This window comes from Phoenix dactylifera, chromosome 11 (assembly GCF_009389715.1).
Source record: "Phoenix dactylifera cultivar Barhee BC4 chromosome 11, palm_55x_up_171113_PBpolish2nd_filt_p, whole genome shotgun sequence".
NCBI classification, from domain to species: domain Eukaryota; kingdom Viridiplantae; phylum Streptophyta; class Magnoliopsida; order Arecales; family Arecaceae; genus Phoenix; species Phoenix dactylifera.
The window spans coordinates 21,316,590-21,388,678 of NC_052402.1; the positions used below are offsets into that span (position 1 = coordinate 21,316,590).

At 40.2% G+C, this 72,089-nt stretch overlaps 3 protein-coding genes and 1 long non-coding RNA gene across 12 annotated transcripts; 1 reads left to right on the top strand and 3 right to left on the bottom strand.

Moving 5' to 3' along the window:
* Positions 1–14,284: 14,284 nt before the first annotated feature.
* Positions 14,285–15,991, bottom strand: LOC113462015. The gene is made up of 3 exons (XM_039131882.1): positions 15,828–15,991; positions 14,811–15,127; positions 14,285–14,691 (listed from the first exon to the last, which is right to left on the bottom strand). The coding sequence occupies exons 1-3, from the start codon at positions 15,940–15,942 to the stop codon at positions 14,437–14,439; spliced, it is 687 nt and encodes a 228-aa protein (XP_038987810.1). The 5' UTR covers positions 15,943–15,991; the 3' UTR covers positions 14,285–14,436.
* Positions 15,992–27,396: 11,405 nt separating this feature from the next.
* LOC120112440 (E3 ubiquitin ligase PQT3-like) lies at positions 27,397–55,828 on the top strand. Of its 9 annotated transcripts, none has more exons than XR_005514071.1 (10): positions 27,397–27,599; positions 28,390–28,442; positions 29,134–31,157; positions 31,849–38,611; positions 38,837–38,918; positions 39,102–39,525; positions 39,930–39,995; positions 40,101–40,257; positions 40,428–40,550; positions 41,525–42,455. XR_005514071.1 is itself a non-coding variant. In XM_039131884.1 (7 exons), the coding sequence occupies exons 3-6, from the start codon at positions 39,492–39,494 to the stop codon at positions 40,486–40,488; spliced, it is 318 nt and encodes a 105-aa protein (XP_038987812.1). In that variant the 5' UTR covers positions 38,412–38,611; positions 38,837–38,918; positions 39,102–39,491; the 3' UTR covers positions 40,489–40,550; positions 55,810–55,828. The 9 variants fall into 9 exon arrangements, 1 of the variants encoding a protein (XP_038987812.1); XR_005514075.1 differs by lacking the exon at positions 27,397–27,599 and having other exon boundaries at positions 28,167–28,442; positions 39,102–39,268; positions 39,460–39,525; XR_005514072.1 differs by lacking the exon at positions 27,397–27,599 and having other exon boundaries at positions 28,167–28,442; positions 29,134–30,312; positions 31,105–31,157.
* Positions 45,801–54,107, bottom strand: LOC120112441. Its single transcript, XR_005514079.1, has 3 exons — positions 54,001–54,107; positions 46,305–46,621; positions 45,801–46,188 (listed from the first exon to the last, which is right to left on the bottom strand). It is a non-coding gene; the product is annotated as an uncharacterized LOC120112441 (long non-coding RNA).
* Positions 46,886–50,210, bottom strand: LOC120112439 (DEAD-box ATP-dependent RNA helicase 3A, chloroplastic-like). The gene is made up of 2 exons (XM_039131883.1): positions 49,646–50,210; positions 46,886–47,017 (listed from the first exon to the last, which is right to left on the bottom strand). Exons 1-2 carry the CDS (start codon positions 50,121–50,123, stop codon positions 47,004–47,006), a joined length of 492 nt encoding a protein of 163 aa, XP_038987811.1. The 5' UTR covers positions 50,124–50,210; the 3' UTR covers positions 46,886–47,003.
* Positions 55,829–72,089: the final 16,261 nt, after the last annotated feature.

The window sequence follows — 72,089 nt, forward strand, 5'->3', positions numbered from 1 at the left end:
TCCAATCTTTCTTTTCGGCCATCACTGTTCCAAAATCCTCGAGTCATCTCTTCCGATCATCTCCGCCTTCTCTCTCCCTTTCTCCTTCGGTTTTTCCTCCCTTTTCACATCACTCCGTCCTTGGGTAGGTCAAGATGCCTAGGAAAGTCGTTGTCCCTAGCCGGAAGAGACCCCTTGCAGCGAGCGGCGCCGAGAGACGGTCCAAGGCGCAGAATGAACCCGTGAGGTCACCACCTTCGGTTCTCTCTCTGCCTCGGTCGATTTCCTCACGTTCGTGCACCGGGAGGGTCGTCTCTACCGGGAAGAAGGTCGATTTTGACTTTCTCTCCCGTGAAGGGTTCACTCTAGGACATCGTCTTAGGATTCAAGGCTTAGAGTATTTTTGTTTCCTTGACCTTCCTACTTATCCCAGGTTAGTCCGAAAATTCTATGGCACCGTCACACGGGGTGGCGGTGGTATTCAAGGGAGGGTAACCAACATCCCTCTCTGCATTTCAAAGGATCTCATTGCACGAATCCTCCACCTCTCTCGAGAGGGGATAGCTCCCACTCACCCCACCGATAGGTCTGAGGCCCTTACGGCTATCCTAGGGAGAGTACCCCAATCGTCCATTGAGAAGGTTTTTGCAAATCAGCTCTCCGCTGAAATGCACCTTCTACTTAGTATCATCTCTCACATCCTCTTTTCCAAAACCGGTAGATTTGATTTCATTTCCGAAAAAGACTTAGCCTTAATGTTCAATATCTTACATGAAGTCCCTCTCAACTTCCCAAAACTCATTTACAGTTATATTAGTGAACCCCTAGATAAACCTAAATTGAATCTCCCCTACGGTATGCTCTTCACATTGATCTTTAGGGAGTTAGAGATTCCTGTCCCTGAGGGAAAACCCTCTCGTTCACTCCATTACACGGACTATATGAACGAGGGGACTTTCCACCGAATAGGATTCCATAAGGTTGAGGGTACATGGGTTAGGAGATCCTCTACCTCCATACCATCTGACCCCACTGCTCCTCACTCTCCCATCTCTGACCATGACCAGGACATCTCCGCAGATCCTCTCACCTTTTCATCTACTGCTGGCCCTTCATCCACTGCCGACCTTTCGTCCTCTGCTGGACCTTCATCCATAGTTTCACCACCTCAGCAGCCTCTTGAGGTCAGAATTAGTCCTGAGCAGCTTAGAGCTTTGAGGGATGACATTGTGAGGAAACTCAGAGGTACCACCAGTAAACCCTCCATTGAGTTGACCCCCTTCACAGTAGCAGTGTCTGTCATGGTAGCTGAAGTGAAAGAGGAGCTGTCCAGTCTGAGGAGTCTAATTCAGGGTCAGTATATGAGATTCTCCGAAATTCAGGAAGCTACCAAACAAATGCAAGACTCGGTGAGGTCCGAGCTACTAAGCCTGAATCAAGAAGCAGAAAGGGTTGCAAACGCAGTGATAGATAAGCTTGATACAATCAACGAAAGCGTAACCCAACTGACCCAGACTCAGGCTAGGACTACTTCAGATATAATTGCACAACTGGAGAATGTCTCTAAAGGAGTTAGTTTGCTTTTGCAGTGTCAGCGAAGAAATCTGGGAGCTTCATCTTCTTCTTCTAGACGTCCTTAGACTTGTATTTTGTTTTTATTATCATTTAAAGCCCTTTTGGACTTTCAATCATTGTACTCAAATTTTGTATTACTTACAATGAATTGAAGTCTTTTTCTAAAAACTTGTGTACATTGTGCTTTCTGTGTTATGAGTATTGTGTTATGAGCATTGTCCACATTGATTCTTTGATACTTCACCTTTTTGCTATGATGACAAAAAGAGGGAGAAAATATGATACATTGTATGTAAAGAAAATCACTAAACAAGAAAAGGAATCACTAAACAATCAGATTTTTTCTTCTATAATTAAGAACTTAAGTTCAAGTTAACAGCATTAAAAGAAATTTAAGAAAACTTGAACAAAGTTCAAACAAAATTGAATGCACATGCTGAGGAGGAGCATCTGAAATTCTAAGAAAGCAAATTAATTAAAAGAATATAAGCCAAACAATTGATTGTATGATTTGAAGGCTTATATAATTCCAAATGAAAAGGGGGGAGCTTTAATTTCAAAGTATACTGACTCATGCTTTTCAATTTTGGATACACTAAATCACTAGATATTTGAACTCATTTCAAAACTTTACCTATGAATCATTCTTTGAATAGGTAATTCACTTTACAAATACTCAATGTTTTGTCATCATTAAAAAGGGGGAGATTGTGGAGTAATTGAGTATTTCCTAATTGATTTTAATGAGCACAAAGCATTTTCAGTATATCTTATGTTGTTCTAATGAATTCAATCTAGTGTTTCAGGCAAATATGTGTGAATTTCTGTTTAAATGCCTCGAGCTTTGGTTCAAAATATTTTGGCTAAGTATTTGAATCAATTTGAACCAAAGTCTGCATCACAAGTCGACTCCGAAATTTTGCGAGTCGACTCCGGGACATTTAAAGTTTCTAGCACAAGCTCGAGTCGACTCCGGGACTATCTGAGTCAACTCCGGGACTATCCGAGTCGACTCCGACTGAGAACAGACAGAAAGACAGAACAATGATTTTCAGACCCTGTCAGCGAGTCGACTCCTGAAGGTTTCGAGTCGACTCCGATGCTTGCCGAGTCGATTCTAGATGGTCCCGAGTCGACTCCAGATGGTAACAGACAGAAAGACAGAACGATAGATTTTAGACTCCAAGGCAAAAATATTTAAAAGATAGAGAATCGATTTTTTGATCTCTGAGAACGAGTCGTCTTCCGAAAATATCGAATCGCCTCTCAAGTCAGTCGAGTCGACTCCAAGTAAACCCGAGTCAACTCGAGGAAGAAAAATAGTAAGTTAAGTTTTTGAAACCCTAAGAACGAGCCGATCACTAAGTGCCCGAGTCGTCTCCAGCTGTTGGCGAGTCGACTCTAGTTTGGTCCGAGTCGACCCCAGGACGAGGCATATACTTTAATTCAAATCTGGAACAGCGGGCGAGTTGTCTCCAGTAAAGCGCGAGTCGACTCTAGTAACAGCCGAGTCGACTCCAGATCGCACGAGTCGACTCCGATCCCAATGGATACATTGTCAGAATGTGCAGACGGGACAAAATGGCTCCAAATCACTCTCTAACGACTAGTTTTCGAAAGGAACCACTTAAATAGCCAGAGTGAACAGTAGTAAAGTAGAAGAAAGTAATTCCATTTGAGCATTCAAGTCTTTCAACCACCAAGTGCTTCCATAGAGTGAATCCAAGTAAAAGAAGGAAGAAGTGCATTCAACTCAATCCAAAAGTGCTTCCTTCGCATTCAAGGCTCTACTACTGTCCTCCATACTTCGAAATATTTAAGAGGAGACTTAGAAATCGAGAAGCCCCCACTTCTTCATCTCAGATCTGTTTGAGGGCTTCTAACTCAACTTTACTTATATTGTTTCATATCTGCTTTTTAGAAGCTTTCTTTGTAAACCTTAAACTCTTGCTCTTGCTTTTTACTTATATCTCAAATCAGAGGATTGAATCAAGAGTTGTAAGGTTTGTTGGTGAGCCAAAGATAAAACCAACGGTGTAAGATTGTGGTTGGTGAACCGGAGAAAACCAACTGGGTTTGATTGTGAACCCAAAAAAACAATCGAGTGGTTCTAGTCAGTGAGCTTGTCAAAATCGATCGAGTTTATTGTAACTCGTAAAAACAACAAGTTGGGTTGTGAGCTTGTAAAACAACCGGCTATAATCCTAGGGATTATAGTGAACTCCCAAGTGCGGCTTGGGGAGTGGACGTAGGAGCAAGAGTTGGCTCCGAACCACTATAAATCTTTCTATGTTTGTATTGCACTTTGTCTCTTACACTCTCTTCACTTATTGCATCTAGTGATCTAACTAATATACTTGCAATAGATTTAGTTAATCACTCAACTTATTTTTAATTGATCAATAATTGCTTAAAATCCAATTCACCTCTCCCCTCTTGGGTTGTCTCCTTGGGCAACACATATAGTTGTATATTGATCGCTTACGAGAAAGTCACATTTGCATAAGAAAGTAAATGTGAGATACTGTGCTGAAGCCGGCAGCCCCAGCCGACTTCAGCCCAACGTCCTTTTTTGGAAGGGGCAGAGTAGGAGATCGCAAACTCGATCCCCCTCCGCCTTCTCCAGGCACAACGGGAACGGAGGTGCCGCGGACAATCCACGGTAGCCCCACGGCCGTTTTGTGGCTGCTCCGCGTCCGCACGAGCGGCTGCTGATCACACCCACAGCGAGAATCACAACGGTCCACCGTCCGAATTGGGGGCCTATTAAAAACCTCCAATTCCTCCTCTGCTGTGATTGCTCCACCACCGACCCTCTCCTTCCTCTTCTTCCTCCTCCGGTGACCGCGTGCGCCACCCCAACCGAGCTTCTTCTCCTTGGGTCATCTTCTTTCTTTGGATTTTTGGTTTCCTCCGCTTCCCCTATTCTGAGATCCATCCTCTCTCTTTGCCGGAAGCATCGTTGCTGCCGCTTGACCGCCGGATCGAGCAGCCGCGGTCGTGATCTCCCTTCCGCCGTCTCTGCCACCATCGGTAAGCTCCCTCCAGCCTTCGACTCTGAGATTAATCATATCATATTTTTCCTATTTTGGCCCCATAAATCGAGAACTTCTCGGTTGCTTCTTCACGTCGGTCGCCGCAGCGGCCACCGACTGCCCCTGCGGTCGGCTAGCCGTCGACTGGGCGTCAGCCTCCACCACCCAAGCCGGCCACCTCGCCGGCTCCCTGCTCCTTCCTTCTTGTTCCCTTCTTCCCCTGTTCTTGGATGAATCGGGAAGAAGGGAGGCCATTTGTGGGCCGTGAGCAGGACTTTGGGCCCTGTTGGGCCATACCCATTGTGGGCCCAACTTGGACCCAGATCAGCCATATTGGGGCCCTATTTGGGCTATACCCTTTGTGGGCCCAACTTGGGCCCAGTCCAAATCCAAAACCCGAAATCCAAAATCCAATAGTATTATTTTTGATTTTTCTTAGCTCTGAAATTAACAAAGAAATTAATTAGATGAAAACAAGTGAACCTGATCCGTCTGCCTGAAGTAGGAGTTAAGCGAGAAGATGTAAATAACTTAATGCTTCAAAGTACATTTTTTAAAATTATTTGATAAAATAATTATTAGTGGATTAAATTTTGAAATAAGTTTTGTATTTAGTAAAATGGGTCTGGCAAGTTAAATTTCATTTGAAAATTATGCTCTGAAATCCGTAAACTATGACTGGGCAATATATGAAATCTGTTTTTATATATATGCATTCTCAGCATGGCTATGATTTGTTCTGGCCCCGCCAATAGGGATTATACGTTGGATCTGTCGACTTGTAATCTGTGAGGAACCGGTTTTGACACCACGCCACCGGTGATTATAATAGTGGATTTGGACACCGGCTGCCATTGGTGGGTAAATATAGTGGATTTGGCACTTTTGTGCCACACCGGCTGCCATCAGTGGATAAATATAGTGGATTTGGCACTTTTGTGCAACACCGCCTGCCATCGATGGATAAAAATAGTGAATTTGGCACCTTATGCAACTCATGCCACTGGGTTACGTGGCCATAGCCTGTTTGTGTTGGAATTCTAGTATCAGAGGTTTTATAAAAATGATAATAAGTTTCGAAAGAAAAATATGCTTATTTGTGATTTAAATTTTCAGTCATTATTTTGTGTTTTGATTTATCATCTGATATGCTCTGACCCCAATTTGGGGTATTTTGTTACTTACTGGGCTAATGTAGCTCATTATCTTATTTTCTCTATTTTTTAAATCCAGAGATTTGATTGCACGGATTTGGGAGTGCGTTAGATTTTCCGATGATTTCTTCAGTTATTGGCATTTTAGTTAGATTAGCCTGGACATTTGAATTATGTTAGAAAATATTATTTTGAAATTTTGTAAGACTACTTTTGAATGACTTTAATTATTTATGTCAATTTTAAGCATCTGTGATTAACCCTTAAATAAGCTTTGAACATCTATATTTGCTCCGATATGTTTCGATGCCTTGCACTCGTGTGCGGCCTGCCGTGCGTGCATGCGGCGTCTACCGCGCTCCAAGCTCGGGGCGTGACAGATTTGGTGGTATCAGAGCCTAAGTTTCAGATTCCTAGAGATTGTGTTTGAAATAGTCGGATGGAGCTTAAGTTTTAGGATCTTTAGGATTCATTGGAAAGTTTGAGAGATGGGTAGATATTAGGCCATCACACGAAGGTATTTATTTGCTTTTGCTGTTGATAAATTTATGTTATTTTATCTAAATTTTGAAATACTAAAATTAGAATGCAACCTAATTATGGTCGTAACCAAAGTATGAATAAGTTGTTCTAAGAGTTTTCTTGGTGGAGCAATTAGTATTTCAAATTATGATTAATTAGATTTTAACTAAATTAAGTGAAGAAATATTAGTCGTGGGATATTATTGTGCAACGTAATTATTTTAGAAGTTTAACTTGATATCAGGCACTGTGGATATTGCCTCTAGTTCAAGTTAATTATTTTGGTCGCAAGTTAAGGTTTATTTATAAAAAGTTGTTTAAAGTTTGGACTAGAAAATATTTTATAATATTCATTGAAATATTCTTCAAGGATTGAAATCTGCATGTGGATCATGTATGAAACTCTTGTGTAGATAGAAAATATATTTGGGATGAAATTCTAAAATTTTCCTTTGGCTTTATCTAGAATTTAAAATTTTTAGATCTTTTCAAATTACGATGCAGATTGGTATATTAATTGGAAATGATTTAGTAAATTATGAGAATATTGGTTGTTTAAATTATTTTGAGCTGGTCAGCAATATTAACTTTGTGATTCGAAAATAGTTTTCGATGGTTTTTCTTATTAAGGAGAATTTCAATGTCAAAGAAAAAAATAGTGTTTTTGATCTTGACTGATATGGATATCATGGTGTCATTAGTGTAGGTACTTCTATCTATTATACAAAAAAAAAAACGTTGGAAAGTATAGTATTTTTGATTTTGATCGATATGGATATCATTGTGTTATTAGTAAATTCTCTAAGTTCAGTAGATTTACAAGATCCCGAAATGTTTGCAGTATTACAAATAAAAATGTTTTACTTATTTGAGGAGTTGATCTCAATGTAAAATCATAGAGCTTATATCTTAGTAGAATTTCTTGTAAATCTTTAAACGAGATTATTAGATTCTTGTGAGTTAAATATTTATAAATCAAGGCTATGAGTTGATTATGGATTTTGTATCACCATATGAGAAATGCAAGTGGGATTTCATGAGAGGCCCAAATAAGTTTAACATAAAAGAAAAGGTTCGAGATGATTGAGTAAGCTCCTGAGTAAGTTAATCTAGAATCTTTTAATCAAAGCTTAGAATAAATATTAACTTGTATAATAGAATTATCAAGGGAAACTAGAATTGGCTTAGTTCAAATTTGAATCTAGAATATGATTACTGCTGAGTTACACCCTGTTCGATGCGACGTTCGCAGCGAAATTCGAACGGGACGTCGTTCATCATATGAACGTAACTTGGATCGTAGAATTCAAAAAAATTTCTGGATCCAAATCTAGAAGATCTTTGAACTCATTAGGAAGGAAAGATTAGGATCTGAGAAGGGTTGATTAAGATTTATAAAACTGAAACAAAATCAGAAGTTATTAGATTTGAAGATCTCATCTTCAAAAATTCTGCAGATGTAGAACACCGCAGCCTGATGATCTATTCTAGGTTCCTGTTTGAGCTGCACAATTATCCGGCCTCTACAGGTATCCACACGAGGATCTAATCATCTGAGAATGGATCTTACCAGAGTGCTAACTCCTTACAAAGACCTCTCATGACTATTATAAGTTGGAATAAGAATCTGCAACTTACCTTCTTGATGAAGAACCTTTCTTCTTCAACCTTGCTCGCGATGGAGGAAGAGGAAGGAGGAACCTTGCATGTGGATCTTTCTTGCCTTGCTACCATGAAAGAAGAGGAGGATGAAGATCCCTTGCTGCCGTGGAGAAGGAGGAAGAAAGAAGAGGAGGCGTGGAGAGGAAGAGGAGAGAATTAATTCATAATGTCTCCCTTGCTACCCTTTTATAGATTGGGTTTAGGGCCTCTCCTAATCTTATTAGGAGTATGGGACCATAACCCACCCTTGGATTAATGCCAAGTGTCCAATCCTTGTGCTCATAGATGCATGACATGTGTCCACTTAATCAATTGATTAATTTCCTAATCACATTAGGATTCCTAATCTCATTAGGAGAATTAATTGATTTGGGAGCATGCATCCTACGACGCCATGTGGACTTTAAAGTCCGCATAGTGTGAACATGACTTAAGTCATATTCATCCTACGACGACATGTGGTCTTTAAAATCCGCACAAACTTGGTTTAGTCAAATTGACCCAATCATGAATCCAAATCAATTTGGGTCGAACCCAATTTGATTTGGCTCATTAAATCAGCCCAATTGCAATCCAATTGCAATCAATTCCACTTAATTCTTCTTTCATTAACTTACTAACACTTAGTGGGTTAATTCAATCACCAATCATATCGATGATTGATTTCTATTATGATTCCAAATCACAATTATGATAGTCTGACTAATTAAATTCTCTATGTGTGTGACTCCGTAGGTTCTATTCTGACAGATAGTAAGACATATTGAGATCTCCATCTCAATATCACTGAAACTCCTTTCAGTGGACTAAAACGATTTCAGTTCTATTCTCAGGGTTCACTGATCACCAAGTGAATGCCTTCGAGTCTCACAATCCACTAGTGACACCTAGCAGTATATGGTGGTAACCCAGCAGAATGGAATGTCTGAACCTTTAGGTGCAGTTAGCATATGATACAGTTCCTCTATCATGGATCCCGACGTGACGGAGATTATGGATATCTCGTCAAACCCCTTCGTCCGTCATATATCAAATTTATATAACTTCCAGTTCGAGATATGGAAAACTCTTTTTTCAAAATACCTGGCCAGGAATTTATCGAACTCAGTCTCATAAATCACATAGGATCACTCCTAATCTATCAAGGTCGATATATCCCATCTAGATGCAACCCTATTCCAAAATGAACCTACTGCAGCCAATTCGCACTATAAGGACCCGAATGACTAGGGCCCAAGTTCACATGCTCGTCAAACTACAGCAACCTCACAGTGAATAACTGAGGCATCGCAGGTCAAAGGACCAGTCATACAACTGCAGCATAAGTAGTCACTGACGAGTGGATAGATATCCATGTGACTACTATCTTTGGTCACGCTCAGTACCTTATTCTCTAACAAGTACTTGCATAATCACTCCAGTGTCTCTACATCGTGGACTTGAGACTCGTCCATCTGACTAAGTGATCTGTGCACTAATCTCAGCGGATCGATCACCGTCTCTCGTGATGGATCCATCGATCAGGAGTATTTAGAAATTAATTCCTAATGACACATGCCTCAAATTCTCAACTCCTTGAAATTATGTGTCATCATCTATTAATTTCTTGGACGATTCATGGACACATACAAACATGAATGAAAAATAAATTGCCCAATCTTATTTATTAATAAGTATCAAATTACAAATTTATACCCCAGATTACAAATATGTGTCAGCCACGTTGGCTTCTAGGGCATACTTCTAACAATTACTTGATCATATGATGGTACAAATACGGCAACTATCTCAGGGGTTAATCATGACATATTGTACTTGGGAAGCAAGGATAAAATTTTGCTTGGATATTATATATATATATAAAATGTTGATCTGGGATCATTAAGAAATTTTGGAAAATATTGATCAGAGTTGCACATCGAAAGCATGATGGACTAAGTCAATTTAAACTGGTCAAAAATATTGACTGTGTTTTGGTAACATGTTATTATGAAAGACTATGTTGTTCAATAATGAAAGATTTTGTTAGTAAGGGAAGGTGAATATTATTGATTCTCAGGTCAATCATGATATGATTATGTTATCTCTCGGATAGACTTTGCTATTTTTGGGTATGCTAAGAAAATAATAATAATAATAATTTGAGCGTATCATGACTTGGGTCAGTCGATTGTTGACCAAATATGATCTAATTTGTTAAGTATCTGAATAAACCATGCATTATTTGCCCCCATCTTATAATTTATAAGTTTAAGTTAAAAGCTTTGTGGCATATTGAATCATGGTATCAATACTTTGCCTTCTCAGACCTGCTTTTGTGATTTGATGCAAATCATTTTTGAGATAGACCGTTGCTAACTAATGATCATCAGTACATGTTCATTTTGTGAATTACATTCCTAGCCATATAATGATTTGACTCTAAGGTTGGTCATTATTCTTTGAGCGATCAGCACACTACCATGATAAGTGTGTGAGATCTATTTCATTTCAAGTTCTATTCCAAACACAACTAATTTTAACCAATCCTGTTGTGAATCAATCCTGATCCGATCTCAAGTGAACATACATCAAGATGATAATTTCAATCTGAGATTTTAGTCAGTCACTTATCTAGTGTTAATCTTGCGAGTTTTATGAAATTTTTGATAGTTAATCCAAAGCTATCTATCACACTGATTTTGATCAAGAAGAATGAGATCGTGGATTTATATTACTTAATGGGCTGAGCATCTTTAAATTTGAAATGCCTAGATCTCTCAAATTTTGAGGACGAAATTTTTTTAAGGAGGAAAGAATGTGAGATACTGGGCTGAAGCCGGCAGCCCTAGCCGACCTCAACCCAACGTCCCTTTTTGGAAGGGGCAGAGTAGGGGATCGCAAACTCGATCCCCCTCCGCCTTCTCCGGGTACAACGGGAGCGGAGGTGCCGCGGACAATCTGCGGCAGCCCCATAGCCGTTTTGTGGCCGCTCCGCGTCCGCACGAGCGGCCGCTGATCACACCCGCCGCGAGAATCACGGCGGTCCACGGTTCGAATTGGGGGCCTATTAAAAACCTACCATTCCTCCTCCTCTGTGATTGCTCCACCACCGACCCTCTCCTTCCTCTTCTCCCTCCTTTGGTGACCGCATGCACCACCCCAACTGAGCTTCTCCACCTTGGGTCATCTTCTTTCTTTGGATTTTTGGTTTCCTCCGCTTCCCCTGTTCTGAGATCTATCCTCTCTCTTTGCCGGAAGCGTCGCTGCTGCCGCTTGACCGCCGGATCGAGCAGCCACGGCCGTGATCTCCCTTCCGCCGCCTCTGCCACCGCCAATAAGCTCCCTCCAGCCTTCGATTCCGAGATTAATCATGTTATATTTTTCCTGTTTCGGCCCCATAAACCAAGACCTTCTCGGTTGCTTCTTCATATTGGTTGCCATAGTAGCCGCCGGCCGCCACTACGATCGGCTGGCCGTCGACTGGGCGTCAGCCTCCGCCACCCAGGCCGGCCACCTCGCCAACTCCCTGCTCCTTCCTCCTTGTTCCCTTCTTCCCCTGTTCTTGGATGAATCGGGAAGAAGGGAGGCTATTTGTGGGCCGTGAGCAGGACTTTGGGCCCTGTTGGGCCATACCCATTGTGGGCCCAACTTTGGCCCAGATCAGCCATATTGGGGCCCTATTTGGGTTGTACCCTTTGTGGGCCCAACTTGGGTCCTGTCCAAATCCGAAATCCGAAATCCGAAATCCAAAATCCGACACCCAATAGTATTATTTTTGATTTTTCTTAGCTCTAAAATTAACAAAGAAATTAATTAAATGTAAACAGGTGAACCTGATCCGCCTGCCTGAAGTAGAAGTTAAGCGAGAAAAGGTAAGTAACTTAATGCTTCAAAGTGCATTTTTCTAAATTATTTGGTAAAATAATTATTAGTGGATTAAATTTTGAAATAAGTTTTGTATTTAGTAAAATGGGTCTGGCAAGTTAAATTTCATTTGAAAATTATGCTCTGAAATCCGTAAACTATGACTGGGCAATATATGAAATCTGTTTTTATATATATGCATTCTCAGCATGGCTATGATCTGATCTGTTCTGTTCTGATCCCACCAATGAGGATTATACGTTGGACCTGTCGACTTGTAATCTGTGAGGAACCGGTTTCGACACCGCGCCACAGATGATTATAATAGTGAATTTGGACACCGGCTGCCATCGGTGGATAAATATAGTGGATTTGACACTTTTGTGCAACACTGGCTGCCATCGGTGGATAAATATAGCGGATTTGACACTTTTGTGCAACACCGGCTGCCATCGATGGATAAAAATAGTGGATTTGGCACCTTGTGCAACCAATGCCACTGGGTTATATGGCCATAGCATGTTTGTGTTGGGATTCTAGTATCAGAGCTTTGTAAAAATGATAATAAGTTTCGAAAGAAAAATATGCTTATTTATGATTTAAATTTTCAGTCATTATTTTGTGTTTTGATTTATCATCTGATATGCTCTGACCCCACTTTGGGGTATTACTTACTGGGCTAGTGTAGCTCATTATCTTGTTTTCTTTGTTTTTCAGATCCAGAGATTTGATCGCACGGGATTGAGAAGTGCGTAACATTTTCCGTTGATTCCTTCAGTTATTGGCATTTTAGTTAGATTAGCCTGAACATTTGAATTATGTTAGCAAATGTTATTTTAAAATTTTATAAGACTGCTTTTGAATGATTTTAATTATTTATGTCAATTTTAAGCATATGTGATTAACCCTCAAATAAGCTTTGAATATCTGTATTTGCTCTGATATGTTCCGATGCCTTGCACGCCTGTGCGGCCCGCCGTGCAGGCGTGCGGCGTCTGCCGCGCTCCAGGCTCGGGGCGTGACAGTAATAGCAAGAAATTAAATAGTTCATGAATCATGAACTGAAACTCATTCTGATGCAATAAGCTTGCACATCAAACTTGAACAACCACTCTGTGTAGGCTTGCATCACTAGGTGCAAAGAAAATTAATCCTACTAGAAATTTCACAATTCGGAAGGCACTTTTAACAGTCTGCATCTCAAGAAATGTAAGTAATCTGCTTGTCCTTTAAGATCATGTGTTAATGGTCTCATTTGATCCATCTCTACTGGGTTAGACAGTAGCCTACAACAACGAAGAACACGATTCCCCTTGAAATATACGTTTTCATGCTAACAGAAGTACAATTGAATCAATCTGGTGCAAAATTGCCATTTTCCAAGAGCAGGATTTCATGTTCAAAGAGATGAAGTAGGGAACTGGAGTGTCCCTTTTCTTGACATTTTTAACAATGAGTTATAACTGCAAGCGCGTCAAAGTACCGTGATGTCCAGATTCAGAATGGGCAAATGGCCTCAGTACATACATCATGGATTTGCCTCCCATGCAAATCCATGGGATTAAAGATTTTTGCTACGAGATTCGGCTTGAAGGCAATTTTCATATAACAAATTCATAAGGTCATCTTTGTCAAGAGAGCAAATTTAATAAATAGAAGCATATTGTTTCTCCCATCTAATTTTATTTGAACGTATAATGCACGACAGGAAAAGATTTGAGTATTATTTTGGACTCCGTGAGGGTTCTACATTTTCTTAATAAATATTACTTCAAAATTTTCCACCAGGTATTCCTTACTGCAGGGTTTATTTCTGTTTGGGAGAGATACTAAGATTTGGGGAGCTGGCACACGCATCTATACTCCATGTAAATAAAAAATGGCTTCACGCATTGCAATTAAGATGCTTCCTAATCCACCTAGCTAAGATTATTGGCCATTTGTAATTATATTCAGAATATTAGGAAAAATTGCTCAGCAACTATTTATCTAGGAAAAAAAAATCAGCTGACATAAAAATTGGAGATTAAAAAAGATATCTTACTCTGATGAGCATTGAAAACGTTAACTAATTTTTTTTTATAAAAAACGAAGAGCCAAAAGGCCCCTTTTTTTATGTTTTCTCCCTCCTTAACTGACAAGCTCCATATCTTACTGATAATACTAATATTTCCTCATTTGCCCACTAAAATAGAATTTTAGATTATTTGGTTTAGTTTTCTTGTCTATATCAATTTTGCTCTAAGCTTGATTTTGTTTTTCTTCTTGTAATTGGCATTCCATATATTGCAAGTGAGCCTATATTCCACATAGTTTGTTTGGATTTTTCAAAAAAAATTCTCCTTAAAACTTCCTTGATAATTCCAAAGTAGCACTTCGTTCTGCTATCCTCTATTAGTAATCTAAGATATTCACAGCGTGCAAAGTCAGGCCATTTCCACCCTGCAAAATTCACCAAAGCATATAATTTAATTTTCACAAACCTACCATATATAAACAGTTAAGCCAAACTTCTAAGATAAAGACCACATAGTCTTATTATATGTGATAACATCAAGCTTCTACTTGCCACAAGATTCTCAAAAGTTGGGGTCTTATCATGCTACACAATCACTGCAAGCCACAAATCTTTGAAGTCCTCAAAACTTTATTTATCGAATCATTTATTTCTTTTTGGATCTATCCACTTCTTTTTTCTTGCTAGCCTTGTTATCATTGTCGAGTTTCAAATTTTGAAGGTCCTTGATTATCTTGCTCTCTTGATATTTTTGATTTTTCGCAGGCAAGCCTCCATGAGTGGGCTTGTCGGAGTCCAAACGATTTCCATCCAAACCAGCTCCTGCTGTGTCCTTTGATACTTGGCAAATCTTATGGGATTGGCCGGCCTTGACTTTGGTGCTCAACGAAGCAACCCTTGACTGCAAGCGAGACATGCAAATAAATAAATGTTAGATAAACATAAAACAGGATAAAATAAAGGAGGATGAGAAATATTTTATAGCTTGTGTAAACCAATGTAATTTCTCTTTTGGCTGACCTCAAGAAGTTTTACAATTTCATCTTTCGTCTTCTGATCAGGTGCAGACTTGTACTTTTTGAGTAGATCGACTACAATCTTGTCATCGATTATCCATTTAGTTCCATCTGACAGATCGACGATATGAAGCTCCTTTGTTGTAGTTGAACTTTTACCTTTGTCGTTCGATTTCATATCTAACTTAAGCATCTTATCTACAAGTTCTACTTTAGGAAGAGGCAAGTGGCTTGGCTCATGCTTGCTAGGGGTTTCTTTAGCAGATCCTTGTAGAATTTTGTCGCCGGAACTAGGAGCATCTCCTCGAAGATTGGATTTTTCTAATACATTGTAGAAATACATATCTTAATATGAATTTAATGATGTAGTAATGTGAAATGGAAAGTGCTGGAGGAATCGTGACATGTTGTGCATCATGGGTGCTTATGTTATATGTGGATGTGTTTGTGGATGGGGCTGGGCTTCGCTTTGCCTGCATATCAACATAATTTATATAGATTCAGGCTCGGTATAGCTCGACCTCCAAACCTATCTTCCAAGTCCAAGCCAAATCCTTACTCGAGCTTCGGGTTTTAAGTTGGATCTCGGTTTTCTGGCTAAAGTATATGAATGATTAAATATTGCTGACAATCTAAACATGTTCTTCATTCCATTAAGTTCATGTATCAGCAACAATTGTCAAATAAGTAAATAAATAGATCAAATAGAAACAAACAATACAAGAAAAATAAAAAATATTCAGGCCAAGCTGACTTCAATCCTGATGTCCGAGCCTGGTTTATTTATTAAACAGGTTTGTTTTCCGGGCATGGCTCAGCCCATAGAGTCTGGAACTTGTCCTAAGGATTTCGGGCTTTAGCAAGCCGAGCGGACTGACAAATAATGAACAGGTAACGTTAAAAAGGAACTTTAACAAATGCTCATACTCAAGAAGAGATCAAATGGCCTGATAAAAATACATATGACCACAATGAGGACTCTCCAATGTGGATCAAAAATTCCTGAATGAACTCCACTCACCTTTCCTCTGAGCCATGCTGACCTCCCTCAAGCTGAGCTTCTGCCTAAGAACTCTTCTAATCGGGCTTTCTCTAATGCTTGTGCATGTGGAAGGTGATTGCATGATGGCTTCCATTGCATAATGAGATTTTATCGGGCTTTCCCTTCCCCATTCCCTCTCCCTGGGGAGAAGGAAAGAGGGGAGTACCCTCTCCCAGGGAGAGGGGAAGAATCAAAATTTTATTTATTTATTTTCTTGTCCCTGATCCGACGACAAGCAGCACAAGAACGTGATAATTTGGTATTCTTTATCAGTGCAAGGGACATATGGCCAAGTGAAGCTTATCTCACTCAGCACCCACTTGGAGGACAATTGGCCAAGTGACAGCACGTTCATAATTTTGATATTCTCCCAAGGAAAGGCCGTTCATTGAAAGATAAATTTTATATTATTTTTTATTCTTTATTGGGGTTTGACCTACAAAAGGATGGTTACATGATCTGCATCTTTCAACTCTGTATAGTTTTCAAATTACCGTTGTCCCCATCCAGCTATAGAAAAAGCATGATTTAGGAATTGAACAACTGTTTATTTAGATTGGGCTAGCCCAAAGCTCCAGTAACCGAGCTTGGACCTAGTAAGTAGGCCCAGAAGCCAGGCCCGGGCATGAGTGATTTTAGTTATTCCTTAAGGGTAAGCTCGACCTGAACCCTACATGGTTCGCCTGTTGAACAAGTCCATTTCCAACATAGACAGGATTTTACAAGATATCTATCTCCTTGCTTAATTTCTTCTCCTCCATCTTTTGTTTAACCTAAGAACCTTAAATGAAGTCAAATAAGTAAACTAAGCTTAGCCAAATTATTTAAATGAGGGGAAGCTGCTTGCACCAACTGTGAGAATAGGGCCTCAATGGACTGGAGTCGGCAGGCCTAGCCGACTCCAGCCCTAGGCCCCCAAAAGGAAACAGAACAGGGGATCGCGATCGCGATCCCCTGCTCCTCCTTCCACGGCATGACCGGGAGCAGCGGCGCCGCGGCCGTTCCGCGGCTGCCCCGCGGCCGCTTGAGCGGCCGCCGATCTCGCTCAACCGCCGCGGGAATCGCGGCGGTGAGCTGTTTGGATCTTCCTTTAAATCCCTCCTCCTTTGTGATTGTTCCAGCACCGAGCCTCTCCTCCCTCTTCTCCCTTTCCTCCTCCTTCCTCACCTCCGGCCACCACCTTGAGATCCGACAAGCTCTCTCTCCCCTCCTCTGATTTCCATCACCAAAAACGCCGAGATTCAAGCCTTCTTCTCCGAGCTTCTTCCTCTGGGATTTCTCATCGGAAGGCGCCGCCGCTTGACCGTCGGACTAAACCACCTGCGGCCGGGATCCACTGCCTCCGTTGACCGCCGGTAAGCTTCTTCTCTTTACTATTTGTTCCGATGCCAATAGCCTTGATTTCCTTCCTTTCGGCCCCCAACCGAGATCATTCTCGGATTTCTTCTTCACGGCCGAGCCGCCGCGCCACTCTGCCGCCAGCCATGACCACTCTGCCGACGGCCGCGCCACCCCCTGCAAGCTACTGGCCGGGCCATCAGCCTCCTCCTTCTTCTTCCTTTCTCCTCTTGGTCTTCTCATGTCCGTGGGGATTTGGGGAAGAAGGGCCATCGTGGGCCGAACTGGGCCAAGCTTGGGCCCTGTTCACTGTGGGCTCAACTTGGGCCCAGTCCAGTCGTGTTGAGCCTAGATGGGCCGTACCCATTGTGGGCCCAACTTGGGCCCAATTCAGCCTTATTGGTCCTATTTGGGCTGTACCTTTTGTGGGCCAACTTGGGCCCAGTTCAGATTCGAACCCGAAACCCATTTCAGATCCGAAATCCGAAATCCGGAACCCGAAACCCGAACTCGTTTGGCCAATAAATGAAATTTTACAGTTAAGCCCTTGATAGTATATTATTGCACAAAAGAGCCTTCTGTAATTTATGTTTGATCCCTATAAGAAAGATTTATTACGTAAAGGTCCTCAAATATATTATTTAGTCCCTTCACTCAAGCTTTATTATAGAACAGTACCCCGTAATTAAGTATTAGTCCCTACAATGAATTTTATTGCATGAATAATCCATCTAGAGGCCAACTTTGGGGGCCCTATTGGGTCGAGTCTATGCGGGCCCATTGGCCGTGTCCGATGTGGGCCCTATCGGGCCATACCCATCATGGGCCAACTCTGGGCCCTGTTGGGCCGTGTCCAATAATATTGATTTTGGTTTTGCTTAGCTCTGAAATTAACAAAGAAATTAATTAAACAGGTGTATCTGACATGTTTGCCTGAAGTGGGATTTAGAGCAAAAAAGATGTAAGTGACTTAATACTTCAAGTGTGATTTTCAAATAAATATATTAAATTCTGAAATATGTTTTGTATTTAGTAAAATGGGTCTGGCATTTCATTTGAAAATTTTGCTCTGAAATCCGTAAACTATGACTGAAAAATTTATGAAATCTGTTTTTATATATATATATTCTCAGCATGGCTATGATCTGTTCTGTTCTGTTCTGGCCCCGCCAATGGGGATTATACGTTGGACCTGTCAACTTGTATTCTGTGAGGAACCGGTTTCGACACCGCGCCACCGGTGATTAGAATAGTGGTTTCTGGACACCGTTTCCACCGGTGACTAATAATAGTGGTTTCTGGCACTCTGTGCAACCCATGCCGCTGGGTTACGTGGCCGTAGCCTATCATGTTGAGATTATGATATCAGAGTTTTATAAAAACAAAAAAAATAATATTATTTGTGATTTGTTTCAAACATTATCCTGTATTTTGATCTGATATGCTCTGACCCCACTCTGGGGTATTTTGTTGCTTACTGAGCTAGTGTAGCTCATTATTCTGTATTCTCCATTTTTCAGATCCAGAGGCTTGATGGCACGGGATTGGGGAGTGCGTTAGAGATTTCGATGATTCTTCAGTTATTGGCATTTTAGTTAGTTTAGTTTGGACATTTGAATTATGTTGGCATATGTTATTTTGGAATTTTGTAAGACTGCTTTTGAATGATTTTAAGTATTTTGTCAATTTTAAGCATCTGCTATTAATCCTTAAATAAAGTCTTGAACATCTGTATTTGCTTTGATGTAATCCGATGCCTTGCACGTCTACGCGGCCCGCCGTGCGGGCGTGCGGCGTCTGCCGCGCCTCGGGCTCGGGGCGTGACAGATTTGGTGGTATCAGAGCTCAGGTTTCAGATTCTTAGGGATTGTGTTTGAAATAGTCAGATGGAGCTTAAGTTTTAGGATCTTTAGGATTCATCGGAAAGTTTGAGAGATGGGTAGACATTAGGCCATTAGACGAAGGCATTTATTTGCTTTTGTTATTGATAAATTTGAGTTATTTTATCATAATTTTGAAATGCTAAAATTAGAATGCAACCTAATTATGGTCGTAACCGAAGTGTGAATAAGCTATTCCGAGAGTATTCTTGGTAGAGCAATTTGTATTTCAAGTTATGATTAATTAGATTTTGACTAAATTAAGTGAAGGAATGTTAATCATGGAATATTATCGTGCAATGTAATTATTTTGGAAGTTCAACTTGATATCAGGCACTGTGGATATTGCTTCTAGTTGAAGTTAATTATTTTGGTAGCAATTTAAGATTCATCTATAAAAAGATGTTTAAAGCTTGGACTAGAAAATATTTTATGATATTCATTGAAATATTCTTCGAGGATTGATATCTGTATGTGGATCATGTATGAAACTCTTGTGTAGATAGAAAACATATTTGGGATGAAATTCTAGAATTTTCCTTTGGCTTTACCTAGAATTTGAAATTTTATATCTTTTCAAATTACAATGCAGATTGGTATTTTAATTGGAAGTGATTTAGTAAATTATGAGAATATTGGTTGCTTAAATTATTTTAAGCTGGTCAGCGATATTAACTTTGTAATTTGGAAATAGTTTCTGATGGTTTTTTTTTCTTATTAAGGAGAATTTCAATGTCAAAGAAAAGAATAGTGTTTTTGATTTTGACTAACATGGATATCATGGTGTCATTAGTGTAGGTACTTCTATCTATCATGCAATATATATATATATATATATATATATATATCGTTGGAAGGTATAGTGTTTTTGATTTTGATCAATATGGATATCATTGTGTTATTAGTAGATTCTTTTATCTGCAATATATATATTAAAAAAAAATGGGAACTTTTACTAAAGGGATGAAATAGTTAATGAGTTTGTGGTGTTTTGAATAGATTCTCTAAGTCTAGTAGTTTACAAGATTCCGAAATGTCTGCAGTATTGCAAATAAAAAAAAATATTTTACTTATTTAAGGAATTGATCTCAATGTAAAATCATAGAGCTTATATCTTAGAGGAATTTCTTATAAATCTTTGAACCAGATTATTAGATTTGTGTGAGTTAAATATTTATTAATCAAGGCTATGAGTTGATTGTGGATTTTGTATCACCATATGAGAAATGCAAGTGGGATTTCATGAGAGGCCCAAATAAGTTTAGCCTAAAAGAAAAGATTCGGGATGATTGAGTAAGCTCCTAAGTAAGTTAATCTAGAATCTTTTAATTATCAAAGTTTAGAATAAATATTAACTTGAATAATGGAATTGTCAAGGGAAACTAGAATTGGCTTAGTTCAAATTTGGATCTAGAATATAATTACTTGATTATATGATGGTACAAATACGACAACTATCTCAAGGGTTAATCATGACCTAGTGTACTTGGAAAGCAAGGATAAAATTTTGCTTGGATATTAAAAAAAAAAATGTTGATGATCTGGGATCATTAAGAAATTTTGGAGAATATTGATCCGAGTTGCGCAGCGAAAGTATGATGGACTAAGTCAATTTAAACTGGTCAAAAATATTGACCGTGTTTTGGTAACATGTTATTATGAAAGACTATGTTGTTCAATAATGAAAGATTTTGTTAATAAGGGAAGGTGTATACTATTGATTCTCAGGTCAATCATGAGATGATTATGTTATCTCTTGGATAGAATTTGCTATTTTGGGTATGCTAAGAAAATAATAGTAATAATAATTGAGCGTATCATGACTCGGGTTAGTTGATTGTCGACCAAATATGGTCTAATTTGTTAAGTATCTGAATAAACCATGCATTATTTGCTTCCATCTTATGATTTATAAGTTTAAGTTAAAAGCTTTGTGGCATATTGAATCATGGTATCAATACTTTGCCTTCTCAGACTTGCTTTTGTGATTTGATGTAAATCATTTTTGAGATAGACCGTTGCTATCTAATGATTATCAGTACATGTTTATTTTGTGAATTACATTACTAGCCATATAATGATTTGATTCTAAGGTTGGTCATTATCCTTTGAGGGATCAGCACACTACCATGATAAGTATATGAGATCTATTTTATTTCAAGTTCTATCCCAAACACAACTAATTTTAATCAATCCTGTTGTGAATTGATCCTGATCCGATCTCGAGTGAACATGCATCAAGATGATAATTTCAATATGAGATTTTAGTCAGTCACTTAACTAGTGTTAATCTTGCGAGTTTTATGAAATTTTTGATAGTTGATCCAAAGCTATCTATCACACTGATTTTGATCAAGAAGAATGAGATTTTGGATTTATATTACTCAATGGGCTGAGCATCTTTAAATTTGAAAGGCCTAGATCTCTCAAATTTCGAGGACGAAATTTTTTTAAGGGGGAGAGAATGTGAGAATAGGGCCTCAATGGACTGGAGTCGGCAGGCCTAGCCGACTCCAGCCCTAGGCCCCCAAAAGGAAACAGAACAGGGGATCGCGATCGCGATCCCCTGCTCCTCCTTCCACGGCATGACCGGGAGCAGCGGCGCCGCGGCCGTTCCGCGGCATCCCCGCGGCTGTTCCGCGGCTGCCCCGCGGCCGCTTGAGCGGCCGCCGATCTCGCTCAACCGCCGCGGGAATCGCGGCGGTGAGCTGTTTGGATCTTCCTTTAAATCCCTCCTCCTTTGTGATTGTTCCAGCACCGAGCCTCTCCTCCCTCTTCTCCCTTTCCTCCTCCTTCCTCACCTCCGGCCACCACCTTGAGATCCGACAAGCTCTCTCTCCCCTCCTCTGATTTCCATCACCAAAAACGCCGAGATTCAAGCCTTCTTCTCCGAGCTTCTTCCTCTGGGATTTCTCATCGGAAGGCGCCGCCGCTTGACCGTCGGACTAAACCACCTGCGGCCGGGATCCACTGCCTCCGTTGACCGCCGGTAAGCTTCTTCTCTTTACTATTTGTTCCGATGCCAATAGCCTTGATTTCCTTCCTTTCGGCCCCCAACCGAGATCATTCTCGGATTTCTTCTTCACGGCCGAGCCGCCGCGCCACTCTGCCGCCAGCCATGACCACTCTGCCGACGGCCGCGCCACCCCCTGCAAGCTACTGGCCGGGCCATCAGCCTCCTCCTTCTTCTTCCTTTCTCCTCTTGGTCTTCTCATGTCCGTGGGGATTTGGGGAAGAAGGCCCATCGTGGGCCGAACTGGGCCAAGCTTGGGCCCTGTTCACTGTGGGCCCAACTTGGGCCCAGTCCAGTCGTGTTGAGCCTAGATGGGCCGTACCCATTGTGGGCCCAACTTGGGCCCAATTCAGCCTTATTGGTCCTATTTGGGCTGTACCTTTTGTGGGCCAACTTGGGCCCAGTTCAGATTCGAACCCGAAACCCATTTCAGATCCGAAATCCGAAATCCGGAACCCGAAACCCGAACTCGTTTGGCCAATAAATGAAATTTTACAGTTAAGCCCTTGATAGTATATTATTGCACAAAAGAGCCTTCTGTAATTTATGTTTGATCCCTATAAGAAAGATTTATTACGTAAAGGTCCTCAAATATATTATTTAGTCCCTTCACTCAAGCTTTATTATAGAACAGTACCCCGTAATTAAGTATTAGTCCCTACAATGAATTTTATTGCATGAATAATCCATCTAGAGGCCAACTTTGGGGGCCCTATTGGGTCGAGTCTATGCGGGCCCATTGGCCGTGTCCGATGTGGGCCCCATCGGGCCATACCCATCATGGGCCAACTCTGGGCCCTGTTGGGCCGTGTCCAATAATATTGATTTTGGTTTTGCTTAGCTCTGAAATTAACAAAGAAATTAATTAAACAGGTGTATCTGACATGTTTGCCTGAAGTGGGATTTAGAGCAAAAAGAGGTAAGTGACTTAATACTTCAAGTGTGATTTTCAAATAAATATATTAAATTCTGAAATATGTTTTGTATTTAGTAAAATGGGTCTGGCATTTCATTTGAAAATTTTGCTCTGAAATCCGTAAACTATGACTGAAAAATTTATGAAATCTGTTTTTATATATATATATTCTCAGCATGGCTATGATCTGTTCTGTTCTGTTCTGGCCCCGCCAATGGGGATTATACGTTGGACCTGTCGACTTTTATTCTGTGAGGAACCGGTTTCGACACCGCGCCACCGGTGATTAGAATAGTGGTTTCTGGACACCGTTTCCACCGGTGACTAATAATAGTGGTTTCTGGCACTCTGTGCAACCCATGCCGCTGGGTTACGTGGCCGTAGCCTATCATGTTGAGATTATGATATCAGAGTTTTATAAAAACAAAAAAAATGATATTATTTGTGATTTGTTTCAAACATTATCCTGTATTTTGATCTGATATGCTCTGACCCCACTCTGGGGTATTTTGTTGCTTACTGAGCTAGTGTAGCTCATTATTCTGTATTCTCCATTTTTCAGATCCAGAGGCTTGATCGCACGGGATTGGGGAGTGCGTTAGAGATTTCGATGATTCTTCAGTTATTGGCATTTTAGTTAGTTTAGTTTGGACATTTGAATTATGTTGGCATATGTTATTTTGGAATTTTGTAAGACTGCTTTTGAATGATTTTAAGTATTTTGTCAATTTTAAGCATCTGCTATTAATCCTTAAATAAAGTCTTGAACATCTGTATTTGCTTTGATGTAATCCGATGCCTTGCACGTCTACGCGGCCCGCCGTGCGGGCGTGCGGCGTCTGCCGCTCTCGGGCTCGGGGCGTGACACCAACCTAGAATAGACCTGAACATTAGATTGATTACGAATCCGTCCAGAATCTCGCTAAACAATTTTAAGCAGCCAAATACTATTCCATTTAGCCCATATAAACACAGCCTCCATATGTTATGTTTTTAACCCAAAAGGAATTTTTTTCCTTAGAAAAAGACAGCCTCCATGCCAAGAACAACCTCACCACTTTAACCTTAATTTTCGCTAATGTTTCAGCTCTATCATATTTGTGCCCGAACCAATCCACAGGTCTAATCTGAGTTGAACTTATATCCTCCAAAACAGCATCAAAATATTCATCCATTCTGTAACCCTTTCTAGGCTTATTCTATGATATCTTGACTTCAAAGCACTCTCAAAAATCATCAATTATTACTCCTCTTTACCATTAGGTCTGCTGCTGTAGGCCACAGAATAGCAAATCTTAGTTTCTTTAATTCCTAAAATCACACAATAGACTTTGTTATAGGCTTTCTGCATCACCCAGTAATGAAGTCACGGAATAGCAAACAAAAAGAATTGTAGTATATATCTGACCTGTGCATAAACATAGGGGTCTACAACACACCAATAAAAGTCATGTCCCTTCTTGCAATATCTTTCGAGGAATGGATGATAAAAAAGACTCGAGCAGCTTGAACTTTATCATGGTGGAGAAATTATCGGAAGTGAGCGTACTAGTAAATGGTGCATTTGCATGCTAATGGTAACATCAACTAGACATGATCACACAATTCACAACTTTGAAGATATGTGCAAGGTAGTGGAATGGGAAATCTATGTTCAGTTAATCATCCAGCGATGATGGAAACAACGTTTGAAGTTTTGTCTGCAACTTCGATATTAAAATCTACACTTTTAGCCAAAACTAAAACTGAATCTGGGGTCAGTTTTGAAGTTTTGATAGAAAATAACTTATGGAACCTAATTTTGAACAAAAATGGCCACTTTGCACGCTTTGAAGATCTTAGATTGCTAATAGAGGATAGCAGAACGAAGTGTTAGTTTGGAATTATCAAGGAAGTTTTAAGGAGCAAAAAATTTTGGAAAATCCAAACAAACTATGTGGAATATAGGCTCACTTGCAATATATGGAATGCCAATTACAACAAGAAAAACAAAATCAAGCTTAGAGCAAAATTGATATATACAAGAAAACTAAAACAAATAATATAAAATTCTATTTTAGTGGGCAAATGAGGAAAAATTAGTATTATCAGTAAGATATGTAGCTTGTTAGTTAAGGAGGGAGAAAACATAAAAAAAAGGGGCCTTTTGGCTCTTCGGTTTTTCTAAAAAAAATATTATTTAACGTTTTCAATGCTCATTAGAGTAAGATATCTTTTTTAATCTCTAATTTTTATGTCAGCAGATTTTTTTTTTCCTCGATAAGTAGTAGCTGAGCAATTTTTCCTAATATTCTTAATATAATTACAAATGGCCAATAATTTTAGCTAGGTGGATTAGGAAGCATCTTAATTGCAATGCGTGTAGCCATTTTTTATTTACACGGAGTATAGATGCGTGTGCCTGTTCCCCAAATATTAGTATCTCTCCCAAAGAGAAATAAACCCTGCAGTTAAGAATACCTGATGGATCATTTTGAAGTAATATTTATTAAGAAAACATAGAACCCTCACGGAGTCCAAAATAATACTCAAATCTTTTCCTGACGTGAATTATACGTTCAAATAAAATTAGATGGGAGAAACAATATGCTTCTATTTATTAAATTCACTCTCTTGACTAAGATGACCTTATGAATTTGTTATATGAAAATTGCCTTCAAGCCGAATCTTGTAGCAAAAATCTTCAACGCCACATGCTTTATATTAAAATTCTTGAAGGCAATTGGTGGAAGTACATAAGATTTCCAATCCGTGAAAAGGAGGAGCTATTATTGGCACGTGCTCTCATATTTTCCTGGCAATAAATACATATACCTGGCTACTTTAGTATGGGAGGCAAATACATGATGTATGTACCAAGGCCATTTGCCCATTCTGAATCTGGACATCACTGAACTCTGAAGCTTTTGCAGTTTTAACTCATTATTAAAAATGTCAAGAAAAGGGACACTCCAGTTCCCCACTACGTCTCTTTGAACATGAAATCCTGCTCTTGGAAAATCGCAATTTTGTGCCAAATTGCTTCAATTGTACTTCTGTTAGCATGAAAACGTATATTTCAAGGGGAATCGTGTTTTTCATTGTTGTAGGCTACTGTCTAACCCAGTAGAGATGGATCAGATGAGACCATTAACACATGAACTTAAAGGACGAGCATATTACTTACATTTCTTGAGATGCAGATTGTTAAAAGTGCTTTCCCAACTGTGAAATTTCTAGTAGGATTAATTTTCTTTGCACCTAGTGATGCAAGTATGACCTCATAGAGTGGTTGTTGAAGTTTGATGTGCAAGCTTGTTAGATCAGAATGAGTTCCAGTTCATGATTCACGAACTATTTCTTTTCTTGTGACTTTCTTATGCAAATGTTACTTTTCTCGTAAGCGTTCAATATGCAACCATATGCATGATCTTTCAGGTCGATTACTCTAACTAGCCCACCATAAGTCCATTAAACAACTTGTATATATAAAACAACTAGGCTACATATGATTTCGTGTCTGTAGAAGATTAGAAGCTCTCCAATCCTAGCAGACAACCAGACCCTTACTGCTACCCTTGAATGAAAATTAAGGAAAAGCTGGTGGCGAAATGTGTTCGAGTGGCGAAAACCAACCTACCTTCCTTTTTGGCCAGATTGAATGGTTGGACTTCTTGCTTGCCAGTGTAGATTTCTGATTTTCTCAGATAGGTCTTTTTCTCCAACCTATCTAAATGCAGTGGAAGTACCATTTGGTGTCTTCCAGCAAATTACGCAGATGAATAACAATTCCATTTCTGTATGAAAAGAGCTGATATACAGTGGAAGTATCAATTGGCTTCTTGCTGGTTAGTCAATGTCTCCAGGCGAAGGGCTTCATAAGGTACCTTAAAGTGTAAGGTTATTTCCACTCTCCATTAAATAAATCTTAATGCAGATTCAAGGTTATGCCCAAGCTTATGTCTTATGGTAGTATCTTATAGCTTACTAGGATCTATTCCAAAATTTCTTATAGCATAACCTAAAGCGTAAGGTTATTCCCTAAGAATTTTTCCTATTACTTTTTAATGTAAGTACAAGTGGCCAATAATTTTAGTTGGGTGGATTGTGAGGCATCTTAATTACATTAGTCTCTCTAACATACAAAAATAAATTCCTATCTGTAAAGTATACCTGGTAGAAAATTTTAAAATAATATTCAATAAAAAAGATAGAGTGTAAGGCCTGGCCCATTGCTAAAATAGGTCCAACAAAAAAAGTAGGGGGGAGCCTCGATTGCCTATAAGCCGAGCTTCTACTGTGAGATCCCGAAACTGGGCCCGGCCCATTGACCGGCCCAGCCCAAATTTTTGGCCTCACGTGCGTCGCACGTGAGGGCGTGTGAGAAGGGGGGGAGCCATCCCGAAGAAGCCGGCTCCCCATTCTTTTTTTAGGGCTTCTCCTCTCTTTGAAGAGAGGGGAAGAGGAGCCGCTGCCGGCCGAGAGAGAGGAAAAGAGGGAGGGTCTTCTTCGCGTTGCCGGAGAGAAAGAGAGGAAGAGGGAGCCGAGAAGCCACAGCGCGGACGATCCTTTTCCTCCTCCGTTTGCCGCCGGAAAGAAGCCGCCGGATCTTCGCCGGGGCTGAGGTAAGATTTCTAGCTTCACCTCTTGGTTATACCATTTGAAAAGAAGAAGAAGAAGAGAGAAGGAAAAGGAGGGGGAGGCACCCGTGGCAATCGGCTTGCCTTCGGCCACAGGCGCCGCCGGCCCTCAGTGACGGCCACTTTGAGGACCGGAGAGCACCACTTTCCCTTGTTCCTCTTCTCTGTTCAGTGAAAACAGAGAAGGAATAGTGGAAGGAGAAAGAGAGAAAGAAAGAAAGAAAGAAAGGAGAAGAGAGGGAAGAAGGAGAAGGTGTGGGTTTCTCCCATGCCCATACCTCCTCCACGGGAAGAAGGAGAGAGCCGGCCGCTGTGGCCGCCGCCGGCCTTGACTTGGCCACTCCCGAGCTCGCCGACCTCCCTTCGCGGGAGAAGAAAGAAGAAGAAAGAAAGGGGGGAGGAGAAGAAGTCGGGAGAAGAGGAAGAGGAGAAAGAAAAAGAAAGAAGAAAAGAAAGGGGGAAGGAAGAAGGAAGTCGGGAGAAGATTCCAGAGAAGAAGAGAAGAGAAGAAAAGAAAAAAAAAAAAAAAGAAAAGGGGAGGGAAGGAAAGAAAAGAAAAAGAAAAGAAAGAAAAAGAAAAGAAATAAAGAAACAAAAAATAAATAAATAAATAAATAAAGGGAGAGAGTGGTTTACGGGTATGAACCCGAATACAAACCCAAACTCGGGATGTCGGACACTTCCGCGTGTTCGGCCCTGGGAGGATGTTAAGATTTGAGTTTTATACGTATATTGTGATGAATTTTAAAAGAAAAATATGATTTTTGGATATTAGGTTCTGCGAGGAATTTGTGAAATTAATTGGATTTGTTGTGGATCGCATTCAATGTAAGTAATGAACTGCCTTCTCTAGACTCTTCATTTATATAATATTATTTTTGCATCGAATAAATTGTTAATGAATTTATATTTGATTTATGAATTTTACGAGATGATGATTTGAATGAAAAATGAATATGTGAACTGGAATAATATTTTTCAGATTATTGCTATATTTACTGTTCTTGCATCGTATAAGCATATTTAGATCGGATTATGATACATGTATTATGTTACCACAAGAATTTTGATGTGCATCAGATTTAGAACTCTCAGCCTGGCTATGTTCTGGACCCTGCCAATAGGGGGTTATGCATTGGCAATTCTGGCCCCACCACAGGGTATAAGTGTGGTATTCTGGCCCACTCCGCAGGGTATAAGTGCGGTATTCTGGCCCACTCCGCAGGGTATAAGTGCGGTTCTGTTTCTGGCCTAGCCACAGGGTATAAGTGTGGTCGTAGCTAAAGGCTGATGAGATGAATGTGATTTGTTTCGAATCAGATTTATGATTATGTATATGGATATTTGAAAAATACGAATTTTAATGAATTTGTGCTTGAAAAGGAATTGAATATGTTATTATGTTGATTCATCGTAATTTGTATTCATATTTTATGTTAGTATATGAATTGACTAGTTAAGGTGTTTATTACTTACTGGGCTGTCTAGCTCATTATACGATTTCTTACTGTTTTTACAGATCCGAAGAATTAGCTCGATCCGGGGTTTTACAATATGGGAGTGCGAATAAAAGAATTATGGCTCAAGTTATCTTAGATTAGGTTTTTATTTAATTTAATGTTCCATCTTTATTGTTCCGCTGCGTATTTAGAATTGTGAGACTTTATAATTTATGTCTGTCAATGGAATAAGATTGCATTTATTTCAGTTGAATTAATTTAGAATTGCATAATTGAGGTGTTTTGGTTTAGATGCCTTGCATGCTCGTGGGGAGAGTTCCCTACGGGTGTGCGGCGGTTGGCGCGGACCCCCGGCTCGCGATCTCGGGCCGGGGGCGTGACAACTTTTATGGTATCAGAGCATAATTGGATAAATTATGAAATAAGAAAATCTGACATGACATGAGTGTAGGTGGGTAGACACTAGGGACATTGGGACGTTAGTTTATGATGACTGTAACAACCATTCCATGTACTTGTAATGAACTGGTAAGCTTATTATTGGCATGCTGCTATCTGATAGACATAGGTCAGTATGCCTCCACGTCGGACGAGAAAAAAACTACTCGCAGAGCTACTAATAAGGCACCCAACCCGCAAAATGACAGCACATCCCAACAAGTTGGTAACACCCCTCAGCAGGAGAGAGTCGTCAATCCTGCTAGTGATACTCAGACAGAACGACAAGAACCGGGCCTAGGCCAGGTTATGCAAACCATAGTGGGCCTTATGCAGATGCAACAGCAGTTGCCCCAGACAAGACGACTTTGATTTGAAGAGTGTTATGACTTAGTTTGGAAGAAGTATAATCTACTCTTGAACTACATGTACGAAAATTTCGTGGACGAAATTTCTTTTAAGGGGTGGAGGATGTGAGATCCCGAAACTGGGCCCGGCCCATTGACCGGCCCAGCCCAAATTTTTGGCCTCACGTGCGTCGCACGTGAGGGCGTGTGAGAAGGGGGGGAGCCATCCCGAAGAAGCCGGCTCCCCCATTCTTTTTTTAGGGCTTCTCCTCTCTTTGAAGAGAGGGGAAGAGGAGCCGCTGCCGGCCGAGAGAGAGGAAAAGAGGGAGGGTCTTCTTCGCGTTGCCGGAGAGAAAGAGAGGAAGAGGGAGCCGAGAAGCCACAGCGCGGACGATCCTTTTCCTCCTCCGTTTGCCGCCGGAAAGAAGCCGCCGGATCTTCGCCGGGGCTGAGGTAAGATTTCTAGCTTCACCTCTTGGTTATACCATTTGAAAAGAAGAAGAAGAAGAGAGAAGGAAAAGGAGGGGGAGGCACCCGTGGCAATCGGCTTGCCTTCGGCCACAGGCGCCGCCGGCCCTCAGTGACGGCCACTTTGAGGACCGGAGAGCACCACTTTCCCTTGTTCCTCTTCTCTGTTCAGTGAAAACAGAGAAGGAATAGTGGAAGGAGAAAGAGAGAAAGAAAGAAAGAAAGAAAGGAGAAGAGAGGGAAGAAGGAGAAGGTGTGGGTTTCTCCCATGCCCATACCTCCTCCACGGGAAGAAGGAGAGAGCCGGCCGCTGTGGCCGCCGCCGGCCTTGACTTGGCCACTCCCGAGCTCGCCAACCTCCCTTCGCGGGAGAAGAAAGAAGAAGAAAGAAAGGGGGGAGGAGAAGAAGTCGGGAGAAGAGGAAGAGGAGAAAGAAAAAGAAAGAAGAAAAGAAAGGGGGAAGGAAGAAGGAAGTCGGGAGAAGATTCCAGAGAAGAAGAGAAGAGAAGAAAAGAAAAAAAAAAAAAAAAAGAAAAGGGGAGGGAAGGAAAGAAAAGAAAAAGAAAAGAAAGAAAAAGAAAAGAAATAAAGAAACAAAAAATAAATAAATAAATAAATAAAGGGAGAGAGTGGTTTACGGGTATGAACCCGAATACAAACCCAAACTCGGGATGTCGGACACTTCCGCGTGTTCGGCCCTGGGAGGATGTTAAGATTTGAGTTTTATACGTATATTGTGATGAATTTTAAAAGAAAAATATGATTTTTGGATATTAGGTTCTGCGAGGAATTTGTGAAATTAATTGGATTTGTTGTGGATCGCATTCAATGTAAGTAATGAACTGCCTTCTCTAGACTCTTCATTTATATAATATTATTTTTGCATCGAATAAATTGTTAATGAATTTATATTTGATTTATGAATTTTACGAGATGATGATTTGAATGAAAAATGAATATGTGAACTGGAATAATATTTTTCAGATTATTGCTATATTTACTGTTCTTGCATCGTATAAGCATATTTAGATCGGATTATGATACATGTATTATGTTACCACAAGAATTTTGATGTGCATCAGATTTAGAACTCTCAGCCTGGCTATGTTCTGGACCCTGCCAATAGGGGGTTATGCATTGGCAATTCTGGCCCCACCACAGGGTATAAGTGTGGTATTCTGGCCCACTCCGCAGGGTATAAGTGCGGTATTCTGGCCCACTCCGCAGGGTATAAGTGCGGTTCTGTTTCTGGCCTAGCCACAGGGTATAAGTGTGGTCGTAGCTAAAGGCTGATGAGATGAATGTGATTTGTTTCGAATCAGATTTATGATTATGTATATGGATATTTGAAAAATACGAATTTTAATGAATTTGTGCTTGAAAAGGAATTGAATATGTTATTATGTTGATTCATCGTAATTTGTATTCATATTTTATGTTAGTATATGAATTGACTAGTTAAGGTGTTTATTACTTACTGGGCTGTCTAGCTCATTATACGATTTCTTACTGTTTTTACAGATCCGAAGAATTAGCTCGATCCGGGGTTTTACAATATGGGAGTGCGAATAAAAGAATTATGGCTCAAGTTATCTTAGATTAGGTTTTTATTTAATTTAATGTTCCATCTTTATTGTTCCGCTGCGTATTTAGAATTGTGAGACTTTATAATTTATGTCAGTCAATGGAATAAGATTGCATTTATTTCAGTTGAATTAATTTAGAATTGCATAATTGAGGTGTTTTGGTTTAGATGCCTTGCATGCTCGTGGGGAGAGTTCCCTACGGGTGTGCGGCGGTTGGCGCGGACCCCCGGCTCGCGATCTCGGGCCGGGGGCGTGACATCTACCCTCTCGAGGGGTCAGTGGTTCGTCGTTGCCAGAAAGAAGAAAAAAAAAGATTCGCTCTCGCTCAACCATCTTTTTTCCTCGCTGTCATTCTTCTCAGGGCCTCGCCAGAGTTGTGCTACCACACCCCTACCTCTCCTGACCTCATCGTTCATCGAGCCATCGTTGCCAGCCGAGATCTCATCGTGAGATCATCGAACTTGGAAACGGGAGCAAATCCCCTATTTTTGTGATCTACCCCTTCTTACTTTGATATTTTTTATGATGGCCAGTCGGACCTTCGGCCAAGTCTTCATGGGACTCTCCTTGACCCGCATGGTGGAACTTCGACCGCCGGCGAGTGATTTGAGCTGAGTGAGGCTCCGGTTCATGTTTTAGGCTGACCATTGTATTGTTTTTCTATTCTCTTTCTTCCACGTTGTCATTACCGCTGTCTCTGCGGCCATCGCAACCTCACTGGAGGTTGAGCCTGTGGCAGGTGCTAGTTGCCACTGATGCCGGCTCTCCTCCACCCTAGTTCAAGTTACCAAACCTTCCCTATTTAGACTTCATTCACTGCTGACCAACACAGTCGTTGATGTTGTTGTGGTTGTCACTAGTGGCCAGACATTAGGCCAACGATGATGCAGCCGATCGCCAGTGTCGCCTCCATCTAGATCAACCTCTAACCTCCCTATTTTGAGAAAGAAGGAAAGAGTTTCCACTTTTCTTTCTCTTTTCTATCTCTTCCTTTCTCTCTTGTCTTCCTCTCTCTTTTGTTTGCTTCTAAGCGGATCCAGTAGAGAATCCTTCTCCCTCTTTTGTTCCTCTCCATGTTCTTTGGTCAACCTCGTAGACAGTCTTAGAGCACCATTGTTGTGATTGCCTTGAGTAGCTATGCAGCATGTCAGCCCCCACCGCAGCACTTGCCAAGCACAGTTTAATTTCATCATCATTAATCTTTCTTGAGCTATCTATACTATAGTCTGACTCTAGGTTTATAATTGGACTAGTGAGATTACCTAGATCAGATCAACCGGAGTCGTCTGATGTTACTACCTAACTGGCCATGTCTTTCCTCCACTGCGACCTTCGTCGGTTATCTAAAAATATGACATGTTACATTTGCTTTGATCAGAGACCGATTTCTTGATCAGATGAATTGGGATACATTATGCTGACCGAATCTGACTACTCGCCACCGCCACCCGACCGGCCTCATTTTTCTTCATATGCATATCTACTTTATGGTCAGCCTTGGTTATGTATGGGGGTGCAGTCATTCAAACAAGAAGAAGAACAAAAGAATTTTATACTCTAGTTCTTCAATCAAGGTAGAACCCTAATTTCTTATTTATTTATTTAATCTCAAATTAGGTAGGAAAGAAAAATTAGATTTAAGAGTAATTTAGATATTAGAGCTCCGAAATAGGAAACTAACAATGATTGATTTATTTCTTATACTAATGTTTGGTCAAGGACGGGTTGGATTTATACTGATTGATTGGGGGTGCAGTCATTCAAACAAGAAGAAGAACAAAAGAATTTTATACTCTAGTTCTTCAATCAAGGTAGAACCCTAATTTCTTATTTATTTATTTAATCTCAAATTAGGTAGGAAAGAAAAATTAGATTTAAGAGTAATTTAGATATTAGAGCTCCGAAATAAGAAACTAACAATGATTGATTTATTTCTTATACTAATGTTTGGTCAAGGACGGGTTGGATTTATACTGATTGATTGGTTTGTATCGCTGGGTTTATATCGTGAGATTTGCATCAACAAATTTAGTTTTGTATGAGATATGTTTTATTTGATTTTCAGATATGAACATATTTATGTGTTATTATATATGGATATCAGCTATTGAAGTTATAATTATATAAATTCTAATTCATATTATTTTGAAATTATGAGAAATACATTATTTAATTAGAGTTGATTTGACAAGAATAACGTATAAAATCAGATAGATAAGAAGCGGTTTGGACTAACTTGTCATGTGGATAGCCTTCACGAGGTTATGTGTGGGACGGCCTCAATGAGCTTATGCATGAGATGGCCTTCATAAGCTTATACGTAGAACAGCTTCCACAAGCTTATACGTGGGGTAGCCTCCACGAGCTTATGCATAAAAACTTTGTTTATCAGTCATGGACTCAGACATGATCTTGGTGAGTCCAAAGCTGGAAAGTAAATTATTATAGAACCTAGAATTGAGATAATAAGAAATGGATGATAAGACATATGAAACCAATGCTAAATAAAATGTTTTGGTTGTTGGTATTTGTGATATATATATATCCCTTTTGATAAGCCAAATATTTGATGTATGTTTATGCAGATATTTGTCAGTTTAATTGAGTGATACTGAATGTTTGAAAAGAGGTACCATAATTTATGTTTTCATTTTGATATCGTTTATTACTATTCTCAAATTATAATATTATATTGGTACAGATGGGCAGAGAATCTTACTAGGCTGTAAAGCTCACACTAACTTTTTTCTTTTCTTTTTAGAGTTGCAGAATTCTTAGTACTTGGTTATGGTTAGGATCATGGGTGAAATGATAAATAGGTTGATACCAGTTAGATGATTGAATTTTGAAATTGTACAAGTTTATTACTTGTTATGAATCGAGATCATTATTATTTACTAATATTGAGGTTGCAATGAATCTTCAAGCTTTACATGTTCTGAAGAGCCTTGTCCTAAGGAGTATGCAAGTTGTGTCATGTGGTCGACCTGGATGATAGGTTTGGAGCATGATAGAAGTGGTGTCAGAGCATAGATTTAAGATCACTAGGGACTGTGACAAAAGTTGTATTAGAGCTTAAGGTTATGATCACTAGGGATATGACAAAAGTAACAGAATAGATTCAGAGCCTAGGTTTAAGATCGCTAGGTATTGTGATAACATTTATGCATGGGGTTTGGCAAACGATGAGTACTGAACGGCTAGATGATATATGTTTCTAATTTCAATAAGTGGGTTGACCTAAGATGAGTGCAAGAGGTTTTGGCTATGGATTATAGTGTTACATTAGTAGGTTAATTATGCCATATGTACTTATTCAATCGTCATTTAAGTGATTTGGAATCCCAAACTTGATGCGGGTGCAAACCATGATAACGTTCTTGTTCTATTATTAATTGTTCGGTTGCAAATTTTGGATTTATTAGCAAGAAGTTGTGAGGCAATAACCTCTAATGAAACTATATGTAGATCATGTATTCTAGTTTATCGCCTAAGAAAGAGTTTCATAGTATTAAAGTGGAATTTGTATGTGGATCTTTCATAGTACTAAAGTGAACTAAGAAAGATTTTCAAAAAGGAGTGTTCTTCGTGGTTGAATCTATATGTGGATTATATAGGTAATTGGCATTTTTGGATACTATAAATAGGTATATTTCTATTAATAGATTTTATTTTATTTTATTTTTAAGGTTATAGAGCATTCATATTGGTGGAAAACACTAGTAATTTGAATTTTTATGTTTGGATTGGGCTACTAAATCTTTTTCATAATTATTGGAGACAATTGAATGTGCTAAAGCAACTCAAATCTAGGTTTATAATTCGATCAAGAATTTGTCATTGTTGATGAAGCCACTAGTAAAATATAATAATGAGTATAGACTTTGGTTATGAGCCGCTTAGATAAGTTATTACATATATCATTGCTACATTAATACTATTATAACTGTTGATGGTTGTGCTATTTGATGAATGGTTAGGAGGTTTCAAAGAAACATGATTTTTGGTTTCTTAATGTATATCATGATCAATGTTATGTATTCTTAATTTAGAATGTCCATTATCGACTTTGAGTTGGTAAAACAAAAGATCTTGATCCTTTCAAAAGGAGAGTAGACAAACACTCAATCTACAATTCTTCTTCTTCTTCTTTCATCTCTATCATCATGGTCTACAGTTCCATTGATTCTTTATAAATGTTCATTCTTCCAAGCATTCATTAGTTATAATAGTTCTTACATGTCTTGCTTCAAGCTAAAATAGGCTTGTTTTATGTACAAGTCATGATTAGACAAAATTGTTTAGACTCAATAAAATAATGAACTCATACTTTTGATTACAATATCTAACCAATTGAACTAAACCTACCAATAAAGAAGGATTCTAAATTTTGAATTTTTTTTATGAGTGGAATGACTTGATAAAGATGATCTCTGTAGACATAATAAGTGGTCAGCAAATTCACTACATGTGGGGCTCTATCTAAATATGCATTATGTTTTGCCTTATAATCCAAGTTGATCAACCCAAGCCCAAGCATACTTTTGAGGCTCGATAAACTATTTTTCGAGTTTAAAATGGTGAAGGAGATTTCTTCTTCGTATTTTTGTTGGTTGGGGGGGGGGGGAGGTTTGTGATGGTGTGAGGCAACATGCTTTTGTGGTAAGTTTTATAATACATAGCAAAGCATGTTGAGAAACATGTATAATTCATTTGTTTTTGTTGTTGTTGTTTGTGAGGGCATGCCATCCACATTTAGTCATGCACAACATGCATAATTCATATGACTCGGTGTGCATGGATCTTAGAAAGCATCAAAAGAGCAATTATTTTATGTATGGGAAATGCCTCATTCACCCACCAAGTCATTACAATAACCCGATGTCGTGCTTTACTAATCCAACACTTTTGACTTGCATGAAACTAGTACTCTTGCAATACCAAAGCATGCAATGTTGTCATGCCAATATACATGACCTTGATGTTCACAACTTTTTGCCAAACTTGGTGTCGCAGATAATAGTCATTGGCTTTACAACCAAATGCAATTCAATAACACAACTACAAATACTTACAATCCAATAGAACATAATGGATTGCCAAACCAAGTGACAACATGAGTCCTCTATTCCTTCTTCTAATCTAATGTTGAAACCCTAATCATCTCAGAGTCCCATCTAAACTCCTGCAAGACCCAGCCCAAATGGAAAAGGACAAGGAGGCCTGCATCTCCATTCCAGTGGCCTCTATTCTCTACCATTTTGCTCTGGGCCCCACCTCTTTGGTAAAGTAAGGATTTTTTTTTTGGTGAAAAATTAAGGTAAGCCTGCCGCCGGGATGCTCTATAAAGGAAACCGGATTCCCTCTTTCCGCTCCCCACCTCTTCATCTCCGAGCGCTGGAGAAATAGAGGGGGAGGATCGGGGAATCCCTAACCCTAACCCCTTTTTTTAACTCCCCATCCTCTCTCTTCGATTCGATTCCACCCCTTAAATCTGTCCATCGCTTTGAGTTCTCTACGGATCCTTCCCCGGTTGATCCATCCAGGTCCCTCTGCCGTTCGATTTGGGGTTCTCTCGATCGTAGAAGCTGTCGTTTCTTCGTTCTCTTCTCGATTTTCCCGATTGGAGTGGTTGTTCGGGGGATCCTCGGATGCGCCGCGGCTTCGGGCGATTCTGCTCTGGCGATGACGGTCTAGTGAGCTCGGATCCAATCTCTCCTCCTTCGGCTGAATCCCTTTGATCGAAGGGGTTTTTCTTTTCGCGGAAGCCTCTCTCCTCTTGTAGCGGCTGGGGGCGTTCGGCGATCTTGGGGATTTATCTGCGGATCGTGGCTCTTTGCTGTTGGGATCGCTGTTCTATTCGTTCGGAACGTAAAGGGGTCGGCGGAGAACTCATCTCGAGCTCTTCCTCTTTTCCCTTCCGGAAAGATCGTTTCTTGATGGGATAATTGGGCGTTATCGACATCAAGGATTGCTTGTATCAGGCCTTAATATCAGGCCTGCTTTTTAATTTTCGGCCTTTTAAATTCAGTTTGCTGCTTTTTTCCGGGCAATTTGTTCATTGTGGTCGAGCTGGTCTGCAATTAGATCAGAGGAAGGCCGGAAAGGGAAAAAAAAATAATGGCTGTGTATTATAAGTTTAAAAGTGCAAAATATTACGAATCTATTCTAATTGAGGGTCAATTCATATCTGTTGCCAATTTGAAAGAACGAATTTTTGAATCCAAGCATTTGGGAAGGGGTACCGATTTTGACCTCATGGTCTCCAATGCGCAGACTAATGAAGGTTGGTTCTTCTTCTAGACTAGGTTCTCTTGATTGGTTTATTCATGCAGTTTACTTGTAGGAGGATAGTTTAGTTCATTCAGAATTAATTGTCATTAGACTAAAAACTAATAAAAAAAGGATTGATTGGAGTATTTTTAGATAATTGTGCTTGAAAAATTAAGAGATAAGGGGTAATGGAGTTGGGGTGAGATTGTGGCTACTGTTCGATTGATAGTGTGTCTGTTGAGTTACTTTGCTGGGAGCACTGTGGGTTGCTCTAATCTCACTCTGGATTTTTATAGACTCTGTGTTCTTCCATTTTCGGTTTCAGAATATGCAGACGAAGCTGCTATGATACCCAAAAATACATCAGTATTGATTTGTCGCATCCCAGGACGGCCATGGAAGCCCATTGTTACGGAACGAGATGAGTACTATCTCACACTCTGAATCTTGAGCATTTGATGAGCTCTTCTATTTGCATTTACATTATGCTTTTGCTAATGATTTTTAGATTTGGTTATGTGGGAGGGATGTAGTGTTACTGAAATATTTTGAAACTTTATTAGGATCAAATTTTGTAAGATAAAATTGAGACAATGTTGATGACTTTCCCGACTGGATTTTGATATTGAAAGTTTGCATTCCATCTGCAGGACAAAAGTTGTAGAGGATAAGTTAGAAGATCTTCCACCAGCAAGTAACACTTTGGTTGGCGACCCATCTACCATGAAATATGTAAGACTAATAATTTTTGAATATGATTCTCTAGGTGCTTAATTTTTTTTTTTTCATTCTGAATTGGTGCCAGCCACCATTATCTTAATTCTTGAGTGGATAATGGGTGTATCTTTCCTGACCGTTCTCATCTTTGATTGATGGCAAGGATATTGATAATACACATTCAATCACATTTTGCAGCCTGAAGAATCTGAATGGGATGAGTTTGGTAATGATTTGTATGCTATTCCAGAAGTCCTTCCTGCTCAGTCAAGCTGTTCAGTGGTAGATGTTTCTCCTGCAAATAAGGTTGATGAGGATAGCAAGATTAAGGCTTTAATTGACACACCTGCCCTTGACTGGAATCAGTGAGACATTTAATTGGATCATTGATATTTCTTATATTTCAGTGGTTTTATTTTTTAGAAATTAAAAAGTTTAGAGAAGTTCGAGAGAATGGAGTAGCAATAGCAGTCACATTTTGTTTACCAATGAGGAATCATTTATAACATAATGTTTTTCACTGGGTCAATGTAACTTTGCACTCAAACACAAGAAGGTTATGGTGCTGGAAGAGGCTTTGGTAGGGGAATGGGTGGGAGGATGATGGCTGGTCGTGGTTTTGGTAAGCCCATGAACACTTGTAGAACTCTTCATGCTTGTCTCTTTTCCCGTCTTTGTATAGCTTTTTATTCTTGTGTCATTTTCCTTCTTTGACTGTCTTACACTCAGAGCCTCACGATAACATTAACTTTTTTAATTGAACTAGGATTTGGTTAATTGCATCTTTATATATGTATATTCCTCTAAAAGTAGCATATACTCTCTTGGTTCCTGTATATGTTTGTGATGATAGGGATTCCACAAATGCATTTTAGGATTAAAACATTTGCTATCCATTCTTTTCTAGACTTTTTGTTGCAAGAGCAGTCAAATTCTTAGTTTTATGATATATGTTGCATGTATCACTTTATTTTATCTTCCCATTTTCCTGGATACTGACATTTTCATTTTTCTCATTAAATTAAGGCCGAGGTGGGCTGGAGCGAAGGACACCTCCAGCAGGCTATGTTTGTCATAGATGCAAAGTGCCAGGTACGTTTATAATATGTTGACTAATGAGGTCATTGTAATTAATTGTTTTCAGCATTTGCGAGCGCCAGTTAATGTATGTTAAGAGTTTTTTTTAATTTTATTCAGGTAATTTTATCCAGCACTGCCCCACAAATGGTGATCCAAGTTATGATGTTAAAAGGGTGAGACCCCCAACTGGCATTCCTAAATCAATGTTAATGGCAACTCCTGATGGTTCCTATGCATTGCCTGGTGGTGCTGTTGCTGTTCTTAAGCCAAATGAGTAAGTTGATGACTTCATGCAATGTTCCTTGTTATTACAGAATTGTGATAGATATGACAGCTGATGACCAACTCTTTTTTTTTTGTCATAGTTCTCTTGATTTTATATGCATAGTTCACTTATAGCATATGGGAAAGCTGCATAAATTGAAAAAAATATACATTTTGCAGGGATCTGTCCGATTTAGGCATCGTGGGTATGAACCAGGGGCATGGATATTTGACCAGGTAAGAATTTGAGGCTAAGAAAGCTGATCTAAGATGGAAGCGTGAAATGGGCCAACTCAATGAAAGGTAATTCAAATGGTTACTCTTTAGTTCTGTTTTTTTTTTTTCATTTTTCTGAATTTGTTGATGTTTTTGCAATGCCAAACTGAAGTGTTGCTTAATGTGTATATACACACACGGACGCACGCACACGCATTTGCGCACATGAACAAGATAACTGTGTTAGGCAGCTGAGGAGATTTCAGCTTCTAGGTCCTAGAATGGTGTTTGGTAATTTTATGAAAATTATGCTGTGGAATTTATGTGTTCAAGGCTTGCTGTTTGTGGGTTAAATGGAATTGAAAGATAAGAATTTTAATGGTGTTATGCGAAAGCTAATATACACAATGTTACAGCTATAACATTACATGCACATGATACTCCTTGATCTTTTTTTTTTCTTTTTCAATTTTAAGTTTCTCGTAGTGGTTTATTTGCTATATTACATGAGAAACTAGTAGTATAATTACTTATCAGATAAGATAAAATAGTTGACCAAAATATGCACATATATTCATAGGCATAGTGTAGATGGATGTAATCATGGGTGAATATTTACAACATGTAGAGAAGAAAGGCAGTTAAAAATAAAATGACATTATGTGGTAGATGCAATAGTTTAGTCCGGGCTTTTTCCTAATATATCAGCAGCTAGTTGCTATCCTATTTAACTCCTACTTTTTGTTTCTTAGTGCGTGCGCTAGGGTTTGACACATTTCTTCAATCTGCTCTTATTATCCATCTTTTTCTTAATTTATCTGAAGTATGGTGCAAAATTCTGTAGTTCATTATATTTGAAATCTCGCGTATATTGGTAACACGACATGTTACATATTATGTCCTTTTTCATATTTTTCTTGATGTCGTTTTCTAAATCTTAACCTTGGAATCTGTGAGTGTAAACTATCTTTGAATGCATTGAACTTTTATATCAACAACAACCCATACTTCATGTCTGGGTTCCCTGTTTTAATCCTTGGCATCGATTTCTTTATATGCAGAAATTCACTAATTTCCGTCTCCACATAAGAGACTTAGGCAGAAGGGTTTTTGCCCTCTTCCTTCTGAAGGTCCTTCATCGGTTGAAGAAATCCGGGTCCGGCTGCTGGCAATGGAAAACGGAGAAGACAGAGACAAGTTATTAGAGCTTTACGAGATCCTTCACCTTCATCTGGCGAATGTCCGGCTGGTAGATGCTGACAAAATCTATGAGGCGTTCCTCTACAAGAAAAATAGAGCAGAAACAGTAATTATCTGTTTCTGCTCTGTTTTTCTTATAGAGGAATGCCTCATAGATTTTGTCAGCATCTACCAGCCGGACATTCGCCAGATGAAGGTGAAGGATCTTGTAAAGCTCTAATAATTTGTCTCTATCTTCTCCGTTTTCCATTGTCAGCAGTCGCATCCGGATTTCTTCAACCGATGAAGGACCTTCATGTTCAAAGAGCAGAAGTACAATTGAAGCGAACGCGAGACGATGGGCGGAGACGCGTGATGGCTCGGATCACACGCGGACGAAGGATGGAGAGCCAGAGGGGCTTCGGAGTGGTCATGGGGAAATGGGAGCGATGTGTGATGGCCCGTAGTCCGCGTCGACGTGGGGGAAAAGGGCACTGATGGATTCCGAAGCAGAGGGGGGACGTGATAGGGTGTGATGGACGATGGCTCGCCTTGTACGGGAGTAATTAAGTGGAAGGGGGAGTGAGGGGAGTTTTTGTCTTTGTTCTGTTGGTTAACTTGTATTGGGTTTCTCTCACCCGAAGAGGGAACTGTATCTTTGCTATTTTGCATGGCTTCTCTTCTCTTTGGGAAGAGCCACTGAATATCATTTCCTTTCCCCTATCTTTGTTGGTTTCTTCTCTGGTTGGGACCTACCACCCTTTTCTTGACATTTTTAATAATGAGTTAAAACTGCAAGAGCTTCAGAGTTCAGTGATGTCCAGATTCAGAATGGGCAAATGGCCTTGGTACATACATCATGTCTTTGCCTCCCATACATCATGTATTTGCCTCCCATACTGAAGTAGCCAGGTATCTGTATTTATTGCCAGGAAAATATGAGAGCACGTCACGAATAGCTCATGAGTAAGAAAACTTAACTAGAGTAAGAAAAAGGAATAACTTTACCATTAAGCTCATGAGTGCCAGCCAAAACTAAACATTTTTATTATATTGTGCATACCATTGTCACTGGGTTTCATTCTTTGACTTTAATTCAATAACTTAACGGTAGAATTTTATTTGTACTAGCTTGTCACTGGGTTTCATTCTTTGACTTTAATTCAATAACTTAACGGTAGAATTTTATTTGTACTAGCTATGCATTCCCACATGCTGTCATCTTTCAATACAATTATGGGAAAGCCCACGTCCACAAAAAGAAATAAGACATCACCTTTCAGCTAATTAAGAATGGAGTTCCATACGGGGTTCATTGCTAGGGCTCAAGAATGGATGAAAAAAGGACTCAGCAAGCCACAATAGCTCTAACTTTGGGGGTTCATGAAGTGCTATAAAATAGCATAAGCTTTGCAATACATTTATCTGGCTATTGTAATTTTATTTTCTTTTGAAGATCTTTCCATTTTCTTGCCAGTGTCATTATAAGGGTGTCATTTTTTGAAATAATGAAAATTCCTACTGCACTGTTATACAATAGTCATATAATGATTACTATGAATTGAAATCCCAGAGAAATTGTAAAGGTATTATGATGACATTTATGTATCTTAGAGATTTTAATCATATGAAACAGAGGTTAGTACTTCATATATTTAGAAACCAGACTATTTATTTTTTTTGGAAAAAATAAAAAATTAGGCTGTTTAAATACTAGCTAAAGAGTCAGACAGTTTTAACATAAGTCATGAAAAGTTGAGATCAAATTCACAAAGGTCCACTGGATGTACTACTTTCGGGCTAAAGAATCCTCAATATTAATTTTCATTATATAAGAAGTATATAGGTGGTCAAACAAAGATAGAAACTATCAGAACTGATTTAAAGACAACTCATTTTTGCCATGCTATAACTTGGACAACCTATGCAAGTCCCATTTTTGTTGCAATATTATTGACTGTTTCAAACAAAAGAACTAGACAACCAGGATAACATTAACCTGATTATTACAAAAAAGAACATTGATTGTCCAAATTAAAACATGATCACCGGTGAGAAGAGAAAAATACAATACAAATTTCACCATCCAAAACATAAGCTCTAGTTATCTGATAATGTAAGCAAGTGAGACGATATAATTATCAAAAGAAAATGAAAATCTCTAGTAAAACTCGAATAAAACCAAAATTTAATCATTGTTAATCAGAGAGGAAGAGCGGTGAGGGACAGAGCCTCTAATTATTATTAATCAGAGGGAGTCTCTATTTTCTGAGAAACACAGGGTGGATTTAATTCTACCCACAGCCTACAGGCAACCGGCTAAGCTCTTAAAACAACAGCAGCAGCAAGCCAACAACAACAACAAATACCTACAGGGAACCTGGCCCTCAACAGATTAAAAAAATAAATCCCAACCCATACTGTTTGCTGTGTGGGGAAGCTCTCATTAACAGAGCATTTCATGCGCCACATCAAAGCCATTCAGCTTTCTCCGCGGCAAGCCCCATCAAGATTCAAACCCCACAACAAAGCCCCATCAAACTCGAATAAAAATGGGGAAATGGTGGTTCAACAACCACAGCCCCTAAATTCCAGATCGACTGAAATCCCCAAACTTTATGAGAAATGAATTGAAACAAAAACCCATCCAAATCCATCCAATACAAAACCCAAGCTAGGAAAAACAAAACCATCGCCAACAGAGATCACGAGAGCAAAGCAAGCCAGAACCAATTAGAAATCTACGGCCACATAGAGAGCCCGGATCGAAAAAAGAAAACCAAGAGACAGGGTCGGATCAAGAACTGATCGACGATGATACCTGAAGGAAATGAGGTCTGACTTCCGAGGAGGAAAAAGGAATAGTCGTGCTGCCTTGCTGGGATTTGGGAACTGGAAAGTGGGAATTGGGACCAAGGAGGCAAGGAGACGTCAAGGACAAGGGGAATAGCCCGTAGCCGCATGCCATAGGTGATAGGTTTACGGCTTACCAGCTTTACAGCCATGGCGATGGGATTGGGACAAGCTACAGTTGACAGCTATTTCTCAGCGATGCAGGGCCTTTCTTCGGGCCTAGGCCTTAGGTGACCGCCTCGGTCGCCTAACGGACGGGCCGGCCCTGAGCACGTGCCAATAATAGCTCCTCCTTTTCACGGATTGGAAATCTTATGTACTTCCACCAATTGCCTTCAAGAATTTTAATATAAAGCATGTGGCGTTGAAGATTTTTGCTACAAGATTCGGCTTGAAGGCAATTTGAATATAACAAATTCATAAGGTCATCTTAGTCAAGAGAGTGAATTTAATAAATAGAAGCATATTGTTTCTCCCATCTAATTTTATTTGAACGTATAATGCACGGCAGGAAAAGATTTGAGTATTATTTTGGACTCCGTGAGGGTTCTATTTTTTTTAATAAAAATTACTTCAAAATGATCCACCAGGTATTCTTTACTGCAGGGTTTATTTCTCTTTGAGAGAGATACTAATATTTGGGGAGCAGGCACACGCATCTATACTCCGTGTAAATAAAAAAAGGCTACACGCATTGCAATTAAGATGCTTCCTAATCCACCTAGCTAAAATTATTGGCCATTTGTAATTATATTAAGAATATTAGGAAAAATTGCTCAGCAACTATTTATCTAGGAAAAAAAATCAGCTGACATAAAAATTAGAGATTAAAAAAGATATCTTACTCTAATGAGCATTGAAAATGTTAACTAATATTTTTTTATAAAAAGCGAAGAGCCAAAAGGCCCTTTTTTTTATATATTTTCTCCCTCCTTAACTAACAAGCTCCATATCTTACTGATAATACTAATATTTCCTCATTTGCCCACTAAAATAGAATTTTATATTATTTGTTTTAGTTTTCTTGTCTATATCAATTTTGCTCTAAGCTTGATTTTGTTTTTCTTGTTGTAATTGGCATTCCATATGTTGCAAGTGAGCCTATATTCCACATAGTTTGTTTGGATTTTCCAAAAATTTTTGCTCCTTAAAACTTCCTTGATAATTCCAAACTAACACTTCGTTCTGTTATCCTCTATTAGCAATCTAAGATCTTCAAAGCGTGCAAAGTCAGGCCATTTCCACCCTATAACCAAAGCATATAATTTAATTTTCACAAACCTACCATAAACGGTTATGCCAAACTTCAAAGGTAAAAGACCACATTGCCTCATTATATGCGATAACATCAAGCTTCTACATGCCACAAGATTCTCAAAAGTTGTGGTGTTATCATGCTACACAATCACCGCAAGCCACAAATCTTTGAGGTCCTAAAAACATTATTTAACGAATCATTTATTTCATTTTGTATCTATCCACTTCTTTTTCCTTGCCAGCCTTGTTATTAGTGTCGAGTTTCAAATTTTGAAGGCCCTTGGTTATCTTGCTCTCTTGATATTTTTGATTTTTGGGCTTGTCGGAGTCCAAACGATTTCCATCCAAACCACCTCCTGCTCTGTCCTTTGATGCTTGGCAAATCTCATGGGATTGACCGGCCTCGACGTTTGGTGCTCAACGAAGCAACCCTTGACTGCAAGTGAGACAAGGAAATAAATAAATGTTAGATAAACATAAAACAGGATAAAATAAAGGAGGATGGGCAATATTTTATAGCTTGTGTCCAATGTAATTTCTCTTTTGGCTGACCTGAAGAAGTTTTATAATTTCATCTTTCGTCTTCTGATCAGGTGCAGACTTGTACTTTTTGAGTAGATCGACTACAATCTTGTCATCGATTATCCATTTAGTTCCATTTGACAGATCGACGATATGAAGCTCCTTTGTTGTAGTTGAACATTTACCTTTGTCGTTCGATTTTATATCTAACTTAAGCATCTTATCTCCAAGTTATACTTTAGGAAGAGGCAAGTGGCTTGGCTCATGCTTGCTAGGGGTTTCTTTAGCAGATCCTTGAAGAATTTTGTCACCGGAACTAGGAGCATCTCCTCGAAGATTGGATTTTTCTAATATATTGTAGAAATACATATCTTAATATGAATTCAATGATGTAGCAGCATGAAACGGAAAATGCTTGAGGATACTTGATGGTACATTGTAGAAATACATATCTTAATATGAATTTAATGATGTAGCTGTCACGCCCCGAGCCCGAGGCGCGGCAGACGCCGCACGGCGGGCCGCACAGGCGTGCAAGGCATCGGATCATATCAAAGCAAATACAGATATTCAAAACTGACATAATTATTTAAATATATTCAAAAGCAGTCTTACAAAATTTCAAAATAACATTTGCTAACATAATTCAAATGTCCAAACTAATCTAACTGAAATGCCAACAACTAATGGAATCATCGGAAATCTAACGCACTCCCCAATCCCGTGCGATCAAGCCTCTGGATCTGAAAAGTAGAGAAAATAAAATAATGAGCTACACTAGCCCAGTAAGCAACAAAATACCCCAAAGTGGGGTCAAAGCATATCAGATCAAAATACAGGATAATGTCTGGAATAAATCATAAATAACATCGTTTTACTGTTTTCAAAACTTATTATCATTTTTCCAAAAATCTGATACCAGAATCTCAACATGATAGGCTACGGCCACGTAACCCAGTGGCATGGGTTGCACAAGGTGCCAAACACCACTATTATTAAGCACCGGTGGTACGGTGTTCAAATACCACTATTCTAATCACCGGTGGTACGGTGTCCAAATACCACTATTCTAATCACCGATGGTACGGTGTCGAAACCGGTTCCTCACAGATTACAAGTCGACAGGTCCAACGTATAATCCCCATTGGCGGGGCCAGAATAGAACAGAACAGATCATAGCCATGCTGAGAATACATATATATAAAAACAGTTTTCATAAATTTTCCAGTCATAGTTTACGGATTTCAGAGCATAATTTTCAAATGAAATTTAACATGCCAGACCCATTTTACTAAATACAAAACATATTTCAGAATTTAATCTACTAATAATTATTTTAGAAAAATGCACTTTGAAGCATTAAGTTACTTACCTCTTCTCGCTTAATCCCTACTTCAGATAGGCGAATCAGGTTCACCTGTTTAAATTTAATTAATTCCTTGTTAATTTCAGAACTAAGCAAAATCCAAAAAATAATTCTATTGGACACGGCCCAACAAGGCCTAGAGTTGGCCCATAATGGGCATGGCCCGATAGGGCCCATATCGGACACGACCCAATGGGCCCACATAGACCCAGCTGAATAGGGCCCAAGGTTGGCTTTTAATTAGTTCATTTATACAATAAAATTTATTGTAGGGACTAATACTTAATTACAGGGTACTGTTCTATAATAAAACTTTAGTGGAGGGACCAATCAAATATATTTGGGGACCCTTATTTAATAATCTTTCTTATAGGGAACAAACATAAATTGCAGAAGGCTCTTTTGTGAAATAATATACTGCCAAGGGCTTAACTGCAAAATTTCATTTATTGGCCAAACGGGTTCGGGTTTCAGGTGTTGGGTTCCGGGTTCCGAGTTTCGGGTCGGGTTTTGGATTTTTGGATTTCGGGTTTCGGGTTCTCTCCCTTTTTTTTTTTTTTTTAATCGGGCCTAATTGGGCCCAAAGTGAACTAGGCCCAAGTCGGGCCCACGATGAACAGGGCCCATGCTTGGCCCCGTTCGGCCCGTAAGGGCCCTCATCTTCCCCAAAACCCCCTCCCCATGGACAGGGGAGTTGGAAACCGAGAGAGAGGAAGGGGGAAATCGGCGGGGTGGTCGGCCGGCCTAGGCGGCTGGGGGCCGTCGCCCGATCGACGGCCAGCCGATCGCAGTGGCGGCCGGCGGCCGCTGTGGCTCCCGGCGTGAAGAAGCAACCGAGAAGATCTCGGTTTGGGGCCAAAGCAAGGGAGGAAAGCATGCTGAATAAAGGGCAAAAGAGGCTTACCGGTGGTGGCAGAGGCGGCAGAAGGAGGATCTCGGCTCGGCCCGGCAGCTAGCAGCGGCGGCGGTGCTCGGAACCGAGGGGACGGATCTCAGAACAGGGGAAGGCTTGCGAAGGGGATTCGGACGGCGCTTGGTCGGGAAGAGGACACCGGTCACTCGGGAGGCAAGAACAAAGAAAGAAGAGGGAGGAGAAGGAGGAGAGGGAGGAGGAAGAAGCTCGGAGGTGGCCCTAGGGGAAGGTAAGATGGGGTTTTATCGTCCCATTGTAATGGCCCTCCGCCGCGAAAATCGCGGCGGTCGAACGAGATCCGCGGCCGCGGTTGGCCGCGGATTTACCGGAGGGGGGGTGCCGCGGGTATCCCGCGGCGCCCTTGCCCCGTTTGTCCCCGGAGGAGCCGGAGAGGATCGCCATCGTGATCCTCTGTTCCGGCTCTTCCCAAAAGAAGAGTCGGGCTGAAGTCGGCTGGGGCTGCCGGCTTCAGCCCGTATCTCACATTCTCTCCCCCTTAGAAAAATTTCGTCCTCGAAATTTAACATATCTCAGTTTGCAAAAAGGTCCGGATATTTTTTTTTTTTCATCTCGTCCTCTAGTTCCCATATAGCCTCACGTTCTAAGTGATTGCTCCACTGGATCTTGATATAGGGAACTGTGCGCCTTCTTAATACTTGTTTCTTTCTATCAATTATCCGTACAGGCTGCTTAATTTGCATAGCAGAGACAACTCGAGGAAAAGTGTAAGTACCACTACCTACGAAGTTAAATTCATTGTCTTTAGGGGTCTGAAATTTTACTTGCTTTTCATGGCAATTAATGGTAGCAAAGTGTGACGCTGACTAGTCTATACCGAGAATTATGCCAAAGTCATGCATATCTATAACTATCAAATCAACAGGCAAGTCTCTACCTACCATCTGAGCTGGACAAATTTTGCAAATCTGATTACCGGTCATCCCATTCCCGACGGGGGTGCTAACATGCAAATCATACTCTAATAGCACACAAAATAGGTCATGTTTTTGCACAAATATCGATGACACAAGGAATGCGTAGCAACAGAATCAAATAGTATATAAGCATAAACATAAGCAACCGGTAGTGTACCTGACACCACAGTATTGGATGCCTGAGCATCCTGCTGAGTCAGTGCGTAAATACGACCCTGTGTGCGCGGTCTCCCCCCTGTCCGCTGCTCAGAAGAAGAAGGCTGAGCCGACTGAACCGGAGCAGGATAAGCTTGTACTTGTTGGGTCCCTGTAGCTTGGGGCCTCTGATCTGATTGTGATACTTGTTGATTATAAGGGCACTCCTTTATCCTATGACCCTGTTGTCCACATTTGAAACAAGCGCCGGACAATCGTCTACAGAGTTCTGTCTTATGGGCGCCTCCACATGCTTCACATTTAGGCTTCTCTTGTTGGATAGTCTCGCCATAAGATCCCTGCTTTTCTGATTGCCCAGACCTATTACGAGATTTTGCTGTCCTGCTAGAATTCTGTCCACTATGAGTATCATCATCTTTGCTCCTCTTCTTTTGTATTCTATCTTTTGAATCTTGTGTTTCCTTCCAGACAATTTCCATATTCTTGGCCCTATCTACCAAGTCATCATAGTTTGTTGAGTGCACTGCGGCCAAACCCCGACGTAAGTGAGGCTTCAATCCTTCTTCAAATCTCTTTATCCGAGACTCTGCATCTATGACGAGGGTGGGAGCAAACCGAGCTAACCTGTCAAACTCTGCCTCATACTCATCCACGGTCATAGTTCCTTGAGACAGATTTAGAAATTTCCTCTCTAGCTCCCTAAGGCGACTTGAAGGGAAATACTTGGAGTAGAAGGCTGTGCGGAATCTCTGCCAGGTAAGTGCCTCCTGCTCGGGTGCCAATGTGCGCTCCACAGACATCCACCAATGATGAGCTCGGTCCTGAAGCATATAGGTGGCAAATCTGACCTTCTCTTCATCGGTGCACTCCATTGCCCTGAAGGCTTTCTCCATTTCATCTATCCAGGCTTCGGCCTCTTGAGGGCTAGTGGTGCCCTTAAAAGCTGAAGGAGCCATTCTTTTGAATTCTGCTATACTCCTTCTTTGCTCAGGAGGAGTAACATCCTGTTGGACTGGTTGCTGAGGTTGTTGCCTCTGTTGGCGTACTAACCCGACGACCTCCTCGATCAGTTCGAGCACCCGAGTTTGATTTCCAGCGGCAGCTTCTGGAGTTGATTGACCCTGAGGCCCTGAGCTATGCGATGCCTCGCCCGCTTGGTTAGTGGGGGCTCTTCCCCGAGAGCCCCTAACCATCCGATTCAAGCTACGGACACGGCGAGGCGGCATTCTGACTCAGTAAAAATGTAAATGTTATAAAATCATCTAAACAGAATAATACATAATAGTTAACAAAACAAATGAACATTATCCTCTTATCTAGTTCCTACCCATCTCTCAACCTTTCTGACGAATTCTAAAGATCCTAAAATTTAAGCTCCATCTGACTATTTCAAAAACAATCCCTAAGAATCTGAAACCTGAGCTCTGATACCACCAAATCTGTCACGCCCCGAGCCCGAGGCGCGGCAGACGCCGCACGGCGGGCCGCACAGGCGTGCAAGGCATCGGATCATATCAAAGCAAATACAGATATTCAAAACTGACATAATTATTTAAATATATTCAAAAGCAGTCTTACAAAATTTCAAAATAACATTTGCTAACATAATTCAAATGTCCAAACTAATCTAACTGAAATGCCAACAACTAATGGAATCATCGGAAATCTAACGCACTCCCCAATCCCGTGCGATCAAGCCTCTGGATCTGAAAAGTAGAGAAAATAAAATAATGAGCTACACTAGCCCAGTAAGCAACAAAATACCCCAAAGTGGGGTCAGAGCATATCAGATCAAAATACAGGATAATGTCTGGAATAAATCATAAATAACATCGTTTTACTGTTTTCAAAACTTATTATCATTTTTCCAAAAATCTGATACCAGAATCTCAACATGATAGGCTACGGCCACGTAACCCAGTGGCATGGGTTGCACAAGGTGCCAAACACCACTATTATTAAGCACCGGTGGTACGGTGTTCAAATACCACTATTCTAATCACCGGTGGTACGGTGTCCAAATACCACTATTCTAATCACCGATGGTACGGTGTCGAAACCGGTTCCTCACAGATTACAAGTCGACAGGTCCAACGTATAATCCCCATTGGCGGGGCCAGAACAGAACAGAACAGATCATAGCCATGCTGAGAATACATATATATAAAAATAGTTTTCATAAATTTTCTAGTCATAGTTTACGGATTTCAGAGCATAATTTTCAAATGAAATTTAACATGCCAGACCCATTTTACTAAATACAAAACATATTTCAGAATTTAATCTACTAATAATTATTTTAGAAAAATGCACTTTGAAGCATTAAGTTACTTACCTCTTCTCGCTTAATCCCTACTTCAGATAGGCGAATCAGGTTCACCTGTTTAAATTTAATTAATTCCTTGTTAATTTCAGAACTAAGCAAAATCCAAAAAATAATTCTATTGGACACGGCCCAACAAGGCCTAGAGTTAGCCCATAATGGGCATGGCCCGATAGGGCCCATATCGGACACGACCCAATAGGCCCACATAGACCCAGCTGAATGGGGCCCAAGGTTGGCTTTTAATTAGTTCATTTATACAATAAAATTTATTGTAGGGACTAATACTTAATTACAGGGTACTGTTCTATAATAAAACTTTAGTGGAGGGACCAATCAAATATATTTGGGGACCCTTATTTAATAATCTTTCTTATAGGGAACAAACATAAATTGCAGAAGGCTCTTTTGTGAAATAATATACTGCCAAGGGCTTAACTGCAAAATTCTATTTATTGGCCAAACGGGTTCGGGTTTCAGGTGTTGGGTTCCGGGTTCCGAGTTTCGGGTCGGGTTTCGGATTTTTGGATTTCGGGTTTCGGGTTCTCTCCCTTTTTTTTTTTTTTTTAACCGGGCCCAATTGGGCCCAAAGTGAACTAGGCCCAAGTCGGGCCCACGATGAACAGGGCCCATGCTTGGCCCCGTTCGGCCCGTAAGGGCCCTCATCTTCCCCAAAACCCCCTCCCCATGGACAGGGGAGTTGGAAACCGAGAGAGGAAGGGGGAAATCGGCGGGGTGGTCGGCCGGCCTAGGCGGCTGGGGGCCGTCGCCCGATCGACGGCCAGCCGATCGCAGTGGCGGCCGGCGGCCGCTGCGGCTCCCGGCGTGAAGAAGCAACCGAGAAGATCTCGGTTTGGGGCCAAAGCAAGGGAGGAAAGCATGCTGAATAAAGGGCAAAAGAGGCTTACCGGTGGTGGCAGAGGCGGCAGAAGGAGGATCTCGGCTCGGCCCGGCAGCTAGCAGCGGCGGCGGTGCTCGGAACCGAGGGGACGGATCTCAGAACAGGGGAAGGCTTGCGAAGGGGATTCGGACGGCGCTTGGTCGGGAAGAGGACACCAGTCACTCGGGAGGCAAGAACAAAGAAAGAAGAGGGAGGAGAAGGAGGAGAGGGAGGAGGAAGAAGCTCGGAGGTGGCCCTAGGGGAAGGTAAGATGGGGTTTTATCGTCCCATTGTAACGGCCCTCCGCCGCGAAAATCACGGCGGTCGAACGAGATCCGCGGCCGCGGTTGGCCGCGGATTTACCGGAGGGGGGGGTGCCGCGGGTATCCCGCGGCGCCCTTGCCCCGTTTGTCCCCGGAGGAGCCGGAGAGGATCGCCATCGCGATCCTCTGTTCCGGCTCTTCCCAAAAGAAGAGTCGGGCTGAAGTCGGCTGGGGCTGCCGGCTTCAGCCCGTATCTCACAGTAGCAATGTGAAATGGAAAGTGCTGGAGGAATCGTGACATGTTGTGCATCATGGCTTCTTATGTTACATGTGGATGTGTTTGTGGATCGGGCTGGGCTTGGCTTTGCCCGCATATCAACATAATTTATATAGATTCAGGCTTATCTTCCAAGTCCAAGTCAAATCCTTACTCGAGCTTCAGGCCTTAAGTTGGATCTCGGGTTTTCTGGCTGAAGTATGAATGATTAAATATTGCTGACAATCTAAACATGTTTATTGTTCTATTAAGTTCATGTATCAGCAACAATTGTCAAATAAGTAAATAAATAGATCAAATAGAAACAAACAATACAAGAAAAATAAAAAATATTCAGGCCAAGCTGGCTTTAATCCTGATGTCCGAGCCTGGTCTATTTATTAAACAGGTTTGTTTTCCGGGCATGGCTCAGCCCATAGAGTCTGGAACTTGTCCTAAGGATTTCGGGCTTTAGCAAGCCGAGCGGACTGACAAATAATGAACAGGTAACGTTAAAAAGGAACTTTAACAAATGCTCATACTCAAGAAGAGATCAAATGGCAATAAAAATACATATGACCACAATGAGGACTCTCCAATGTGGATCAAAAGTTCCTGAATGAACTTCACTCACCTTTCCTCTGAGCCATGCTGATCTCCCTCAAGCTGAGCTTCTGCCTAAGAACTCTTCTAATCGGGCTTTCTCTAATGCTTGTGCACGTGGAAGGTGATTGCATGATGGCTTCCATTGCATAATGAGATTTTATCGGGCTTTCCCTTCCCCATTCCCTCTCCCTAGGGAGGAATCAAAATTTTATTTATTTATTTTCTTGTCCCTGATCCGACGACAAGCAGCACAAGAACGTGATAATTTGGTATTCTTTATCAGTGCAAGGGACATATGGCCAAGTGAAGCTTATCTCACTCAGCACCCACTTGGAGGACAATTGGCCAAGTGACAGCACGTTCATAATTTTGATATTCTCCCAAGGAAAGGCCGTTCATTGAAAGATAAATTTTATATTATTTTTTATTCTTTATTGGGGTTTGACCTACAAAAGGATGGTTACATGATCTGCATCTTTCAACTCTGTATAGTTTTCAAATTACCGTTGTCCCCATCCAGCTATAGAAAAAGCATGATTTAGGAATTGAACAACTGTTTATTTAGATTGGGCTAGCCCAAAGCTCCAGTAACCGAGCTTGGACCTAGTAAGTAGGCCCAGAAGCCAGGCCCGGGCATGAGTGATTTTAGTTATTCCTTAAGGGTAAGCTCGACCTGAACCCTACATGGTTCGCCTGTTGAACAAGTCCATTTCCAACATAGACAGGATTTTACAAGATATCTATCTCCTTGCTTAATTTCTTCTCCTCCATCTTTTGTTTAACCTAAGAACCTTAAATGAAGTCAAATAAGTAAACTAAGCTTAGCCAAATTATTTAAATGAGGGGAAGCTGCTTGCACCAACCTAGAATAGACCTGAACATTAGATTGATTACGAATCCGTCCAGAATCTCGCTAAACAATTTTAAGCAGCCAAATACTATTCCATTTAGCCCATATAAACACAGCCTCCATATGTTATGTTTTTAACCCAAAAGGAATTTTTTTCCTTAGAAAAAGACAGCCTCCATGCCAATAACAACCTCACCACTTTAACCTTAATTTTCGCTAATGATTCAGCTCTATCATATTTGTGCCCGAACCAATCCACAGGTCTAATCTGAGTTGAACTTATATCCTCCGAAACAGCATCAAAATATTCATCCATTCTGTAACCCTTTCTAGGCTTATTCTATGATATCTTGACTTCGAAGCACTCTCAAAAATCATCAAATATTACTCCTCTTTACCATTAGGTCTGCTTGCTGTAGGCCACAGAATAGCAAATCTTAGTTTCTTTAATTCCTAAAATCACACAATAGACTTTGTTATAGGCTTTCTGCATCACCCAGTAATGAAGTCACGGAATAGCAAACAAAAAGAATTGTAGTATATATCTGACCTGTGCATAAACATAGGGGTCTACAACACACCAATAAAAGTTATGTCCCTTCTTGCAATATCTTTCGAGGAATGGATGATAAAAAAGACTCGAGCAGCTTGAACTTTATCATGGTGGAGAAATTATCGGAAGTGAGCGTACTAGTAAATGGTGCATTTGCATGCTAATGGTAACATCAACTAGACATGATCACACAATTCACAACTTTGAAGATATGTGCAAGGTAGTGGAATGGGAAATCTATGTTCAGTTAATCATCCAGCGATGATGGAAACAACGTTTGAAGTTTTGTCTGCAACTTCGATATTAAAATCTACACTTTTAGCCAAAACTAAAACTGAATCTGGGGTCAGTTTTGAAGTTTTGATAGAAAATAACTTATGGAACCTAATTTTGAGCAAAAATGGCCACTTTTAATTTCTTCTTTGTTCATGTAGGTACTTTTGGATGATAAAGAGTAAGCCCCTAGAATGCAATATTTGCAAGATTGAACTCAAAACTTGTAGTTTTGAATCGCTTGTAAGCAGTCAGGTGTTTAGTTGCAAAACATTTGGTGGAAACATGAATTTTTCTAAAACAAAAATGTTATTGATTTAAATTTGACTCAAACTAGACAGAGTTTTGTAAACCTTATCTACATTTTGTCATGTATCACAAAAAGGCCAAAAATTCACAAATATGGATATATTTTTATAAAAGTTAAAAAATTTATAAATTGATGCCCACACACACATTTTGGGATAAGATTCTAAGTAGCATCTTATAATATTAAAATGGTATCTGATTTAATTTTCAAACTTTGTGCTACAACTTTAATTTTTTAAACATTTTACACTTTTATTTCTGATAAATCTTATATTTTAAAAGCCATGAATCCATTGAGACTATATATAATACCGAGAAATTCCAGACTATAAAATACAAAGAAAAATGTTAAGTAAATACTTGCTTTATTTTTCCTTATTTTTTCTATTTTTGTTGATTTTCTATAATCTTTTTGGCTAAAGCTCCAAAACTCAACCCAACACTGATGGATTGTACAATTTGCTTGGTATTCAATATGAAATATGATTCCATTCAAGATTGCAAAATTTTAACCTTGCCCAACAATTGCTATCAATTCCCAAAGAAGTCCATGCCTGCAAAATTCAATATGAAAAACAAGACGAACTTGAGCTTCGTGGCATCCTTAGACCCAGTGCTGCTTTTAAATTATTTCTATGACGACCACTTCTTTTCAAAACACGCTCAAAGGACTGCCCTGACAAACTTTTTAGCCCCTAAGACCTTCATTCACAGTATTAGGCTATTTAATTAAATGTCTAAAAGTATTCAAATTCAATATATAATGAACCAAACTTTCTCCATGGCTCCGTTCTATTCTACTTGTTTCTTCACTTTAGTTTTTTCTATTTCTCATTTCATTCTTGACCGCAAATATATATTGACTTTGTACTTAAGATCCAGTAAAAACAAGAACAAAAGAATAAGCCATTTAATAAGGATATAGATGAAGCAACTCAACTAACAGTATCCGTTATGCCCTGAACCCAGAGCGCGACAGATGCCGCAGCTGTATGGCGGACTGTACAGGCATTCAAAGCTACAGATTATATTAAAGCAATACTAAATCCTAAAAAATTATTTAAGCATTAATTTATTCAAATAGTTCTTACAATAGTTTCAAAATAACATGTGCTAACTAATAGCATAAATCAATTAAATACTCTAACTAGTCTACTAAAATGTCAATAACTGAAAGAATTTTCAGGAATGTAACGCACTTCCCAGGTCCGAAGCAATCATGCATCTAGATCTGAAAAAACAAAAATATAGTAATGAGCTACACTAGCCCAATAAGCAACATAATACCTCAGAATGGGACCAAAGCATGCTACATATTTAATTAAAACACAAAATAATGACTAGAAAATAAATCACAAATAAGTATATTTTTCTTGAAATTTATAAAGCATTTTCATAAATAGTCTATGGATATGTAACCTAGTGGCATGGGTTGCACAAAGTGCCAAATTCACTATTATTAACCACCGGAGGCAACGGTGTCTAAATACCACCATTCTAATCACTGATGATGTGGTGTCGAAACCAGTTTCTCACAATTTACAAGCCGATATATCTAATGAATAATCCCCATTGGCAGGGCTATAACAGATCATAGCCATGTTGAGAATATATATATATACAAAATAAATTTTTTATAATCTAATCAGTCACATTTTTTAGTTTCCATAATATATAATATAATTTTAAAATGATTATTAACATGTCTGGCCCATCTTACTAAGTACAAAACAAATATCAGAATTTAATCAACTAATTATTAGTTTTACCAAAAATTTTAAAAATACACTTTGAAGCATTAGGTTACTTATCTCTTTCCGCTTTACATCCTACTCCAGGCAAACATGTTAGATACACATGTTTAATATCATTAAAATATTATTAAGTTTAATATAATTTTTGAAGTCTGTTGACCCCCTAATGGATTTTGATGAATACAAAACACTAGAGTATAATTCCATTTATCTTAACAATTTAATTGAGGAATTCATGTGATTAATTGAGAATATTGTTAAGAAATGTCTAGGCAAGTTCCCATAATTTTTATGAATTTATTGAAGAATATTTTGAGTTAAAGAAAACAGATCAGGGACAGCCGAGACGTCTCCGGATAGTTTCAGAGACGTCTCTGGCACAAACAGGAAGAACTGGGACACTTGGAGACGTTCCCGGCACCTGCCGAGTCGTCCCCGCGCTAGCGGAGTCGACTCTCTCAGTAGCGGAGTCGACCCTCTCAGTGGCGGCAGAAAGGCAATTTTCAAGAGATATGCGCGAGACGTCCCCACTGTACGCGGAGTCGTCCCCGCAAGTAAAAAGGAGACTTCCCGAGTCGTCCCCAAGATAGCGGAGACGGCTCTCTCAGGGTTTTCCAGAGAATGGTTTTTTCGGTGATAAGGAAGCGGAGTCGACCCTGAGACAGCGGAGTCGTCCCCATGCATAAAGTGCAAACAAGCCGAGACGTCCCCTGAAGGAGCGGAGTCGACTCTCTCAGGGAATTCCAGAGGACATATTTTTCAGAGATAAAGAAGCGGAGTCGTCCCCAAAGCAGCGGAGTCGTCCCTATTCAAAAAGTACAAACAAGCCGAGACGTCCCCTTAAAGTGTCGAGTCGACCCCAAACAACGTAAAAAGTAAAATCTTGTAGCCGAGACGTCTCTCGTTGAAGCGGAGACGTCCCCGGAGCGCCTGGGACGCGACTGACAGCTTTTCAGGTTTGGTTTGAATTTCAAATCCTTTTTACTTTGTCTCTAACGGCTATATTTGCTTTTTTGGGCTATAAAAGGGACCTCTTAAGTGCTTCTCAACAACTCTTCACCAACCCAAAGCTAGATCATTCAAGAGAGAAGTAAGAAAGAAAAGTTCAAGGGAGTGAGGGCATTCAAGTGAAGAAATCAAGTGTTTTCAAGCTTCCCAAGTGATTTCAAGCTCAATCACTCTCGTGCGCTTGGGATTCAAAGCTCACACTCAATCCTACGCGCTCCACATCGGAAGAATCAATATCTCCCACGCTTCCAACGGCAAAAGGATTCTTCCGGGTTCTATTGTTCATAATTGCAATATTTGCTTTTTAGAGCTTTTCCTTTCTTTTGTAAACTCTTTCGTTGTGGTGCTTGTTCCAGTCAAGGGACTTGGAACAAGGGAAAGGCGTCCCTAGCCTAAGTGAAATTGGGGGTTTTAGAATTTGTTGTGAGCCCGGTGTAAAACAACGAGTTGGGTAGTAAACTCGCAAAACTACCGTACTGTAATCGTGGATTATAGTGAAAATTCTCAAAGGTGATTTGGGGAGTGGATGTAGGAGCAGTGGAAGCTCCGAACCACTATAAAACCTTGTGTTTGCGATTGACCTTTCTCATTCCTCCTTCTTTACTTTAGTGCATATATTCGTGTGTTTTATTTTTAATTAGTCAAAATTTTTTAAAACACCCAATTCACCCCCCTCTTGGGTGACCATCTCTGGGCAACAAGTGGTATCAGAGCTGGTGCTCTGTGTATTTCTTGAAAGACCTAACCGTCTTAGCCAAAGATCTAGATGGCAACACCCTTTAACAATGTCCCTGCCGAGGGGCAAGCAACCAATAGACCTCCACTCTTCAATGGGACAAATTATACCTATTGGAAGACTAGAATGAGAATCTTCATTCAAGCACAAGACTATGCCTTGTGGAGGGTTATAGTCAAGGGACCACAAGAACCATCACATGTGGTTAATGGCATTCGAGTTTCCAAACCTGAGGAGGATTGGGATGAGAATGATGATAGGATGGCTCAACTCAATTCTAGAGCCATGAACTCACTATTTTGTTATTTAGATGTAAATGAGTTCAATAGAGTCTCTACATGTAGTTCCGCTAAGGAAGTATGGGATAGGCTTAAAGTTACTCACGAGGGTACAAATCAAGTCAAAGAGTCCAAAGTGAACATTCTAGTTCACAAATATGAATTGTTTAAGATGGAACCTAATGAAACCATCACATGCATGTTTACACGTTTTACCGAAATTATTAATGGCCTAAAAAGCTTGGGCAAATCTTACACTAACCCCGAACTTGTGAGTAAAATTCTCAGGTCACTGCCAAAAGCATGGGAAGCAAAGGTCACGGCGATTGTAGAAGCCAAAGACCTCAACACTTTAGGGCTAGAACAACTCTTGGGCTCATTGATGACGCATGAGCTCACGATGAAGCAGCATGAAGAAGAGTTGCCAAAGAAAAAGACAATCGCACTCAAGGCTACCTCAAGTGTATGTGAAGAAGAGAGCAGTGAGAGTGAAGAAGAAAGTCAAGATGAGGACTTGGGTTTGATAGTAAGGAAGTTTAAAAAATTCATGAGAAGAAAGAAACCCTTCCCAAGAAAGAATTTGGAGGGAGAAATGATTGGGAAAAAGAAAAGGAAAAAGAAAGAGACCCAATCGTATGCTATGATTGCAAGAGACCGGGACACATTCGTTCCGAATGCCCTCAACAAAAGAAGTATTTTGGAAAGAAGAAGAAGAAGGCATTGAAGGCAACGTGGGATGATAGTGACACATCATCCTCCGAGGAAGAGAAGGAAGAGACCGCCAATCTATGCTTCATGGCGTTCGAAGACGACGAGGTATGTCAAAATCCAACCATAAATTTTACTTTAGAAGAATTATATGAGGCTTTTCAAGAACTTATGGGTGATTGTAGTATGTTAGGAGCAAAGAATAAAGAATTAAAAGCCTCCAATCAAAAACTAAAGGAAAATATTGAAAACTTGTTAATTGAAAAGGAGAGCATTAAAAATATTAACACTACTAACCTAGAAATCAAAAATTCAAAACTGAGCATTGAAAATGAAAAGGCAAAAACACTAATTAAGGAATTAAATCTAAAAGTAAAATCCCTACTCGATAATAATACCTCACTTGCACAAAATGTTGAATCTTTTAAAAAGGATAAGGAAGAACTAGTCAAAGAAAATTTGAATCTTAAAAATGACATACATAAATACAAACCAATTGTTGAAAAATTTACACAAAGCTCTGAAAAATTAAATCTTATTCTTTCAAATCAAAGAGCTGTTTTTAATAAAGCCGGATTAGGATATAAAACTAATGAGCAACAAAAGTATCTAAAGAATTTCTTTGTAAAAGCAAAAGACGTAAAAACTGAAAAACCAACATGCTTTCTTTGTGGAAAGAATGGACATAAAGCCTACTCTTGTATTCAAAGAAAAATTCAAACTAACAAGAATACATTTGTAAAAGCTAAAAGCATAACTAAAGTATGGGTGCCTAAGGGAACCAACTACACTAACCACGAAGGACCCAAGAAAACTTGGGTACCTAAGAGCTTCACATGATCATTTTGCAGGTATGCCTTGCAGCCGGAAATAAAAAGAGAATGTGGTATCTTGATAGTGGTTGCTCAAGGCATATGACCGGTGACAAGAGTCTCTTCGTCACCTTGGAATCAAGAGAAGGAGGAGTAGTCACATTTGGAGACAATGCTAAAGGCCGAATTATTGGTGTTGGTAAAATCTTCATATCACCCTCCTCATTTATTGACAATGTATTGTTAGTTAATGGACTAAAACATAATTTGTTAAGTATAAGTCAATTTTGTGACAAGGGCTTTAAAGTATCATTTGAATCATCACTATGCAACCATTTGACAATGAGATCATACTCACAGGACATAGGCATGGAAATGTTTACATGGTAGATCTTGATGATCTCACCATGAAGGATGGCCAATGTCTTGTAGCCATGAATCCCAAAGTCAATGAGACTAGTTGGTTATGGCATCGTAGGTTAGGGCATGCTAGCATGGATTTAATCTCAAAATTAATTACAAAGGATCTAGTCAAAGGACTACCAAAAATAGACTTTGAAAAGAATAAAATTTGTGCTGCATGTCAATTAGGAAAACAAACAAGAAGTTCTTTCAAGTCTAAGAACATAGTTTCAACATCAAAACCCTTAGAACTAATTCACATGGATTTGTTTGGACCCACTAGAACTGCTAGTCTAGGGGGTAAGAAATTTGGTCTTGTAATCGTTGATGATTTTTCACGTTTTACATGGGTTTCATTTCTTGCACACAAAGATGAGTCCTTTCCCGCTTTTATCAAGTTTCATAATAGGGTTTCAAATGAACTCAATCTTAAACTAAAAGCAATTAGGAGTGATCATGGTACCGAGTTTGAAAATCAATATTTTGAAAAATTTTGTGAAGAAAATGGTATCAATCACAACTTCTCGGCACCTAGGACACCCCAACAAAATGGGGTGGTAGAAAGGAAGAATCGCACACTAGCAGATATGGCTCGTACCATGTTGTCGAATCGGATCTACCAAAGTATTTTTGGGCTGAAGCAATAAATACTTCATGTTATATCTTAAATCGTGCTTTAGTTAGATCCATCTTAAAGAAAACACCTTATGAGTTGATAAAAAGTAAGAAACCTAATATAAGTTATTTTCATGTTTTCGGTTGTCGATGCTTTATTTTGAACAATGAAAAGGGCAATCTAAGTAAATTTAGTGCTAAATCAGATGAGGGGATCTTCTTAGGTTATTCCTCATCTAGTAGAGCATACAGGGTCTTCAACAAGAGAACTCTCGTTGTTGAAGAATCCATTCATGTTGTTTTTGATGAAACTAATGGAGATTCTTCTAGAAAAGAAGAAGATGGTGATGTAGGTATACTTGAAGACCAAATGAAGGAACTCTCCACTCAAGACAAACAACATGAGGATGAGATCAAAGAAGATACAAATCAGCGAGATGAAGAAGACCAACCTCCATCAAGAAATCAAGATCTTCCTAAAGAATGGAGGTATGCACATGGTCATCCAAAGGATCTAATCCTTGGTGATCCTTCACAAGGTATAAGAACTAGATCCTCCTTAAGAAACACTAGTAATTATCTTGCTTTCGTTTCGCAAATAGAGCCTAAATCACTAGAAGAAGCTGAAAAAGATGGTAATTGGATGAATGCTATGCAAGAGGAATTAAACCAATTCGAAAGAAATGAAGTTTGGACTCTAATGAAAAGACCCCCTAATGTTTCAATTATAGGCACCAAGTGGGTGTATAGAAATAAATTAGATGAAGATGGAATAGTAATAAGAAACAAAGCTAGGCTAGTGGCCAAAGGATATAATCAGGAGGAAGGAATAGATTTTGATGAAACTTTTGCTCCTGTTGCTAGGTTAGAGGCTATTAGACTGCTTTTAGCATATGCATGCTTCATGGATTTTAAACTCTATCAAATGGATGTAAAAAGTGCATTCTTAAATGGCTATATAATGGAGGAAGTTTATGTAGGACAACCTCCAGGTTTTGAAAATCACTTACATCCAGATTATGTGTATAAATTGCATAAAGCATTGTATGGACTTAAGCAAGCTCCTAGGGCATGGTATGAAAGATTAAGTAATTTCCTAATTGAGAACAAATTTAAGAGAGGAAATGTAGACAAAACCCTCTTTATTAAAAGAAAAGGAAATGACTTATTGCTTGTACAAATTTATGTGGATGATATAATTTTTGGTGCTACTAATGATAGTCTTTGTCAAAAGTTTGCCAAGCTTATGCAGGGAGAATTTGAAATGAGCATGATGGGTGAGCTCAACTTCTTCCTTGGGCTGCAAATAAAACAATCAGAGGAAGGCATCTTCATCAGTCAGACCAAGTATATCAAAGAAATGTTGGAGAAATTCAAGATGAAGGATGCAAAAGAAATCAGCACACCCATGGGCTCAAGTTGCAAGCTTGACAAAGATGAAAAAGGTAAAAGTATAGACTGCAAATTATACAGAGGTATGATAGGCTCTTTACTTTACCTTACTGCTAGTAGACCAGATATATTATTTAGTGTTTGTATGTGTGCTAGATACCAAGCATGTCCTAAGGAATCACACTTGCAAGCTGTTAAGAGAATTTTTAGATATCTAGTAGGGACATCTAATGTAGGCTTATGGTATTCTAAACAATCTGACATAAATTTAATTGCTTATTCCGATGCTGATTTTGCCGGGTGCAAACTCGACAGAAAAAGCACAAGTGGCACATGTCAATTCTTGGGTGCTAATTTGGTTTCTTGGTTTAGCAAGAAACAAAATTCAGTTGCATTGTCCACAGCTGAGGCTGAGTACATTGCAGCTGGAAGCTGTTGTGCCCAAGTTCTTTGGATTAAGCAACAACTTGAAGACTTCGGTATCAAAATGGATAATATACCAATTAAGTGTGATAATACAAGTGCAATCAATTTAACAAAAAATCCTGTTCAACACTCTAAGTCAAAGCATATAGAGATTAGGCATCATTTTATTAGGGATCATGTGCTGAAAAATGATGTGATGATTGAATATGTATGCACTGAAAATCAATTGGCTGATATCTTTACAAAGCCCCTTTGTAAAGATAGATTCAACTTCTTAAGGAATGCTTTGAGCTTGTATGATCCTAGCAAATGAATTGAACTTGTATTGCATTGTTTGCTGCGCAAACTAGTAATCAACCTCAAGGTAAACATAAGTGAAAACATGAATTCATGTAAGCTAAATGACGAACTGTTTGACTTTCCGGAGGATGGTTACCCTCCCTTGGACTCTTCATGGATATATTTTCAGAGCCTATTTCATAGGTATTCGAAATTTGGTCAAACATTCCTCATTTCAATATTAATAATTCAAAAATCATTATCAAATTATTATAGGATGTATCATTAAGGGGGAGGATCACAAACAAATTCACTCTAAGTTTATCAAAAGAGATCATGTTGATTAGGATGATTAAACAGAAATTGGGAGAAGATAGAATACAGTCTGAAATTTTTCAGTGCCGGAGACGTCTCTGGCAAATCGCAGAGACGTCCCCCCCAGGGGAGACGTCTCGCCTTAGTCGCGGAGACGTCTCGGAGACCGAATGAGGGCTTTTTAAATAGGTCGAAATCGCTCGAGCCGACCCGAGCTTCCTCCTTCATCCCCAACCAAAACGAAAAACCCTAGCCTCCATTTGCTCTCCACCTCAAACCCTAGCCTCCGTTTGCTCTACATCACAAACCCTAGCATCCATGGCACCAAAGAAGGCTAGGACGACCCGTGGAAGGCGACCTAGGGTAGCGGCCGACGGTGAGGATCGGCGGGAAGAACCCTCCGCGCCGTCTCCTCCGGTTGCTCCGCCAACCACGACTATTTCCTGTGCAAATCGCACAGTCACGACCGGAAGGTACATAGATTTCTCATTTTTAGATCATGAGGGGTTCTCTATTAGAGAGAGACTCCGAGCCCAAGGGTGGGAGCCCCTTTGTACCCTAAATACCTTGACCTACCCCGGCCTAGTTAGAGAACTTTTTAGCAATATGGCCTTAGGGGACCAAGGGTACACTGCATATGTCCGGGGGACATTAGTAGAAGTCAATGAAGATGTCCTATCCACTGTCTTACAAATTTCTAGGGACGGTGAGGCTCCAACCTCACATCCCCAAAGGGAGTCAGCCCTAAATTTACTTTTAGGAAGAGAGGACTGCGGCCCTCTTGATGTTGTCAATTCCCAGGACCTAAATGCAGAGATGAGACTTCTCTTAAGTATTGTCAACCGGGTCCTATTTCCTAAAACCGGTCGCTTCGATTTTGTTTCGGAGCGAGACTTAGTTATAATGCACCACATCCTACTAGGGATCCCTCTAAACCTCCCTAGACTCATGCTAAATTACATTGCCCTATGTCATAGGTATTCTAGGTTTAGTTTACCCTACGGCATGATCTTTACCTTAGTTTTCAAACACTTCAAAGTTCCCATTCCAACAAATGAACCTGCAAAGCCCTTGAGAAACACCGACTATTATAATGAGGGCACAATGAGAAGAATGGAATTTCATAAGATAGATGGGTCGTGGGTGAAGGTACCAAAGAGAAAAGCCCAAATCCTAGAGCCCGAGAACCCACATCATGAGTCTGACCATCACTCTCCTCCACCTAGCCACTTGGATATCCCTGATATACCCTCCAGCTCAGCTGGACCTTCCACATCCATGCCACCACCTCCTCCAGTTAGTGGGCCCTCCTTCCTGTCAGAGGATCAGATGCGCACCTTAGCATCTGCCATTTGCCAGCAGATGAGGGAGGAGATGAGATCCATGATTTCTACAGAGTTGGCCCCCATCAGAGCTTCACATGAAGGGCTTCTACAAGAGATGAAGGATATTAGAAGTCAAATTGAAGCTACAACACAAGAAATAATGGGTGTGGGTGCCACCCAAACCATCAGATCAATAGAGCTCAAGGACAGCTTGAGGAGCATTTCCAAGAGTCTCAAAGAGCTGACAAAACCAGATGGCAACGTGGGCACCTTGGTTGCCCAACTCAGAGGAAGAATTGAAATGGCAACCATAGAGTTTGAAGCACTTGTGGCAGGTTTCCACAAGTCACAGGGAGATCAATTTAAGACCCTCATGGATTCCATCAATGCATTCATAGATGCAGCTTGTAAGGTTTATGAACAAAATACAGCTGGTAGGGCCCATGAGCAACGTCGCCGATGAGGGACATTTTGCAGGCTCTTCTTTTTGTAAATCCTAGGCTGTTTTGAAACACTTTTTGTATTAGAAATCAATACTTATAATGATTTCTTCTTTTGACTATGTACTGACTTCGAAGATTTACAATGACATATGAATGACATACAATTTCTTTTGCAACCCTGTGTACATTTCCAACTCTGTATATGTAAATATGAATGTGCCTCTTGATGTGTCATAAGAATCTCATAACATACATTATGTATTCAAATTTGGCACAACTTATCAAAGCATATGAAACAGGGGGAGCACAACCTGAATATCAAAGGGGGAGTAAAATGAATGCTGAACTCTTTAATAAAGATAACTTGAATATCCTTGAGTGGTTAATTATATTATACTATGAATTGAGTTTTAAGCACCTAATGATAATTTGTCCCCTTCATTGTTGATGACAAAAAGGGGGAGTAGATATTGAATATGGAGATATTGAAAGGGGGAGTAGATATAATTGAAAGGGGGAGTAGATATATAGAAAGAACCGATATGGATATTGAATATGGAATGCAAAATTTATAATCATACTCCAAAGTTGATTTAGAAAAGATAAAATTGAAGAATATTGACTTGATTCAAATTCAGCATCAATATTTCATTTTAACTTGATTCAAATTCAGTTGATATGCTAAAATTGCTTAAGAGCTATAAAGTTCAATCCCATGCAATTATGCACACTGTATCTAGCTCTAATCAAAACATTACACTTGTACATCTGATCAAATACTGTGTATATGTTTAAACTTCAAATTTTTGCATATACTCAGTGTTTTGTCATCATCAAAAAGGGGGAGATTGTTGACCCCCTAATGGATTTTGATGAATACAAAATACTAGAGTATAATTCCATTTATCTTAACAATTTAATTGAGGAATTCATGTGATTAATTGAGAATATTGTTAAGAAATGTCTAGGCAAGTTTCCATAATTTTTATGAATTTATTGAAGAATATTTTGAGTTAAAGAAAACAGATCAGGGACAGCCGAGACGTCTCCGGATAGTTTCAGAGACGTCTCTGGCACAAACAGGAAGAACTGGGACACTTGGAGACGTCCCCGGCACCTGCCGAGTCGTCCCCGCGCTAGCGGAGTCGACTCTCTCAATAGCGGAGTCGACTCTCTCAGTGGCGGCAGAAAGGCAATTTTCAAGAGATATGCGCGAGACGTCCCCATTGTACGCGGAGTCGTCCCCGCAAGTAAAAAGGAGACTTCCCGAGTCGTCCCCAAGATAGCGGAGACGGCTCTCTCAGGGTTTTCCAGAGAATGGTTTTTTCGGTGATAAGGAAGCGGAGTCGACCCTGAGACAGCGGAGTCGTCCCCATGCATAAAGTGCAAACAAGCCGAGACGTCCCCTGAAGGAGCGGAGTCGACTCTCTCAGGGAATTCCAGAGGACATGTTTTTCAGAGATAAAGAAGCGGAGTCGTCCCCAAAGCAGCGGAGTCGTCCCTATTCAAAAAGTACAAACAAGCCGAGACGTCCCCTTAAAGTGTCGAGTCGACCCCAGACAACGTAAAAAGTAAAATCTTGTAGCCGAGACGTCTCTCGTTGAAGCGGAGACGTCCCCGGAGCGCCTGGGACGCGACTGACAGCTTTTCAGGTTTGGTTTGAATTTCAAATCCTTTTTACTTTGTCTCTAACGGCTATATTTGCTTTTTTGGGCTATAAAAGGGACCTCTTAAGTGCTTCTCAACAACTCTTCACCAACCCAAAGCTAGATCATTCAAGAGAGAAGTAAGAAAGAAAAGTTCAAGGGAGTGAGGGCATTCAAGTGAAGAAATCAAGTGTTTTCAAGCTTCCCAAGTGATTTCAAGCTCAATCACTCTCGTGCGCTTGGGATTCAAAGCTCACACTCAATCCTACGCGCTCCACATCGGAAGAATCAATATCTCCCACGCTTCCAACGGCAAAAGGATTCTTCCGGGTTCTATTGTTCATAATTGCAATATTTGCTTTTTAGAGCTTTTCCTTTCTTTTGTAAACTCTTTCGTTGTGGTGCTTGTTCCAGTCAAGGGACTTGGAACAAGGGAAAGGCGTCCCAAGCCTAAGTGAAATTGGGGGTTTTAGGGTTTGTTGTGAGCCCGGTGTAAAACAACGAGTTGGGTAGTAAACTCGCAAAACTACCGTACTGTAATCGTGGATTATAGTGGAAATTCCCAAAGGTGATTTGGGGAGTGGATGTAGGAGCAGTGGAAGCTCCGAACCACTATAAAACCTTGTGTTTGCGATTGACCTTTCTCATTCCTCCTTCTTTACTTTAGTGCATATATTCGTGTATTTTATTTTTAATTAGTCAAAATTTTTTAAAACACCCAATTCACCCCCCTCTTGGGTGACCATCTCTGGGCAACAAAGTCAAAATTAAATACTACTATCTCATGCCCCAGATCAATTATGTCCGAGTAAAGAGAATTCAATGGGTCAAAGATGAAGATCGAAACTAGCCAAATCTAACTAGCACTAAAGTAATTGTTGCCCAGATAGACAACCCAAGAGGGGGGGTGAATTGGGTTTTTAAATAATTATTTAAATTAAACGCTTTGTGAGTAACTAATTAAATCTTTTTTCGAGTAGATTAATTAGATGCTATATGCAGTGGATGAAGGGAAGGTAAGAGACAATAAAGCAATCACGAACACAAGCAAATTTATAGTGGTTCGGAGCTAATCCTTGCTCCTACGTCCACTCCCCAAGCCTTACTTGGGAATTCACTATAACCCCTCGGATTACAGCCGGTTGTTTTACAAGTTCACAACCCAACTTGTTGTTTTACGAGATCACAATGAACTCGGTCGGTTTTCCCAGGCTCACCGACTAGAACCACCCGATTGTTTTTCCGGGATCACAATCAAACCCTTACACCATTGGTTTCAACCTAGGCTCACCAACAAACCTTAACACCCTTGATTCAATCCCCTGATTGAATCAAGTAAGAAACAAATGATTTGAAAAACAAACAGAAAAAGGAAGCTTCTTAACAAGCAGATATTCAGTGATTAATAACAAGAGAGAAGTTAAGAGCCCTCAAACAGATTTATGAAGATGTAGAGGAGGGCTTCTCGAACTCGGGGTCTCCTCTTGAATGTCTCGAAGACTTGATGACTGACGGAGACTTCTTGAATGCTGGGAAGAGTTGGTTGGATGGAGTTTAATGCCTCTCTTCCTTCTTTCACGTGTATTCCCTTTGAAATCCTTTGGTAGGTGGAGATTACTTGTTTTCTTTGAATGGAATATCACTTCTCTACCTTGCTACAGTTCTCTGTGGCTATTTAAGCCATTCCCCATGAAAACTAGTCGTTAGACCCAATATTCTAGCCGTTCTGCACATTCTGCAACTCCTGACAATATTTCCGTTGGGATCGGAGTCGACTCGCGCGATCTGGAGTCGACTCGCCTGTTGCAGGAGTCGACTCATACTTTTCAGGAGACGGCTCGGCAACTGTTCTGGATTTCAATTAAAGTACTGTCTCGACTTGGAGTCGACTCGATTGAACCTGGAGTCGACTCCCCAATGTCTGGAGCTGACCTGGCACTTTTGGAGTCAACTCGTTCCAAGAAATCCAGAGATGTATTTTTCAAGTTTGCTCACTCGAGTCGACTCGGATATTCTGGGAGTCGACTCGGCACTCAGAGTCCGAACTCCCGATCTTCTGTCTTTGGGGTCGCGCTGCCTTGGAGTCGTCTCGAACTGTCTTGGAGTCGACTCGCCTCTCAGAGACGAAAATACCGTCTTCTGTCTTTGGGGTTGCGCTGTCTTGGAGTCGACTCGGACTTTGCGGGAGTCGACTCGCCTCTCAGTGTCCGAAATTTGCTCTCTGACTTTTGCCTTGTATTACTCTGGGAGTCGACTCTCGCTTCCTTAGGAGTCGACCTGCCAACCATCGGAGTCGACTCGAGTTCTTCGGGAGTCGACTCGGCTCTCAGGGTCCAAAATAGCTTCTCTGTGTTTCTGTCTGTTACTCCCTGGAGTCGACTCGTACTATGCTGGAGTCGACTCGGCAAGCATCGGAGTCGACTCGCGCTCTTCAGGAGTCGACTCGTTGACAGGTTTTGAGATGAATCTTTCTGTCCGGCTAAATGTTCTCAGTCGGAGTCGACTCGTAATTTACAGGAGTTGACTCGAGCCCGTGCCAGTGCTTCTGATACGCTTGGAGTCGACTCGTAATCTCCCGGAGTCGACTCGAGACTCAGACTTTGGTTCAAATTGAATTCTTTACTTATCCAAAATGTATTGAACCAAATCTTGAGACACTTAACCATAAATTTACAAGTATTTGACTGAAACACTAAATTGAATTCATTAGTATAACATAAGATATACTCAAATGCTTTGAGCTCATCAAAATCAAATAGGGTTATAATCAATCACTCCACAGTAATAGCCGGTCTACTGCCCTTGTATCGGGGCAGTTCAGGGTCTCTAAACTACGTCAACTTGGATCCGAACAACAAGAAGAACAGGATTTGTACTAGGATCCCCGAGCATGTCTAGAGAGAGAATCTTAGCTTAGGTCTAGATTTGGTCTGATCTTGGTCTTGGGCTCGGTTCGAGTAGTTTGGATTGATGATTAGGAGAAAGGTCTGGATCTAGTCAAAATGTCGGCTTGCTTAGAAAGAGAAAAAGATACACGATCTAAGGCTAATTGAGCTTTTGGGCCTGATCCATCTAGTTAGGTCTAATCAGAGGCTTGGCCTATTCAGTCCGGTTTGACTAAAATAGGAAAGGAGAGATTTGGCTTGGGTTGACTTGGATCAATCAATATATCTAGTCTAAAATGAATGGACTCGGCCCACAATGGATGAACAGGGCCCAAGAGGAATAAGGCCCACAATAGATGAGCAGAAACCAAAATGACAGATCACAGCCTAAAATGAACATGACCCACAATGGATGAACAGAGCCCAAAATGAATACGGCCCACAATAGACACGGCCCATAATAGGTGAATAGGGTCCAAAATGAATAGGACCCACAATAGATGAATAGGGCCAACAAGGCCTAAAAGGAATACAGTCCATAATGGGTAAGTAGGGCCCAATAGGATTATGGCCCACAATGGATGAAGAGGGCCGAACTCAGCCCACAATAGACATAGCCCAACAGGATGAATAGGACCCAAACTCAGCCCACAAGGGGCACGGCCCAACAGGGCCCAAAATGATTGAATTGGGCTCAAGTTTGGCCCACAATGAACATAGCCCAACAGGGTGAACAGGGTCTGAACTCGACCCACAATGGGCACGACCCAACACGGTGAATAGGGCCCAAACTCGACCCACAATGGGCACGGCCTAACATGGCCTAACAGGTAATCGGGCCCAAACTCGGCTCACAATAGGCACGACCTAATAGGGTGAATAGGTCCCAAACTCGGCCCACAATGGGCATGACCTAACAGGGCTCAAAATGAATGAATTGGGCCTAAATTTGAACGGGCCCAATCATGGCCCAAATGGTGTTTTCCATGCCGTGAACTAAGAAACGGGGAGAAAAGGAGAAGAGAAAGAAGAGAGGAAGGAGAAGCCAGTAGGGTGGCCGGGCCTGAGTGGCCGGAGGCCATCATCCGGTCAATGGCCAACCGACAAC

Excerpts from the sequence above, each read along its gene's own strand:
- LOC120112439 (XM_039131883.1), bottom strand. The coding sequence starts at position 50,123 with ATGGAAATTGTCTGGAAGGAAACACAAGATTCAAAAGATAGAATACAA.
- LOC113462015 (XM_039131882.1), bottom strand. The coding sequence starts at position 15,942 with ATGGAAGCCATCATGCAATCACCTTCCACATGCACAAGCATTAGAGAA. Across the intron at positions 15,128-15,827 it reads CAGCATGGCTCAGAGGAAAG|AAAAATCCAATCTTCGAGGA; the intron begins GTGAGTGGAGTT and ends ACAATGTATTAG. Across the intron at positions 14,692-14,810 it reads AAATTGTAAAACTTCTTGAG|TCAAGGGTTGCTTCGTTGAG; the intron begins GTCAGCCAAAAG and ends TCTCGCTTGCAG.
- LOC120112440 (XM_039131884.1), top strand. The coding sequence starts at position 39,492 with ATGGGTGGGAGGATGATGGCTGGTCGTGGTTTTG. Across the intron at positions 39,996-40,100 it reads TCATAGATGCAAAGTGCCAG|GTAATTTTATCCAGCACTGC; the intron begins GTACGTTTATAA and ends AATTTTATTCAG. Across the intron at positions 40,258-40,427 it reads GCTGTTCTTAAGCCAAATGA|GGATCTGTCCGATTTAGGCA; the intron begins GTAAGTTGATGA and ends TACATTTTGCAG.